The 72089-nt window shown below is 38.3% G+C and overlaps 3 protein-coding genes across 3 annotated transcripts in view; 2 read left to right on the forward strand and 1 right to left on the reverse strand.

The window, feature by feature from the left end:
- Positions 1–5679: 5679 nt before the first annotated feature.
- Positions 5680–39050, reverse strand: LOC139733781 (phospholipase D1-like). The gene is made up of 25 exons (XM_071644585.1): positions 38747–39050; positions 36527–36785; positions 35631–35763; positions 33935–34184; positions 33065–33206; positions 30894–31022; positions 30285–30399; positions 28879–28944; positions 28290–28348; positions 26298–26393; positions 25399–25551; positions 24382–24525; positions 23262–23345; positions 22480–22561; positions 21949–22059; positions 19793–19973; positions 18621–18815; positions 17034–17152; positions 16529–16642; positions 15909–16019; positions 14113–14201; positions 10188–10354; positions 8707–8992; positions 8080–8200; positions 5680–7196 (listed from the first exon to the last, which is right to left on the reverse strand). The coding sequence occupies exons 2-25, from the start codon at positions 36739–36741 to the stop codon at positions 6972–6974; spliced, it is 3387 nt and encodes a 1128-aa protein (XP_071500686.1). The 5' UTR covers positions 36742–36785; positions 38747–39050; the 3' UTR covers positions 5680–6971.
- Positions 39051–51584: 12534 nt separating this feature from the next.
- Positions 51585–55025, forward strand: LOC139733782 (uncharacterized). Its single transcript, XM_071644586.1, has 5 exons — positions 51585–51774; positions 52650–52791; positions 53741–53845; positions 54223–54299; positions 54892–55025. Exons 1-5 carry the CDS (start codon positions 51585–51587, stop codon positions 55005–55007), a joined length of 630 nt encoding a protein of 209 aa, XP_071500687.1. The 3' UTR covers positions 55008–55025.
- Positions 55026–65906: 10881 nt separating this feature from the next.
- The window catches only part of LOC139733794 (protein O-mannosyl-transferase TMTC3-like), a 13053-nt gene continuing 6870 nt past the window's right edge, over positions 65907–72089 (forward strand). Inside the window, exons 1-8 of the mRNA XM_071644599.1 lie at positions 65907–66166; positions 66640–66858; positions 67345–67444; positions 67790–67905; positions 68623–68822; positions 69564–69816; positions 70676–70824; positions 71655–71738. Of these exons, the coding sequence (XP_071500700.1) occupies positions 65972–66166; positions 66640–66858; positions 67345–67444; positions 67790–67905; positions 68623–68822; positions 69564–69816; positions 70676–70824; positions 71655–71738 (1316 nt within the window). The 5' untranslated portion in view covers positions 65907–65971. The remainder of the gene's footprint in view (positions 66167–66639; positions 66859–67344; positions 67445–67789; positions 67906–68622; positions 68823–69563; positions 69817–70675; positions 70825–71654; positions 71739–72089) is intronic.

Here is a 72089-nt window from a genome sequence, read left to right on the forward strand (position 1 = left end):
TTCATCATGCATATACAGTACACATAACCACTGGCTATACTCTCTTCCACTGAGACTCAATATCTCATAATTCATACATGTACATATGTGTCCCAAATAGTAGCTGCTTCATGAAACAATCTCACATCCTGCATAAGTCTACAGTAAAGGTATACAGTTTCAGGAAAGCACCAGAATAACACTAAAATAAAGCAGGACTTCAGTTACACATAGACTTTATGGAAGACATCATATAACATGCGGAAATAACGTTAGGCACTAACTAGAACTGTTCTCTACCAAACCTCAACAAATAATTGAAGTTATGGATAATGTTGTAATGAAATAGTCCCAGATGCCTGTGTCAGTGCTAGTTCTGGTCAGTCATATTTCATTCTGCCAACATATACAAATATATACAGCATGTATTTCAAGCACATCAAGGAAGAAGATCTGGAAAAACATATAGAAGAGGTCCTCAGAATCACTACCAATAACACCAAACATGTACATGCTACATCATTTTACACCACCACTATTGGGACAAAATCTACAATTGCTCATTTCAGGTCTAACTCTGCTTTGGAATACCAGCAAGTACAAAACATGTATTTCCCAAGGAGAATCTCGTGCTAACGAGTACTGCTACACTATTTCAGGTATTACTTTGTTAATTTGTTTGTTTTTACATGGGACATGCAAAAGGACACATAAGCTGGTTATGTAAAGATGTGCTCCTGGACAGGCATTCATATCACATGATAGTTTTGTGCAACATTCACAAGGAAGCATTCCAAGGACAACTTCACAGATTGTCCACGGTTTCTCCCCAAGGTTAGTACTGGAGCAATCAATACTTGCAATTTGCATTCTCTTTGTCAAAACAGCTTGACTGGATTACTGTAACAGAGCAAATGCAAGAGGTAACCATTTACATTTCGAATACAATATGATGCTGGCTTATGCAGGTGACCCTGATGTCATCTGCTAAGTTGGCACTCCCATTATCCTTTAGCCCTTAGACAACAGAGCTCAAGATGTTTCAGAACACAGTCTGTAGAAATTATATACTGTATACGCTATAATTTTCGCGGACATAAATTTTCGCGAATTGTCGCTGTCACACATTTTCGCGAGTGGTTAAATTCGCGATTGGGGGACCAGAGAAAATATGAAGTGGCAAAGAAAGTGTGAATTTTCAACTTACTAGCAAATAAGAATGATACTAGTTATACACTGCATGAAAAAGACTTGCCAAACTCTGCGAACTAGTAAGTTAGAACTCAACATTTTTGAAGTGGTTAAGTCCATCGCGCTAGATTTCTGACGAGTGGTCCCCTTGCGATAATGGATTGGCTCTCTACAGTATTCGTAAGTAGACGTGGACGTGCGTAAACAAGCTTAGCCAGTATGGTCTGTTCGGTAAGCCGTGACACGGTATACTAGTACTGAAATGTTTGTATCATCAAGGCATGGGATTCATTTTGGAAGGTAATATTTTCGCGTGTTGTTAATTTCGCGAATAGCTCCCGACTAGCGAAATTCGCGAAAATAAAACCCCCGCGAAATATATAGCGTATACAGTAGTCTGTCACAGCATCTATCTGTTGAAAGCATGGCACAAGCATAAAAAAAGCTGTCATTGCCAATGGGTATCTATAGCTTATACACTTCAGGTTACAAGATGCAACATATGCTGAACAAAGCATACAAATGGCAATATTTCAAATGAAGTATGACAACAGTACTGTACATATCAAAGAATTAAGTACAATGGTTTGTAAGTAGGATCTATATCATTTTTATGACAAATGCTGCTCTCATTTCCACTTAAAGATAATATAAAGTTTTGGTACCTCAAAAGTTTCCCTGAGTTTCCTTGTCTTAGTTTGTGTTTCAGGTTAAAGTACCTTTCATATAACTAACACTGTGAGAATTACTCGCCCCAAAGTGCTCTCATGTCTTAGTAATCATGCAATAATGGTTTCGTACCAGAGCAGAGCGGGCTCTGAAAAATTCGAACGAGCTGTTAGTTTGACTCGACGCGGTACCGCGACAATCAATATACACGTATTGTACGAAACCATTATTGCATGATTACTAAGACATGAGAGCACTTTGGGGTGAGTAAGTCTCACAGTGTTAGTTATATGAAAGGTACTTTAACCTGAAACACAAACTAAGACAAGGAAACTCAGGGAAACTTTTGAGGTACCAAAACTTTATATTATCTTTAAGTACAGTCCTTTCGGATGGGTAACAAAGAATGTAATGCACTGGCCAAGGATTGTCTTGATGACACAAAACTGTAAGTGACGTATTACATGTTTAGTCCTTCATATGCCTCTGATATTTGTCATAACTTGCCAAGCTTTACTGCTAGCATTCATATTATTCCCACCCCCCCCCCCACCCCAAATACTAAGTTAGATGTAAGTTGGATAAACCCACTATTAATTTGGACAGTCCCACATGGAAGTCAGTTTGATACCATATCGAATAGGGGGTGACACATTCAACTCTCATCCATAAACAGTTAGTTTCAGGACATAATGTGATGCTAACCAAACAAAGTTCACTGGAAGATGCTCCAATCAGTTAAGAAACCAGTGTAAGGGATTCAGGTTATTAAAAAGGCAGAGTAGGATTGAGATGATATCCATACTGAGTCATGGGACTGACTGAATTAGGATAATGATCGTTCACATTTTGTTGCTGCTCATAGCCACCAATACAACAAGGAAAAGTAGAAATTACGCGGTGCGTAACATATGTCCCCGCCGGAAGTAGCATTTTGTAACAAAATGTGCAATATAGGTAAAAAATCAAGGTCAAAGGTCAAAGAAGTCAAAGGTCAAAATTCTGTGTAGAAGTTTTGAAGCCCTCACCTAGTGCCATCACATAAAGCAAATGGAATCGAAATTGGGTTAGAAATGGCGAAGGAGTAGCATTTTGTAGCCAATGTACAATATAGGTCAAAAATCAAGGTCAAAGGTCAAAGAAGACAAAGGTCAAAATTCTGTGTACAAGTTTTGAAGCCCTCACCTAGTGCCATCACATAAAGCAAACGGAATCGAAATCGGGTTAGAAATGGCGAAGGAGTAGCATTCTGTAGCAAAATGCACAATATAGGTCAAAAATCAAGGTCAAAGGTCAAAGAAGTCAAAGGTCAAAATTCTGTGTAGAAGTTTTGAAGCCCTCAACTAGTGCCATCATATAAAGCAAACGGAATCGAAATCGGGTTAAAAATGGCGAAGGAGTAGCATTTCGTAGCAAAATGTACAATATAGGTCAAAAATCAAGGTCAAAGGTCAAAGAAGTCAAAGGTCAAAATTCTGTGTAGAAGTTTTGAAGCCCTCACCTAGTGCCATCACATAAAGCAAACGGAATCGAAATCGGGTTAGAAATGGCGAAGGAGTAGCATTTTGTAGCAAAATGTACAATATAGGTCAAAAAATCAAGGTCAAAGGTCAAAGAAGTCAAAGGTCAAAATTCTGTGTAGAAGTTTTGAAGCCCTCACCTAGTGCCATCACATAAAGCAAACGGAATCGAAATCGGGTTAGAAATGGCGAAGGAGTAGCATTTTGTAGCAAAATGTACAATACAGGTCAAAAATCAAGGTCAAAGGTCAAAGAAGTCAAAGGTCAAAATTCTGTGTAGAAGTTTTGAAGCCCTCACCTAGTGCCATCACATAAAGCAAACGGAATCGAAATCGGGTTAGAAATGGCGAAGGAGTAGCATTTTGTAGCAAAATGTACAATATAGGTCAAAGGTCAAGGTCAAAGGTCACGACTGAAATTCTGTGTAGAAGTTTCAAAGCTCCCATGTAGTGCTATCATATAAAGCAAACAGAATCAAAATTGGCTAATAAATGACAGAGAAGTAGCAAATTGAAGATTTTGATCACACACGGACGCACACACGGACACACGGACACACGGACGGACGGACAGACGGACGGACGGACACACGGACACACACACGTACGGAGCCCGTTTCATAGTCCCCTGCTCGAACTCGTTCGGCGGGGACAACAATCCACTGAAATGTCAAAAAACAAGGAAGGACCTAAATCTCCCCTCAATTCCAATTACTGTAGAGCTCGACAGTGAGTTTTCTGTTGTTATATGTATGAATATGATTTGTGCGAGAGAGAAACTTTACAATGCACACTCTGCTTTGTGTCACAAGCATCATACCAATGAATTTTCATTCAACAAATCTAACTTATTTTAAAAGCAAAAGTATACTAGTATATGAGCAGAAAATGGAAATCTGGCATTTGTTGCCGCAAAAGCTGAAAATTTTTTGGATTGTTGGGATCCTGTTGAGATCATATACCCTTCAATTAACAAAACTGGCAAACTAACTCAAGTTTAAGTACACATTCAAGGTTTTGCTAGAAGAGAAATACTGCTTCACTTTATGCTGTGACACTGGAATGTCTACAAGGCTTTAGCGTTCAAATCTTGAAACATGCTTTTCATATTTCATTACTAGTACATATCCAAATTGAAAGACATAGAGTACAAATATGAACATATGTGTATCACAGGGAAGGATAAAAGTCTGTCATTGGGTGATGGTAGATAGGGGACACCATGAGGTTACAACATCGTTGTCTTTTCCATGGTTCACAACTGACGACTGATGTCAGTTGGAGTGACGTTAAGTGATACGTATGTAGGCTTTGGCAACACATGGACAGGTAATGAACAAGATGAGACATTCATTTCATAAGGCACAAGTATTCAAAATGCTCATTTTGAAAAATAGGGTAAGACTAACCACTACTTGGTTCACAGGAGAGCACTGACACAATTGTGAAGATTTGATAAGTGACCCTATATCTCCCTGAATACTTATCTTCGTATTAAGTATTTTGTGCCACAAATTCAAGGGATGATTACTGATGACACATACATGTACTATCTAAACCACCATACGAATGACTGCCACATGAAACTCATCACATGGGACCATCATCAAAAGCATCTACTTTGTGATGGAACTTTCTTTGTATGCTTAACACGGTGTGTTATTTTCAATAGTGCTATTTTCTGCTCCACAATGTGAACACTACCTAGTACATCAACACAGTGAATAGTGGACTCTCGCTGTAAAAAACATTGATACAGTAGCCTCTGTTACGACAACTTACTGTTTCTCGTAGAAAATGTCAAAGCTCTTATATAATATCAATTTATAAGCCTTAATATAACTACATTTCAATACATTAAAGTGATCTCACTGCTCCCATTGAGTTTGCTTTCACAAAAGTCCACTGTAGTACCCAGCTATAAAGTATTCTATTGATGGAGTTGACCTTCAAAAACCTTCAAAGACCTTTAAAGTACAATCATTTATCACACCTAACAACTAATGCCCAAAGAAGAGTTTGGCTACAGAATCTTTCTCAAAATAAAACTGATATACATCTACTGCTTTGATATAGCTCTTTGTTATATCTATAACTGACCAACTGAATGATGAGTGAATCATATAGAATTGCAATAAACATAATGTACAAGATAAATGTTTGTGGAAAATAGCTCTGTAAATAGTAACAGCATCGATTTGAGCTGTTAGCAAATCATTGGTATGTATATCTTTTCATAATTTACAAGATATATGTTAGTGGAATATAACTCTGTAAATAATAACTACATCTATTTGAGCTGTTAGCAAATCATTGGTATATATAATCTTTTCAGACATGCACATTAAATAAAACAGTATTGCACAATTGCAAATGAGATGTAAGTAAAGCTTGCATACAACAACAAAAGAGTCAAGCAACTAAATTGAAGTAGCTTTGGCTAGGCCAAGCATGTAATGACACCAAGATCTACCCAAATTAAACAAATGTACATTCACTGACGTTGCAAAACAACCATTCTTTAAAGTAATCGATTCTTAACCACATCAACGTTTGTGACCTCAATAATGATTCTACATATTATCCAATCTCTATTCACTGCCTGTAACTATGATACATGAAAATATTCAATAATAAACATAAAAAATATAATTTGCATTTGCATGTAAATACAGTTTCATCCATCAAGGTGAGAAACTATGAAACTCTTCAGTGGAAGTCGCCTGTATTATCAAAATGAGGAAGTATATACTGTGGATGACAAAAAGTGACATAACATCTCACTTTCAAATTGAGTCTGGCTCAAAACAAGTATGACACACTTTAACTCTGAGAGGGGAAAAGGGGGGATATAACTTTCTATGTTTACAAATCCCGCAAACAATCATGAACATTTTTGAGACTGAGATTTTCTATGGCTGGAAAAACAGTCGTCAAGAGGCAACATATAAAAAGATGTATAATGTCTCAAACATTTTCATTGCTAGTCACCTTATATTGCCTAGCCCTTATTGCTCTCAGTTGCACAGCTTGTATAAAACAAGCAGCAATTGCTACTGTAAGCACACGATCGAAGAATATTACTGTATCTGTCCCCCTGTAATAAATCCCAATGCTTCTACTTCTGATATAAATAAATATATATTCCTATGTATACTGTAACATGGAAATAACCAATTGAAGAGAATATTTACCACATAAGATATGCACAGTGATTCAAGATCAATACCCCTTGCTAAGTGTACTTTCGGTAGAGCTTCTTCAAGTTCTTGTACACTTGCAATTGTCACTCACTTGCATCAATTTTATGCAGCAAAAGACATCATTACAGGTAACAATGAGCAAACTGTTTATGTGCAATTCACACACACTGGACAAGATACAGAATGGAAGGAATGCTTGTAATCACACAATTCCCCATGTCAAAGTTCAAAGAAAACCAAGCATGGGAGAACATCATGTAGATACTTGCCTGGCTCATCTCTCAATCCACTGAGGGTATTGCATCATTGCTATAGGGCTAAATGCCTCTTGTTTGCCTGCACGCTCCTTCTATCATGTGTCTCACATCCTCCTCTCATTCTCTGACCCAGAGTCTCAACCCGCGGTCAATTCACGTCCATAGTTTGGTGGGGGCAATGCCCTCTGATGTCATGATGCTTGGCTGGAGATCCTCTCGGCACAGGAAGTCCAGCGGGATGACCACCAGATGACCTCTGACCTCTTGTAGGCTCTGCCTGGCCTCCTGTGGATCAGCCTGGGCTAGTGAAATCTCCTGCTTGTACTTCTGGAGATCCAGAAAGCTGGTGACCCGGTTACTTGGCAAACACCTGAACACCTGCAAAACACACAAGGGCAAGAACACACTCATTGCCAACATATCATTCACTGTGGAGATGATACCATCTAGATCTCGCCCTTTATTTGCAGCATGGTGTCTGAACCAGGGCTCCTATCATTCACACCCACAAATCAGGGAGATTCTACAAGGCAATCAGGGAGATATCATTGTGTTACATGCATCTCAACGGGCAAAAATAATTCCCATTCAGGAAGATCTTAATATTCTCTTACTCACATGTACAGAGATTTTAAAATTCAATGGAAGCCTCCTGCAGAATCACAGAGACTTAGCAGCTCTGCTGAACTCAAAGCAAAGGACTCATCAGGGCCCCATTTCATAAAAGATGTTATGATAGCAACTCTTGTTGGAATGACAAATTCCCTTAGCAACAGCCAATCAGGAAGCTGGATTCTTGGCATTACCATGACAATTGCCATTCCAGCAAAGAGTTGCTTTCATATCAACTTTTTTATGAAATGGAGCCCAGGACTGACATTATATCAGATTGTTTTCATATCTTACTCCAAAACAACTACACACTTCGTGTGACACTTGTGTGCAAACTCAGCCGGCCAGGCTTTCTGCATTGAGTACATATGAACTCATAGTGAATGGACATAAAATGTAATCGAATTACTGACAGCACACACTAACAGGGCCCTTCAATGAATTTACTTATTGAAACAGAAAATGCCAGAGGAATCAAAATACTTGTATATTACATAACTTCACACTAACTTCACATACTCAAACTTCACAAATGGTATGATTTAATTCTGTGGAATTTTTCACGAGAAATAGGGGCAAACCCTATAATCGACAAAGACACATCTAGTTGGCAGTTTTCAAGGAAGGGAGCATCACATTGGCAACTGACCTCCTCAAAAATATCAGTGTTGGTGTGAGCAATCCTCTGCCACGTCTGTTCATAGAAGGCATCTGAGACTGGGTCAGATACATCAATGTGGCCATCACCTTTCAGTACACCAAGGTGCTCCCTAGGGTGGCAAATAAAGAGTATCTAAAGTTTGAACAGAGCTACTCTGACACAGCAACATTTGTTGGTTATTGACGGAAGAACATATTTCATCTCTTTTCCAAACACACTCCTCATATAGAGTCCAGATCATTCCACAAAATGGGAACTTTCCATGCGTGCATGCTCTTAAACTGATCAAATAAATCAAATTGTTCACAGTTGAAGTTTACAGTTGCAAACATTGTGTTTTCATTTAATGCAATGGGGTGAAGAAATGATATAACATGAATCTTCAAAGACATTGGTACACAAATATCAATACTGAGAAACTATGTCACTGTACAGTCTGGAGAGTTTAAATCAAGTGCAGCTTCATGTTACGAAAGCCAGAATAATTGTATGGAAACTGTAAATTTATGTTGCCATTCTTGTACTACTGTGTGGGCTAGGTAATGGACTCCACTAATTCTGTGACATGCCTATGAACATGAATAGATGTGAAGGATTTGTTGAGGTTTGTAGTACCTGAATAGCTGCTGCCTGAACTGCAGGGCAAACTTGCCAGCCATGTATTTCTGACCATTCATCCGGCTCTTCACACGCTCTGTGTCCTCGATGCGCACAGCCAACTCGCTGTCTCGATTTCCCAGCATGCTGCGGTCATTGATGTTGGCCGAGCCCAGAATGACAAGTTCGTCATCGACAATCATCAACTTGCAGTGGATGTAGACGAGCTCTGTGACCAGCCTCCCGTCTAGGACATCATGAGTACGCAGCCCATAGAAACTGATGTAGTCATCAGGATTGTGAACTGCAAGATAAGAGACACAATATTGTCATACCAATTACTATTCTCTAAGTGTCTGTGTGATAGAGAGCAGTAGATGGATTTGCAGACCCACGACTAATGGGCTGACAAAGGCATGATAAAAATCTGTGCTGGCAGGTAGCTACACCAAAGATGGTATTTCAGTTCATGTTAGAAAATAAGGGTAAGTACCCTCTCTAGCAAGGGAAGTGATCAGAGTTATCTGTGTCTCCTGAACAACACTGAAATGTGTCAAATTGTTTCTTCCAATGAAACTCAAAAAGCTCACATCACATCATGAGTGAGTGTAGTATTGTGTTCTGCAAATGCTCATCACTATATGCACAGATCCACAGAGAGAAATTTCTCCATATAAGTACTATTGAACAAGATCTAAAATAACAGAATCTTGTTACCTGAGCAAACTTTGGGAATTACATATTTCTCCATATAAGTACTATTTAACAAGATCTAAAATAACAGAATCTTGTTACCTGAGCAAACTTTGGGAATTACATGCAATGTCAAGGAATCATATGGGTCATTCCATCTTACACATTATAGCCTTTTGCTCTTTATCAAAATTTTTGTTTCGTCTGTTTCACAAGCTTTTTCTATTGTTGATCAAATGTGAATGCTTGCATTAATATATATAGGTCACTTTCAGACAAAGTCCTTTAGCCCTCATTAAACACTCGCTACTCAACAAAATACACACTGATGGCATTCTCTACTTGACACTTGACATGTCACCAATCATTCACTGAGATCTATTAGAAACCACATTTGATAATTAATCATTGCACTGACATCTTTTATTTAATTCAAATGTTACCCTGAGATAACCACAAGGGTGTGAATATTCAAAGCTTATGGGGTCGACATCTCTGTGGTTTCAAAGTGATACTCTGTTGCAGGAACCATTTCCTCTGCCTCTTGCTTCTAATTCATCAGCTATGTGACTGTATGTCTCATTAAAGACTGATTACAAGAGACTACCATTAAATAGCAAAGTCCCTGGGACAGGCAGCTTTAATTCATTGCACCAAAGTTTTGTTGTAGACAAACAGTAAAGTATGTACCCAAGGCAAAGATAATATATAGACATAATTCTGGGGCCTCAATTTTTACTTTGTTGAAACGAGAGTTTTGTTATAATAGTGTCCGTTATAATGGGAGTGCATTGTATCACACTCACCACCAGCCTTCAGTAGTCTCTGCAACAAGGAGTTGTCTCCTTTGTAGATGGCTCTGTACTCCCAGTGTAGGACAGCATGAATGGCACCTGCAGCATCGGTGCCAACCTCGCCTTCAAAGGCTGGTAGGAGGGGCATCATCACATACACCCGGTATGTCTCTCCGGCTCTGAAATGTACAGATCATGCGAGTTCAAAAAGACGCCCTGTGAATGAGGAAAGCATTAGCTTGCCTTGCCCAAACAACTATTTACTCAATATCACTGGCTCATATGAAAATTTCCCCTTCGAAAAAAAGATGAAGACCATTTAACATAATGATGGTAACAAGTATTTTTAAATGGATTAAAATCTAATATAATAGTGATGGTCAGGATGATGATGATGATGATAATGATAATAATGATGATGATGATGATGATGATGATGACGATGATGATGATGATGATGATGACACTTTGTAATGGTTATGAATGAAGGTCTGTCTAAAATTACTGTAATTTGTGTGAAGTCAGACTGTTCTGTGTGTGTGTGTGTGTGTGTGTGCGTGTGTTGTGTTTTTTGGTTGTTTGTTTTGTTACACGTCCTTCAGAAATTCCCATCTTTATCATATCTCTCTCTCATCTCCATTTTGTTCCTTACAACTGTCCTTGTGTCCCATCTTCCAATCTGATCTTACCGCAACCTCTCTTCATTTACATCTGATCACCATGCAAACTTTCAATCAACACACATATAAAGTTGCATGCCTACACAAACTTAGAAACATCAGATAAACTCTGCGCAAAGTGACATAAGCAATTACGACCCGAAAGCTCTGCATAAACACAGCGATTACGAAGAGGAATATGAGAAGAGGAAATGAGCTCGGGCTAAGCGTACAACAGTCACAGAACACAAATAATCAAAGAGAACATCCAAACTGAAAGAGCAACAAGAGACCCGCGGGTCTAGCGCTCACCTGAGTATCGCAAGTTCACCTTTCACGCAGTCACTAATCTAAATTATTCACAGCTCTACCAAAATTTGACGAGGCATTCTCAAGTGGAAGATGAAAATGTACAATAAGGGCCCAATTTTTTCAAGATTCCTTAATTTGGGGGAATTGGGGCCCCCTGGGGCCCTCTGGGTGGGGCATGGTGCCCAGTTTGATAAATTGAGATCCTGACCACCTAGGGATGCTACCTGCCAAGTTTGACAAAAATCCATCATGAGGTTTTCAGGAAGAAGATGAAAATGTACAATTCAGGCCCCCATTTGGACCCTTCCAACCACCTCCCCCCCCCCCCCCCTACCCCCAAGAGGGGCACCCCTGGATCTCCTATGAACAAACTTGAAACTACAGTCATTAATGTACGCACTCATAGTATTATCTCAGCTCTATAACTTCTGATTCTAGAGAAGATTTTTAAAGATTCCTTCATTTGGGGGGTTTGGGCCCCCTGGGGGCCCCCTGGGCGGGGCATGGTGCCCATTTTAACAAATTGAGATCCTAACCCCCTAGGGATGCTACCTGCCAAGTTTGGTGAAAATGGGTCATGGGGTTCTCAAGAAGAAGATAAAAATGTACAATTTAGGCCCCATTAGGACCCCTCCTCACCCCCCCCCCTCCCCCCCCCCCCCTACCCCCAAGAGGGGCACCCCTGGATCTCCTATGAACAAACTTGAAACTACAGTCATCAATGTGCTAACTCATAGTATTAACCTAGCTCTATCACTTCTGGTTCTAGAGAAGAAGATTTTTGCGGATTCCTTAATTTTGGGGGGTTTGGGCCCCCTGGGGGCCCCCTGGGTGGGTCATGGCGCCCATTTTAACAAATGGAGTTCCTAACCCCCTAGGGATGCTACCTGCCAAGTTTGGTGAAAATGGGTCATGGAGTTCTCAAGAAGAAGATGAAAATGTACAATTTAGGCCCCATTAGAACCCTTCCCCACCCCCCTCCCCTGGGTCCCAAGGGGGGCACCCCTGATTCTGCCATGAACAAACTTGAAACTACAGTCATCAATGTACAAACTCATAGTATTAACCTAGCTCTATCACTTCTGGTTCTAGAGAAGAAGATTTTTGCGGATTCCTTAATTTTGGGGGGTTTGGGCCCCCTGGGGGCCCCCTGGGTGGGTCATGGCGCCCATTTTAACAAATGGAGTTCCTAACCCCCTAGGGATGCTACCTGCCAAGTTTGGTGAAAATGGGTCATGGAGTTCTCAAGAAGAAGATGAAAATGTACAATTTAGGCCCCATTAGAACCCTTCCCCACCCCCCTCCCCTGGGTCCCAAGGGGGGCACCCCTGATTCTGCCATGAACAAACTTGAAACTACAGTCATCAATGTACTAACTCATAGTATTAACTTAGCTCTATCACTTCTGGTTCTAGAGAAGAAGATTTTTGCGGATTCCTTAATTTTGGGGGGTTTGGGCCCCCTGGGGGCCCCTTGGGTGGGTCATGGCGCCCATTTTAACAAATGGAGTTCCTAACCCCCTAGGGATGCTACCTGCCAAGTTTGGTGAAAATGGGTCATGGAGTTCTCAAGAAGAAGATGAAAATGTACAATTTAGGCCCCATTAGAACCCTTCCCCACCCCCCTCCCCTGGGTCCCAAGGGGGGCACCCCTGATTCTGCCATGAACAAACTTGAAACTACAGTCATCAATGTACTAACTCATAGTATTAACTTAGCTCTATCACTTCTGGTTCTAGAGAAGAAGATTTTTACAGATTCCTTAATTTTGGGGGGTTTGGGCCCCCCTGGGGGCCCCCTGGGTGGGGCATGGTGCCCATTTTAACAAATTGAGTTCCTAACCCCCTAGGGATGCTACCTGCCAAGTTTGATGAAAATCGGTCATGGGGTTTTCAAGAAGAAGATGAAAATGTAAAAAGTTTACGCACGACGCACGACGCACGACGGACGACGGACGACGGACGACGGACGACGGACGACGCACGACGCACGACGGACGCCGGACGAAGGGCGATCGCAATAGCTCACTTGAGCCTTTGGCTCAGGTGAGCTAATAAAGTCACAGAGAAGCTCACATACACCCGAGGAGAAATCTGAACCATAATATTAAAGAACTTAAATGCTTTCTATGGACCAGCCCCACGGGAGATCAGCACAGATGGGTACATGTAAAAATTGTTTTGATTCATATTGTTAAATGTGCAATATCTTCCATATTTTGCTTTGGTTGACAATTTTAAGAAATAGTGCCAGCTTTCTTGTGTTTATAGCAATAAATTTCTAGGTGTTTGGCTGTTTGATTGTCCGCACATGGCATCAATAGATGAGTAGACTCCCAAGAAAGCAAAATGATAATGTTGACCCATGTGTTCTAACATTTAGCACTGATGCCATTAACAACAAAAAGTGGTACTGTCATCTCTTCTTGTGATATTTGTCAAACAGTGAGACCAACTTTGATGATATATCAATCTTGTAAATATTTGGGTTTCCATCTGTTTAGGATATGCACAAGTGATTTGATGTGGAATAGAAATTTAAATTCTGGCTTTCCCATTGAATTGATTGACATATGATGGGAAAGAAAGTTAACGTTTCCTACCCCTCAAATTGGGGATTTGTAAGGTGATGTCATCGCTTAATATGATTTGCCCGTGTAGTTCTGTTTCATGTCACTGGTTTGCAAAACATGAAAATGCACAATTTCTTGACTTTATTTATGCCCACTGTTAATGAAACTTGTAAGTTCTGTTTGTTTTAACTTCATTCAGTATTAGAGTCAACTTGATTATGCAGTGGCTTTTTACTATATTATTATTTATTACAGGCCAATCTTTTCATATTATATATTAGTGTAAAATGTATAGATATGAAATCAGTGATATGATATGGGAACATATACAACTTGTGAGAGAGGGTTTGAGAGAAAATAAAATTGTATGTCAATAGCTGAAATGGCATGCATACCTATGAGCCCTCATTATCCGCTCAAAGATGGCATCCGCTATCCTGTTGGTGACATCTGGGTCACGGGCAATGGAGATGAAGAACTGGTTCTGGGCATACAACACACGGGAGTGATTTCATTATCACTGATTACATGCTAAGCACAATATCAGGTATTCTTTTGTTTTTCTGGTAAAAAGTAAAAACAGATATTAGTCTGCTTGCACATATATTGTACAAAAACTACAAATTGGTTAAACTCTGTGATTTGCTTCGTTTGATAGCACACTACACAGAAAGGGTTGTGGATTCGGGGAAGGGGTTTGGGACAAGGTTACGGCATGAATTAAGATGATGACTAGGAAATTCAAAACATTCAAAATAAGGCATGAAAAGAAAAACAAAATAGAAAGAAAATAGGATCCAACCACCTGACAGTACACAGCACACTGCTATCATGTGATAGTTTAATATTTGGCAAGTTCATATATTCAAATGATTTTTATAAAAATATACACATTTTCACCTTTCAGTCCCAGTAAGATAATATTAACATTATGAATGTGTGAATGATTAAGGGGTTTAAAATGAAAAACTTCAGTGTCAAAACACTAAAACAGCCATGCGACCATGTCTACCACTATCATGGACATGTTTGAGGAAATGCAAGCATATATTTAAACCTCCTCACAGCAAACTTATAAAAAGTACAACACAACACATCTAAATGCACATTGCAGCATCTTTTTCTAAGAGCGTTAGGAGAGAGAGAGAGTACAGAGGAAAACTTCAAGTTGACTTCTTTTCAATGCAGATGCAAATGCACATAGGTTCAGAAATTACAATGACCTTTTCCCCCTGTGTGGTGCTTTTTCTTTCCAAACAGCAAATAACATGCAGAGCATAAATGGTCACATTCTTCATTACCTATACTAACAGCATTTCAGTAGCCCTGGCTTGGATATGAGGAGATAAAAGATAGTGATGCACAATATGTTTAATAAACAACAAACAAACAAACAGACAAGCAAGCAAACAAAAAACAAACTTGCATCACTGTTGTCATTTGAAATTTTTCACAAAGTTCCGAGTCTTTTTTATTTATGAGGTTTTGTCCTTATTATGCTCTGTTTCATCTTTGGGCATCTAATAAAACACAGCAGCAATGCTAGAAAATGGATGGCTAAAGAGTGAAGAGTCACATAAATGTCTTGTCTGTATTAACCCTTCCCATGCTACTGTGCAACAACATTCACTCTGATGAGGCAGGACCACCAAGTCAAACCTAGGAAACTTTTCTGATTTGGTGTCATTAAAAAATAAAGGAAAGTGATGAAAACACTACTGGTGATTACAAGTTCAATCTTGTTCATATCAAAGCAACAATATTGATACTGATAAAGACAGCACAAAGATTGTGAAAAATACTGTACACTAAACAGACAATTTTAATAAAGCATGCAAATACCTGGTTTTTTATTTTTTTATTTTTTTATTTTTTTGAGGAAGCATGCACTGGGTTATATTCACATAGAATATTCACACAAGTCAAATATCAGGGTAGCTGTATGTCGTTTGATAAATCTTCTGAATAAACAAATAGGATTCCAATAATTTAAAGCACTTGCTTTTCATTGATCAACGGGGGAAATATGGATCCTGAAAAATTGCAATGCCTTTCCTTTGGGTTTCCTTTTGCAGATGGACAATCTGATCCTGAGTTTACTATCGTTTTGCATTTGATTTATTGTTTTGCTCAATTCATCGCATAGTACATAGAAAGGAAGTGAACCAGATGTGAGATTGTTGTGCTATACCTCAATGTAGAGGAAGTGCTTGCTGTTCTGAATGGCATGGATGTACGCCTGGTGGATGGAATCTTCTGTCCTCTGCATACCAGCTGACCACTGAGCTGATGAACGCAGGATCTATAAAATTGTTGAACATGACCGTTATTTGACAAGTCCTTCAGTTGATTGACTGGTTGCTTTATAACAAGTTCCGATACATGCACTTTGATTCACAAGCACAATCAAGGCCTTGCTGAAATCAGTTCTACTTTAACCCGTTGAGGACGGTTTGATTTTGCTACAACACGCATTTCCCATAGACACCTGCCCAAGTATACTCGGGACTCGTCCTCAACGGGTTAAAAAGGTGTGTCGATATACAGGCAAACTGAATCTTTCAGAGCTATGTGGTGTTCAGGTTGGCCAGTCAATGTTACAGACAGAAGAATCAATATTGGAGTGATGATTCTTGCAATTTTTCCCACATATAACTTCACATATCTTGTAAAACTGAAATACGACACGAAACACATCTATTGCTGTAATGTCATCAACGAAAGTATGCTGAATTTCACTTTAACAATCAAAGTCAACTTCAACGTGTACTGAAAACCTGCAGGTAATGATGTCTAGGGTTTAGACTTCACCTGACATGTACAGCTGGTTGCCTTGGCAGTCATCTCTTGGAATGCATCACTGGAAGATGATGCAGATTTTGGGATGAGAAGAGGAACTCCTGGAAACTCTTTGTACTTCTGCTCCTGTATAATTTTGAGTGGGAGGATTGAAGTTTTAAAGAACTGAGACAAGATAACAAGAAATGAGTGCATATATATATATATATATATCTATATATATATATATATATATATATATATATATATATATATATATATATATATGACCAGCATAGAAACATATCTATCAGGAATGAAACCTTTAAATGGTTACATTTTGTGTGATTCCCTTCCAATACCAGTCCACATCAACACTTTTACGAGATGATCATTACACCCATACACTGCATTTCAAAGCCTGATACACAGTGTAGTTATAGTTTGTGATATTCATCTAGTCCAAGGAGGTATACCTCCTGGTGTAGTCTTAATGCTTGTTAACTTGTATTTACTGTAGATTACAATGGCAAATTACCTTTGTGAAGTTCCACCGCTGAATGAAATGTCTAGCTACATCCAAGGCTGCCTGTCCATGGACCACTGCAGCAATGTCATGCCAAGGCATTCTAGGTACATTGTAACGGTCAACGTTTTCTAATGAAAAAGAGTAGAAAAACAAAATCAGTTGACTAATACTGACATCTGATATATACCATTCGATAGTCAAAGGGATACTTAAAGATGATAAAAAGTTTTGGTACCTCAAAAGTTTCCTTGAATTTCCTTGTCTTAGTTTGTGTTTCAGGTTAAAGTACCTTTCATATAACTAACACTGTGAGACTTACTCGCCCCAAAGTGCTCTCATGTCTTAGTAATCATGCAATTAACTGCGACCAGCAGCCCCATACGCATAGCGACCAGCAGTCCCATACGCATAGCGTAATCGGGCTTCGCATGACAGATTTAGTATTGCAGGATAAATGTCAACTTAAAATCCCAAAAATTCTTCAATTTGAAGACTTACCAATTAAGGTGAAGTATTGAAAACAGGCTTCGGGCAACGTTTGGTTCTGCCTATAGTCCCTTTCTGTTCGAATTGATGACTGAATGTGACTCGGTCGAGAGGACCTTGGGAGAGCTACCATACACTGAATACTACAGCCAGTGCATGCAAACACATCACAGGCGCACAAATTTCAAATCCATCAACGGATAAGATGTTTGTGTGCGCATGCGCTGGCCGTAGTAGTCAGTGTAGTAGCTCTCCCAAGGTCCTCTCGACCGAGTCACATTCAGTCATCAATTCGAAAAGAAAGGGACTATTGGCAGAACCAAACGTTGTTCGAAGCCTGTTTTCAATACTTCAACTTAATTGGTAAGTCTTCAAATCGAAGAAATTTTTGGATTTTAAGTTGCCATTTACACGCGATACTAATTCTGTCGTGATCCTGAATGCTACAATGCGAAGCCCCATTACGCTATGCGTATGGGGCTGCTGGTCGCAGTTAGCTATGCTTACAATGGGCTGCACGCTGCTGGTCGCAGTCAGTGGTTTCGTACAATATTTATCGACGTCGTACCGCGACGGCTCTGGTACGAAACCATTATTGCATGATTACTAAGACATGAGAGCACTTTGGGGCGAGTAATTCTCACAGACAACGTACTTTAACGTGACACACAAACCAAGACAAGGAAATTCAGGGAAACTTTTGAGGTACCAAAACTTTTTATTATCTTTAAGCTAGTTTTAGTTATATCAATTAATGACAATTGTAACAGAACATTATTAGTCAGTGTAAAATCTGAACAGGGAAAAGGCAGCAAATCACAATCAGAATCTAATAATAATAATAATAATTCACAATATTTATATAGCACATTATCACATGAAATGGCTCTAAGTGCTAATGCCTTTTACACTAAAAGCCTACCCTGAAATGCCTGCTCAGGCTCAGTCACATCCTTGGCAATGTAGTTACAGTGATCACAAATCTTGAATCACAAATCTTGATTCACCTTGAAATGATATTTGGTATGCTTTCTTTCACAGTAATCATGTACACAGAGATTAGCAGGAATGAGTGACATGTACACAGTGCCTTTTACACTGAAAGCCTACCCTGAAAGGCCTGCTCAGGCTCAGTCACATCCTTGGTGACAAAGTTACAGTAATCTTTGCCCATCCAGATCCTCGGGGCTCCATCCTTGATGCCAAATTCCTGTATCCTCCTCTCCACCCCTGTCAAGGTCACATCATTTCTGACTGGACCTCCATCTGGGTATTGGAAAGTCCAGGGGAAACGGCATGGTTTTTCTCGCAAAACAGATGGCCATGATGTTCACTGCACTGGACATTACTCTCTAAGGTATTAAGGAATTATCAATTTCATATTGTATCTATTTGGTTCACTGACAGAAAGACTTGGTAATATCCATTCAATTAAAGGAATAATACATGCACCAAACACAAAGCCATACATACCATTCATGGAATCTATGGCACTTAAGTTTCACTAGCAGCACCAACAACAAAGTCATATATGCTTTCTGCAGAATGCCTCAGTGAAATAATGATTTGATATTTATGAAATGACAAATACATCACAAACTTTTGCACAAGTCGTTTTTCTTCGATTCAATGAATTCTTGCACTGAGTTTTTTATGCAACTGATTGACAAACTGCCCTACATTGACTTCAATGTAGAGCAATTTGTCAATCAGTTGCAATAAAAAAGTCATTTTTCATTCATCAGGTACATACATTTCTCCTGTGATAGCATACCATAGGGCAAATATGCACTCTACAAAACTACCAGTAGTCACTTCAGCAGTCACTCATCCATTCTGTGAGTTACATGGTGATCACATCTCATCACTGAGCATACCTGGGTTAAAAAACAAACAGACTATCCTATCATGACTAAACTAGAGATATTACACTCACCCACTTCATCTCTCCCTTTTGTCCTGAGGGTCTCCCGTCCCTTTCCAGTTGTATTCTGCCAATGAATAGACACAGACCATCATATATGTATCTGTCAAACATAACTTAAATTTCTTACCCCCTAAGAAATTCTTGCTTTACGGTTCTATGTAATGTGACCATGTTGCCAATGAATTTCAGTACTATAAAAAAATGTGTATATTTGAGGTATCTTAAGCGAAAATAAACTTAGAAATAAATCTTTAAAAAAACCCACCAATATATTCATATTCAATTTTGACATTCTGAACACAACAGAAATATCAGCAACTTGTAAAATAATCCTGGCTAACCTTTGACATCAGGCCTTGTTGACTGAATGCGGAACCTGTGTCTGTGAGCCTGTGCCTGAAGTCATCCCACCGTCCATAGCAGATGTCGATCCCACCAATGAAGGCTATGTGCTGGTCGACGACGACGGCCTTCTCGTGGTGGGCCCACAGCATGACACCTGCCCCTCCAGGTATGTGGTCTGGGTGTCTCATTACCTGTAAGGAGGTGAAGAGCAAAATCTTGTCGGTTCTCTTACAAGAGATGTACACGACAGATCGTGAGTTTGCCAACTGCGGAAGGATGTTTGAGCACAAGAAGGATGTCATGCTCCGGTGAACCGACACTTCAGCAGTAGCTGAGAACCAACAACAGCTGGGCTGGGAAGAGATACAGTGCTTCACCCAAGAGCAATACCAGTACATGCACAGGGTAAACGAGGCCATAAACATTCAGCTCTAATCTTGATAATTTCACTGGAGACCGCAAGATCAATATCCCTGATTTTGGGATGGAAAAAGACGAGCCCACACCAACACATGCGATACATGAAATACAGCAATAGGAAACATGCGTGTCTGTGAGCCTGTGCCTAGAAATGCCCTACTGTCATAGCAAATACTAGGTCAATGCCACCAATGAAGGCTACTGTATACGTATGCCTATATTTTGCAAGTATGCTATTTTGTGAATTGAGACAAATTTGTGAGTGGTTAAATTTGTATTCAAGAACCACAGCGGTAAGATGAGAAATAGAAATAATTATTCCTTTTCACAAGAAAACTGAGTGATTTCCCATCTTGGAGGCAATATACAAGGTATTTGCGTTGCAGAAGGCAATATTTTTGCATGGTGTTAATTTGTGAAGTATACTGTAAAAGTGGAAATTTTCGCGGTGTTGAAATTTTCGCGCATTTCGCACAACCAGAAACTACCACAAAAATAAAAGCACACAAATATTTTTGCTAGCCATATGTTCCTGTGCGTGATGTCTTGATTCCACGGAATTAAAAACAAACGAAACTCTTCTTACCCGGCCAAGCGCGAAAATATCCACTTTTACAGTAATGTGTATAACATGTGCTGGTCAAAGATAACAGCCTTCTTGTACAGGATGACACTGCAGGCACAGCAGAGTGACTGTTGTGTCTATAGTGCTTTTAAAGGACAAGTTCACCTTCATAAACATAAGGATTGAGAGAATGTAGCAATATTGGTAGAACACATCATTGAAAGTTTGAGGAAAATTGGACAATCCGTTCAAAAGTTATGAATTTTTGAAGGTTTTGTGCAGTAACCGCTGGATGAGAAGACTACTGCAGTGTGTGAATAACTTAGATGTCACATGCGTACAACAATATAAGGAAAATATAAAGAGAATTTCACAAAATTTCATCTTTTGAAAAAAGTACACATTCCCCCGACTCGTTGCCGACAAAATGTTATGGGTAATATTATTCCCCCTGCCTTAAGAAAGAGGCAAGTCAAGTGCTATATTATTATGCGAAAAAAGTGAAAATATGTTGAATTTTCTTTACATTTTTTTTATACTGTTGTACGCATATGACTCACAAGCTGTAGTAGTCTCGTCATCCAGCGGTTCCAACACAAAAAATTTAAAAATTCATAACTTTTGCATCGATTGTCCAATTTTCCTCAAACTTTCACTGATGTGTTCTACTAATATTGTTGCATTCTCTCAATCCTTATGTTTATGAAGGTGAACTTGTCCTTTAAGAGCATTGTATTGAAAGAAGATTCTACTGAGAAAAACAAACAAACCGGAAGTAATAGCAGATAGTCCTGCACAGTGAAAAGAGACCTTTTGACACTACTGTACACGGAAACATAACGTAGCACACAAGAGTTATTTGTTTTCCATTTTTTTTTAAACTGTAAAAGTGGAAATGTTCATGCATTTTGCGCAACCAGAAACTAGAGCAAAAATAAAAGCACAATACTTTTGCTTGCTATATGTACCACCATGTAATGTCTTGATTCTGCCGAATTCAGCTAACTCGGCTGAGCGCGAAAACTTACTTGTGCAAAAAAATCCACTTTTACAGTAACATGTTGAGGATGAGTCTAGAGTATACTCTAGCAGGTGTCTATGGGAAATGCGTGTTGTAGCAAAATCAAACCGTCTTCAACGGGTTAAAGGCTGGTGATAAGCACATTTTACATTTTACTTACCTGGATGTTTGGATGCAGTGCCATCAAGGTCTGTTTAGTGTGTTGACTTCCCAGAACTAGTGCCATCTCAACCTCCTTGTACAACAGCACAAAGACCTTCACCCCTTGTTCCTGTCCAGCAAGAGCAATATGTAAAACAAACATAACGCCATTCAGACTTAATGTCATATATTACTAAATGCTTTTCCTTCTAAGAAAATAATATGGCTATTTTCAATGATATAGCTAATATAGTTAATTCTACAGAATGACAGATGATTCAATAAAATACGTCTTCAAGAGTGCAGTCTTATATTCATTTCTGCATTTCTTTATAATTTGTAAAACATGTACATTGCTCCTGGTTTTATGAGTCTCCCATTTTTATGGAAATGCCATGAAATGTATATATTTGAAGATACAGCAGGCCAACATGCAAACATACATAAACACCAATATGTACACATACATACATACTTTGTACACCTCTGCTCAAACATATGCAAATATATACATGCATGCATGCACATAAACTTATCCAAAATTTCTTACAGCTTTTCTTTTGAGGATGCAGTCCAGCCGCCACCTGTTTCCCTCCACTGCTGGTCGTTTCATGTAGATCTCAGCGATCAACCTTGAACAGCATGAAAATGGTGGCAAGAACAAATGCGAGTAATAATAAAAGCCTGGGACCATTTTTTATAGAAGGAATAGCATACACAGGTAGATCATTGTAACTTACGAAGCAATTATCGCAGGCCACTCATGCAGCAGCCACGCAATAACCAACCAGATGAGAGTACTATGAGTCACTCCCATGATAACTGCACATAAAGTTTCCTGGAATGAGTGAGTGATTAACAGTGTTGAGATATGTGTGTATACTGTCAGTGCCCCTAATTCTCTGACTGGCTTCACCATGATGGCTCCAATCTTGGCATTTCTTCCATTAATCCCTAAGGATTCATCAATTTGTTATCTGTTAGATATGATGTGTGCCACCTGGATCTACTCTGACAATTTGATCTGTTTGGTCTTTGTTGCAAAGGAATTTTTCTTTGATAAAATGAACAAAGAGTAATTTAGAATAAAGAGGAAGGTTACACAAATCAAGAACTTAGAAGAAGGCAAAAATTACTGAGTTTAGGCAACAAAGTTGTTGAAAAAGAGTTGAGGGCAAGGAACAAACATTTACATAAAATATTCAGTGAGGCACACGGATGATTCAAAGAAATAAACTTTAAAACAAATGTGCTATCCATATTTGCTGAGTTAATGGGTTTCTGGATACAACCAACTCTGAGTTCACATAAAGAGGTACTCATCAAACTCACCACCAGTCGAGGATGAAGATCTCATGTTCCGCCTGTTCCATAGCATCAGCTATCATCTCAAAGTAGTCAGAACCATCAGCAAAACTGATGAAGAAAATGAAACAAGACACACTGAAATTAAAGCAGGATGATGACTGGCATACAGTATATCCAAAATGACTGCAATTAATCAAAATGGGAATTATTGTACGGGTGCTTGTGCAGGGAATTTTTTCGTAAGATTTCTCTCCTAGCCAGGAAGTTGCTCCTGTGGAATACAAATCTCTCATCTGCATATTGCCATACTTGCTTTATATCTGGCACTGCATTTACAAGGTAGGGCGCTACAGACACACTTGCTCACTTGTCCAGGGTGACTAATACCCACTGTTGGGCAAGTAGAATTTACAGTATATGGCACTTGCCTGTCCAATGTATACGGTCCTCGACCTAGGAGAAATGTTGTTTAAGAATGTCCTTCAAGGCACCTTCAATGTCACATTAGCTCACTTGATGATATTTGTCAGAAATTTTATTTACCATTTAGTTTATGGTAGAACAGACACATGTGTCAAACAATACACGTATATTCATCCATCCCATCAGTCCATATATCACAGCAGTAGAAGAGTCACAGGAGAAATCAATTAACTAATCCTGTTGAGGACGTACTGATTTTGCTATAACACGCATTTCCCATGGGCAACTGCCCAAGTATTCTCCGGACTCGTCTTCAACGGGTTAAGAATCTGAGTAACACAGTCAACAAACTGAAGTGTCTCACTACAATGTAGGATACAATATGTGCTGAATAGCAAACACTAATGTTTTATAGAGGTAAGATAGATTAGCACAAAGGTTGTATATTACTACATGAAATACGTTGGTACTGTTTATATGGCTTATAACATGCACCACTTTATAGAGGAACAGCAAAGGCTGTAACACAGTATGTCATAGTGTAGCTTGATATAGAATTTTACATTTCCAAAGGCAGGGGGAAAGAGCCAGACTTCTAACACATAGCATCCTATGCTAATGTTCTCCAATAGCATTATGGGTAGCATCAATCTGATCAACAACAACAACAACAACGACGACGACGATACATGATATCTGCACAAGCATTTACAGAACATACCCCTGTACCATGGTGTCCTCCCGGGGCGGGGCAAAGGAGCCGTAGGGATTGTCTAGGGTGTACTCGCACATCTGAGCCGTTTGCGAGATGCTGGACATCCATTCAAAGGCTGTAGACTTGTGGTTGCACTTCACTAGCAGGTTTCTATGTTACAAACATTATCATAGGCCATAAGTGGGTCATTAAAGTCACTCACCTTGGAGTTTGATGCACACACTCACACAGTGGGAATACAGGCTCAAACAACCCTAGATACAATTTTTATCATACAACACCTAAAAAGATTATAGCTATCCATAATTTGGTAGATTGCTAATTACATGATATGCATTTAAAAGTACCATTGCACACTAACACTGTTGAGCAATGTAATTTTGGAGGAGCAATTTTGGATATTGCACGACTGATATCACTAATTTACTTTCACTCCTGTGTTAGGATCATTATCAGCTTGTTGTGTTTGCACCGTTGCACGGAATGCATGCTTCTGATGTAACTATTAACATACCTTCATCACATGCACTCATTCAGTTACAAGCATGCAGTCAGTCACTCATTTTACTGTCAGCACCTTCAACAGCTTGCTTTCATGTATGACTGATGAACCCGTGGCAATTTTCTTCGTTTACAAATGTCTGTGACTTTATCATGACATGGAGATTAGTCACACATATCAGGGTACTTTTCCTCTCTGTTTTCGCAAACCACCACTGTTTCATTTGGCCTTCTTTCTACGAAGAACACACCATAATTTCAATATGTGATCAGAAGGCTACTGTATTTAAAATGGCAATCTATAAACTCAGACAAAATTAAATACTTCACTATCAAATCACTTCCTTTAATAAAAAAAAAAGAAAAAAGAAAAATTGTTTGTTTCACCTTCACATAATTCATCTGGCCTGTTAAATGATTTGTAGGGCTGACAGAGTAGCTGACAGCACATCCATGGAGACAAATAACAGAAGGTCGCTAGTTTAACTGTATCATTCATACTGTGAAATTATGACTCCATACCTGTATGTGTTCCTGATTGTCAGCCCATGAGATAGACCTGTATCTTGCCGTCCACATGCCGCGCGAAAGTCCTGGTCCATGAGCAGCACAGCTCTCAGATGACCGTCCCTTGGTCTGACGTAGGCCACAAAGGAATCCTTGACAACCAGCCACCTACAAACACACAAAGGAAAGCCTGCTCCTTGATTAGTCTGGAGTATACGCTACATTTTGCAAGTTTGTTTTTTTCCAATTTTGTGAGAATGATGGTATTCATGAATTTAATAACCCGCGAAAACATTAACGCCAATCCCTACTTGAATGCGACCTGCACAGGTATACTTCTGGGTTCATTACTGTCCTCTGTGATCGCGAATTCAACCACTCGCCATGGGAAGTCCCGATTTCTGAAACAATAGACTCACAAAATATATGACATATACAGTATCATTTCACTGTCAGGCAATTCTAGTGTTTAACATTCTTTGTAAAAAATTCATTCCTCCTTTATTTGTATTTCAATTGCAATACCGATGCTGGATGCTTCAGTGAAGAAAATATCAAATTTAGTTTCCATGCCACATTGGTTACTGGCAATGAAAAGGCAAAACAGCATTTTCAACACAAGAAGTGCAAACATGAATTGTCCATATCTAATCATGTGCCATACATACTTTCCCCAACTTTTGACTGAAGAATATACGATCTTGAAATTTCCATCATAACGACAGACATGACTTGTGGCTTCAACCACAAAGTTTTGATTTCCATTATTCACACATTGGCAAAAAACAACACACCAACATAACTCTGAAAACTTAGTTTCACTTGTGAAAAGCTTTGGGCATTGTAATAAGGCTCAAAAGAAGACAATGACCAGTACACTTCATTATGTGATATCCTGCTTACAGAGACCATACCTTTTGCTGTAGTGACTCTTAGCGGTGCATGAGAGAAAGGAGAAACAGCCGAGCTGAACTCTGCGACCTCCTGATCTCTTCAGAACCCACCCTTCTCTGTTGATAGTAGTTGAGAAAGAGAGAAAATGAGAAAGATGGGCAAATGGAAATCAACAGAGAGAACAACCTTAAACTCATATATAACTTGCATTTCACCAAATATTTATCTACCATTTACAATAAACAATTTCCCTTCACATTTGATTTCAAATATGATTTTTTATGCAGTCTCAGTGGTGATCTTTCTTTTTATTTTAGTTGCAAACTGGTGCAAAAGGGCTGTAACAAAGTAGCATTCTTTTTAGAATTCCTCCCCATTTCCAGCATTCTGTATACTTAAAATATTCTGTAAACTTATCGGTTATCATTTATTGTGATGCAATTCATGCATTCAATTTCTGCAAAATATCTATATGTTTCCATTGGAAATGGAAAAATAAATGAATGAATGAACTAGAAATGTCGCTATGGCGACTGATGCCTCCGCCATAATGCATGATTCTTCCAATAGGCGTATAGTACAATGTCTTCACAATGTGTGATCCATGACAGTTTCACATAACTGGCAAAATATTGAAATGTCAGGTTTATCAGAAATATCTTGTGGGTTTGTTATAATTTTCTAAGAGTGCAGGCACACATATTTGGGGAATTGAGAATTTTTACTTGCATTCTGACAGACCTGTTAATAAATGCATTGGGTAATTTCCAAGGTATGAAGAGTGTAAATGACAGTACAAAATAGATTTTTTTTTTTTTTTTTTTTTTTTTGGGGGGGGGGAGGGGAGGGGCATTGAAACCTGGCCTTTGATTCTTAACCTTTGATCTTCTGGCTCGAAATTTCCTGGAGAATCTCCATTAGGTAATGCATGTATCAAGTTTTGAAACTAATAATGCAAGCATTGCATATACTAGTATATGAGGGAAATAGTAACATTTTGAGGAGTTGACCTTGACCTTTGACCCCTGACTATTGACCCATGACCCCTAAATTCCCTAGATAATCCCTGCCAGTCAGTACATGCTTATGTACCAAGTTCCACGAAGATACATTGAACCATTTGCGAGAAAAGTGATATTGCAACATTTTCATCTAACCTTTGACCTTTTGACCTTTGACCTTATGACATGAAACTCTCTCTGGAGAATCTTTATGCAGTAGTATATGTCCACACCAATTTTCAAGAAAATACCTTTGGGCATTGCATAGATATGGGTGAAATTGCAACATTTGTAGCATTTGACCTTGACCTTTTGACCTTTGATCTCTTGCCAATGTCACTAAAATCTACTCAACTAATTGTCCCATCATACATCATCCTTGGACCAAGTTCGGTGAAAGCTGCTTCATCCAGTTTTGAGTTATCACATAAACAGATAAATTTTAGGATTTGACCTTGATCTTTGACCTTTGACCTCTGTCTGATTTCACTGAAAAACTAATCACGTAATTGTCCTATCATACATCATCCTCCAAGAAAGTTTGGTGAAATTAGCTCCATCCAGTCTTGAGTTATCGCGTAAACGGATACAATTTCATGATTTGACCTTGACCTTTGACCTCAGCCGATTTCACCCCAAATCTAATCAAATAATTGCCCCATCATACTTCATACTTGGACCAAGTTTGGTAAAATTCCAGTAAATATTACTCAAGTTATCGCGTAAACGAAAGCGGACGGACGTACATACAGACGTACGGACGTACGGACGGACGGACGGACAACCCGAAAACATAATGCCTCCGGCACCACTTCGTGGCGGAGGCATAAAAAGGACTCATCACAGTGTAAAATAGACAGACAAGAGAAAAACAGCTGGCTCAAGAAAGAGAAAGGGGGGGGAGAATGAATGGAAAGTGGATTATGAGTGATTTTACACTGAGATCACACATGTATCTGGGTGAACATTATCAACAAACTGAACAGAATCTCAAAACACAGTGTGACTTACTTTCCTTTTGACCCAACTTCATCCACAAAGGACATATGACTGACCTCCAAAAACTCAAGCTAAAGAAGGAAAGAGACAGAACAAGCAAAATATTTGATATAGAATTTTTTTTTTAAACACTCATAATTTTAAAAGTTTCAGTTTTCACTTATTGTCTTATTTCAGTGGGTACTAATGACACAACATCATATGCAGCAACTATCTACTATGCAGATGTTTCATCCACACAATGTACAACAATATTAGCATTTTATTTTACTTTAGAGATTGGTTTCATCAATATAATGCAACCATCTACATGTATGTCTCATGTGTTGGAAAACTGTCAGCACTCACATCAATCACATCATGTAACTGCAGCCATCAGTTACTGGGAGGTTTATCTTGTGTTTGCCGTTTATCATAGCAAGTCTCATTTTTTGCAAATTGGGACTTCCTGAAAATTTTGCGAGTGGTAAGATTCGTGATCACAGAATTAGAGTCAATATCTTAGCATGTTGTTAAATTTGCAAATAGTACCCAACTCTAAAAATTTGTGAAATACAAACTTAGCAAAATATATAGCATATAAAGTTGCTTGATAGCTTACTGTCTTTGGATGATTTCTGTACAAGGGGTTGTTTGCCACGCCCTGCAAGTACTTCTCAAGTTGTAGCTGTGATAAAAGAAAGTTACAATGTTAAAAGTAATTGCGGTAATGCAGTCAGTCAGTTTTTCAAAGGAAAACCTACGATATACTGAAGCCAAATAAAAATTTTGTGCATTTTGACAAGTTTAAGTGTAACTTGTATCAACTGCTAGCACAATACATTCAGCAATGTAAATTCAACAACAGCTATATGTATGTATTTTTTTTTCCTTCAGACAATGCTGAAAAGTAAATCAAACTGATGTAGGTGATAAAAGTAGGTTTGACATTTAAATCCAATTTGTATACATGTAGGTGCACACCTGTGTGCATTACAACCGCCAATGTCTTAAGTACCGCACCCTTTTCCATCAATATGTCATGAAAATTGTACCAATCAATGACACATTATTTCCCAAGCATAGTGGTAATCTACTGCTTACAAGTACTAATCAAGTCAGAGATAAGCTGGGTTACTCAGTGGCTATATTGAGTCATGATCATTATATAAACGTCAACGTGTACCATGCAAACACAAACAGTTTGAAAGCCATCTATATGAAAGAGCTTTGCGGGTAAAGTCCAGAGCAGACCAAGCATCTCATTCAACCAGTGTGATCTGTTTTCATACCGGTACTCAAAAGTCAACAATATATATCACATGGCTGCCAAATTCAGCACACTGAAGACCATGAAACATGATAACACATATATATTTCTGGTAAATTGGTATAAATGTTTTACAAGATATGACAATCTGTGTTTATTGCATCCCATATGTTGTTGTTGTTGTTGTTGTTGTTTTAAAGAAAAGATAGAAAGAGAATATGAAAAATATTTCATATGAAAAACATGTAATCTAGCTTTACTGGTCACATTTGTAACTTGACCCATATCAATGACATACCTAGGGCTTTCCCAGTACCTGCTTTCACTACTGTCAAGATTGTCATGTAGCACAGTTTGCAAATGGAGAAACTATAGGATTGAGCATTTAGCGTTTCAGCTACCTGTATCTCTGTGAAAACAGACATATTTAAGTTCTCAAGTACTTTCCGTTAACATGTGTACTATTACGCAAAAAAAAAAAAAAAAAAAATGCCATGGCTATCTATATTACCAAAGTAGTAGAAAAAAGGATAATATCTCACAAAATGAATTACATTAATGGAAATATTGACTTACATCTATGTTAGTTTCTGAAGGCAAAGTATAATATATCTATACTACTTTTTAATGAATATGTTTATTTTGTGTGAACCCCCCCAAAAAAACAACAACCACACAAACAAAAACAAATTATATCCGTCTAAATCATCATACTTCATATACTTAAAGAAAGTTAGTTGATGTTATTATTAACTTACCATTCTCTTAGCCAGCTGATGGGATCTGACTAAAGCATCTAGTGTTCTTGGGAAGTGGGGAAGGTCATTGACATCATCAGGGAGGCCCACAAATGTTTTATGCCTTTCTTTGTGGCTTGATAACATAACAGAAAAAGCGTAGACAAGTTTATACAATGAATGCTCACTCAAGAGAAATGTTGTTGTTCTCATAACTCATTTGCCCATGTAGAATATAATTCATTTGACTCAGGACACCACATTCAGTAGATTCAGAACTTAAATTTCACACAATATCAAAGTCCTCACACTTTGAATAGCAGCAGAAGGATGTATAAATGAAACAGAAAAATAAAATGGTTGATTTTCAGCAAATTGGTGTGTGTGTGTGTGTGTGTGTGTGTGTGTGTGTGTGTGTGTGTGTGTGCATATAGCAATTGAGATAATGATATAACATTAATTACAATAATGACTTTTCAAAAATGAGCTGGTAAAATTGTGAAACAAAGCAGCAGAACTTATGCATATCCACACAAGCACTCACAGACAGAAAGACACATACACACACACACACACACACACACACACACACACACACACATAAAGGATGTCTTATATTCTTGAACTCACCTGGATTTACCAAGCGGTATATGCAGCCTGGCTTTGTAGAGAATGAGTTCCTCATGCAGACGAAGGAAGTGATTGTACCTTCTGTGAACTGTCCACACACAAGGCCCATGTTGCACCTCAATATAATAGCTATAAAATAAAAAGGAATAGACTGCTAGTTCTTTGTTTTTATTTCATAAAGAGTAGCACCTCAACGACTGAATATGAATGTAACTCATTTCTGGTTAACTGCATTGTACCATACAAATTGAACTTCTCTATCCTCTCAAAAAAAAAAATACTAAAAAAAAATATACATCATTATAAATATTACAATTTTAAGGCTGTACGAAGACACAGGCATGTCAACATCAAGTTGCATAGGTCTGCTGGTTTACAATTCTGCTGTTTGCTTGTCTGTTATATGTATATTTGTTTGCTTCTCTGGATATCCGATATCTCCGATTTCATCTTAAACATGTACACAGCCAAATGACATGTGATTTGCAATGTCATAACAGTTGATATCAGGTGTAAGTTTTGTTTGTCTTCCTTCTCAATTAACTTTTTCACATCTTTCTCAGATAACATACTGATTTGGATTTTGATATACGGACTAAGTACAAAAGTAGATTGTGTGTCTATACGCACAATTCTCCTCCAGGGTTTTTTATGCAGGAGGCAACGTCCTCACTGAACTGATGTATTGAATACATCTTGAATTACAAAATGCTGCAGGTGTTCACTCCCTATGAGTGCTTAACCCAGGAAATTTAGACCTATATTTTTGAGATTCATTAAAATGATCTGTTCTTTCACTGGCCATGATCCTTCTGTGAGAATAATTTATCAGACTAGGTTGAATTATGGTGTATGTGACAAACATTCAGATTTTGACCTTGACTTCTATTCACAGCTTTCTCATTCCTGTCATGAATTCACTCCATCCAATGACTCAAGTTACTTCAACCCTATATGCCACATTTCAAGATATATTCTACCTACTGTTTTAGCATCACTCATGAAGTCATGTTCAAAATGTCATAGAGAATTTTTCTATTGCAACTATTCCATTAACAAAATTTGTGTAAATCTACGTCAAAACTTCCTAAGCATCTAGTCAAAGGTGAAATTGCAGTTTAACATTCATCGTTGATACTGACTGATAACGTATCAGTTACAGGCTGAATCATACAATATCCATGTGCTAAATGTGATAATGTCACATTATACACTTCTCACTCTTCCAAGTTTACAGTGTAAGTCCACATTCAAATTGACATTGACTGGATTTGCTTTTTCTGTACCAAATTGTATGAACTGCTATTGTCTCAAAAACTCTGTCCCAAATCTAATGAACTCCAAAGTCCAAACAGACAGTTTCTCCATTCATCAAGTAGGCATTAAAACTGCACTGGAAAACGAGTGCACAGACAGATAAGTCAAACAAGCAATGTCTCTAGAAGCACCTTTTGTGCAGGGGGAAAAAATAATTGGTTGCAATATCACAGATCTTGACTGCATTATTTCAGAAATAGAATAAGGCAAACTGTCATTAAAAAAAAAAACATTCTACAAAAAGTCAGGTGAGTGGTATCATATCTTCCAAGATAAACATCCATGGGATAACAGATCAATAATGTCATTCCAATACACCCTTTCCCACAAGAGTACAACATTTCCTGAAACATAGAACTTCAGAACAGCTTTTGCAGTCTACAGAAGGAAGTGTATGATACATTCCCTGAAAACAGGATGCAAATAACTGGAAGTATGTCCTGTTCAAAAGGCAATCAGGATACTCATTGAATCGAGTGCATGTTTCACTTTCAATATCAATTCCTTTCAAAAAATCATCCTTGACTGTAATATCAGATATCTGAGGCTAAGCCATTACACCACTGGTCTACTCCTCACATAAGCACCACCTTCAGCTGCAGAGTTTGGTTATTTGCATCACTTCACTGTTTTGCAAAAGTACAGTGTGGGTAAATGTTAAACGGTTTGTAAATATCAAAAAGAATACGCTTTCCTTAGGAGCCAAACATTTTCAACAGCTTCCACCACCAGCAAGAATGCAAATTAGTGTAATTGGCTGCATATCACTTTATCAAAGATACTGCTGTTTTTACTCCAGTCTCATTCTGGTTGGGACTCACATAAATGGGGCAAAAGGAGCCTTTCACACTTACAGGTTTGGATTGAGATGGAGAGTGGAGTGGACACGCCCACAGTCCGCTATCTTGATTGAGATTGGCTCGTCTGAGATGAAGACCCTTCTCAATTTGTCATGGTATGGCATGGGCTCATCATACACAACCGTATAAGGCACTCCTGCAAGTGGCATCATGACAAAGATATTTCTTGTATTCTGGGCTGTTTCAGTTTGTAGCTTATGGATTCTACTTTAATATATCCATGGTGATTTTTGTGCACATTATGTAATGGCATAAAAAGAAGAAAGAAATACGAACAAAGCAACAAAAACTCAGTGACATAAAAATTGTAATGTCCTCTGGATTTGCTCAATAGCATAACTTCCCGAGACTAATAATTTCATCTAGACTACTCAATGTATCATGACCATACAGCACTGAATATCTGAAAAGGTTCTGAAAGCATAATCACATAGCAACACATGGATAGGAACTTGGGCCACTCACATAATACTCATACAAATGAATGCCAGTTATGCAGTGTGAATGTAGAAACTCACACTTATCTGTTCTTATCTTTGGCATTTATCAAACTCCAAAACCACAGAGGAGCATGGACAGGCCAGAAGTATATATGCAATGTTTGGCTTGAATGCACACAAAGATACAAAACTGAACTCTTCTCTAGATATTTCAAATTAACATTCTTCATAATACATGAATGCAGTTGTCTCAAACACCTGCAGAAATGTAAAAAAAAAAGGTGTATCTCTACATTACAAATGATAGGAAGATGTGAGTCAACTATTTGCACAAATGCAATTTCAAATTTGCTGGGAAAGTAAAGATTTGTAGCTTTGAAGAGATTGTTGCTAACAAAGGAGATGTATGCAAGGGCCTACATACCATTAGCATTTGCTGAAGCATTCTGGTTTGGGCTATCGACGAAGTCCATACTCCAGTTTGCTTGTCTTTGTATGACTTCATCCTCAAGCTTGAGGTCGCCATTCAGAGAGGTCATGCGGAGAAACTGCTGCTGTCTCCTTTCAGTTAGCGCTGAATTGTTCCCAGAGAAGTTGATTTTGTCCATGTATTCCCTTTTCACTTCCTCAACATATACTTGGGCTTCTGCAACAGACATGTCAGAGCCCTGACTCTGTCAAGACCAAAGTGAGGACAGTGGGAGTTTCTGACCGTGGTTCACCTTCCTCAAAATACCTAACCGATATCCAGCCAAATCATATGTATGGCCACACATTCATTTCCAAGTTTAGATATGTTTAACCAATTGTATGATAATCAAGAGATAAAACAGTTGCTATATTCACAGCAATTACTATATCATCAAAATGTATTGACTTGATATTAGAAAGCACTTCAATCAGGTTCTGAGAGCTACCTGTAGTCATCTCATAATTGATGACATGAAAGGAATAAATGTATCTTTGCAGAACATGTGAAATGGTTGAATTATCAAAATGATTCATGCACAAATGCACTTCAAATACAGTGCACTCCCGTTATAACGAAATGCTCGGGACCGGCAGTTTTCTTTCGTTATAACGAAATTTCGTTATAACCGAACAAATACAATAAATAACGAAAACAAGGAAATCACGTATATATATCATATTCTGTTTGCTGAATACTCATCATACACTGGAAAGCTATGTGATATGTGATGGGATAACTGTATTACAATAATAAACGCAAGTTCCCTTCAGAAACTGTGCGTGACACAAGGAGCGAACACACAGTGGTGTGGAGCGTTCACCCATGCAGAGACGCTATAAATGCTTGTTCCGCTACGTATTTTCGAAAGCAATTCGCATTTCGTTATAACGGAGCACATTTCTTTTGTTTTTCTTTGTCTGTGGCGCTCCGAAAAGACTTCGTTATTACGGAAATTTCGCTCTAACCGTGTTCGTTATAAGCGAATTTTGCACCACAGATTTTAATGGTGATAATTTTGGGACCAGAAGATTTACTTCGTTATTACGAAATTTCGTTATAACTGTGTTCGTTGTAACGGGAGTGCACTGTACAAATACTACATAAGCTGAAGAGAATATAATATAAGCCTACAGTACAGATTCTACATCTTTTCCCGATATATTTTGGCATATAATATACTGCAGCCCACCCCCAATCATGGCTCCTATCAGTGGGACCACTTATAAAATATTTGATAGACATTTGCCATCTAGCAAGGAGCATTACTATATAGTTTGTCTTGATGGCCAATGAATATAGCAAACAGACCAAACTTATTTTGGAAAGTCACTTGGGAATCCAATGCATCTAGCAGATTCACCTCTCTAGAGGTGAATCTCTAGCAGCCTCTCTAGGCTGTTGTTAATGTTAATTCAACTGGAAAAGAATTAAGTGGTAAACATGATTCTCAGATCAAACAAATCAAACCAAACCACCACACACCACCAAAGTGGTGCACACACAGTTGCATGCTTGAATGGTATTCAATGACCTTCTTTCTGACGGTTGACAGCATGCACAATGTCATGTCTTCTCAGGAAATCATTTTTAACTAGTGTTAGGAACTCACTAGCTTGCAGTCTATTACAAGAAGGATTGCAGGACTTACTATCCTACAGCCTGGTGAAAGGTTGGCTAGGAGAACATCTTCCATCCTTGTTCTCTCAGCTTGGGTCTTGTTCAGTTTGGCGGAATCCCAGTCAAATGTCTGGTAGGAAATACGGCCACTGCTCTCTGACAACCTAAACCAAAAAGTCATGCATGGTTTTACTAAGTGTGCATATATTTTAAATTCCTTTTCTCTTTTAGTCAGGTATATACAGCTGTCTCTCCCTAGAGGGCCCAATGTTAGAGAAAGGGGCTAAATGTGGTTCACAGGGCTGGGTGCTACACACTAATTATGTGCCCATACCACCAGCACTGTACGCCATAAACTTACCATCTGGAAAAGTAATATTCAAGAGACACTTGATCAGGCAAGAGGGAGACACATGTGTCATGCCCTGCAGTCACAACTTCAGCATTTAAAAAGGTACATACATGGTGCCTGAGAAAAATTTACAGTCTTATCTGAAATGAATGCGCAAACATTTGACAAACTCTCATCTTTTCTTGTTCATTTTCTTTGTGAAAACAATAATTGCCCTGTAATCATGCTACCTGCCCCTGTTTGGGCCCAAATTACCTCTATCTATTACAAATAATAGCTAGAATTATGATTTTGACTTGTAAGGGAAGCAAAGACAACACTCATACTACTACAAAGTACTAAAACAAGTGAATGAGTTTCATTTGCATATTAGTGTATTAGCATTTTCATATTTGTGCAATGAATTATTCGTGAGATATGTAAGGAAGTCAGCACATACATACAAGGTGTATGTACCTATGGGCTTGAGGTTACTGTACACATTCTGTACCCTATGAGAGCTGCTCTTTAAAAAAAGAAAAAAAAAAGTGAAATGCATTTCAAATTCCTTTAACAAATTACCACTTTTGCTTTACCTCCTGACAGCGTCGCTGCTTCCAGCAAATGTTAGAATGTCTGCGCTGACTGGGGAGCTGTTGGAACGACCTCTGCTGTCAGGGACCTGCAGAGTATTCTTTTTGCTTGCAAAACTTGATCGCCTGAGGAGGTTGTCATTTTCATCCTCTGCTTGTTCCTCTGGGCTGTGCATGTGGACCTGGAGCAGACACTTTCCTGTAGGACTTGCTTCCATTTTTATTTTCAGTGTAATTTCCCGTCACGACTGTACAATTGTATCTGTATATTTTCAGAAAGAGGATAACATATTTTTGTAGTGTAGAATTCACATCAAATGGCTACCTTGCTGCCTACGCATGTAACAAAAATGCATAATTCTCAATTTCATTAGAAAGTTTCTGCTGTTAGGAACAGTTTTCTTTATGATGGTCATACCCAGGCAGCCTACCAGTATTTTCATCGTTGCTGTTATTTTACAATTGTAAAAGCCTAGATTTCTTCTTTCTCTTAAGTACCAGGTATTCCCTGCAAGGAAAAGTATGAAAACCAAATCATTCAGCTTAAAGTCATCAAAATACATTAAAGTAATGGCTCCTACATTACGCTATAAATCAAAAAAAAAAAAAAAAAGTCACCTTACACTTGACATATCAAATAAAATGAAAACTAGATGGTAATCAATAACTGGATTCTTTCTAAAACCTCATTCATTTCTCGCATATTTATGGTAATTTTAAAGTGTGTTGTAATAATACAGTCCATCAATCTGTAGCTTGAATCATGGTGAAGAAGAACTATGTTCCCGCTTACTTGATTTATAAAGAATATCTGTACCAGTATACTGTGAGTGGATGTCAAATCTTGGAGAGGAAATTACATCTGGCAAGAATATGGTTGCAAACTGCTTGATAGATCTGACTAAATAAAGGCCAATGCCATCATACATTTAAAAATTTACAACACAGAAACCCACTAACATGAAATTAACCACAAAGTTGGGAACAAAACAACATTTGCTAAAAATATTCAATCCCCAGCAAGTCTGAAACCTAAAAAGATCAGAAAGACTAGAAATTTATAGGAGAGATTGCTTTTAGCAAAAAACAAAACACAATAAAGCAAGTACACCATGAATACAGGCCTTATCATGTCAGATGAAATTCCACAGGTGTTTCTCCACCAAGAATAAAGTCTTCTATAAAGCTGGGAGCTATTAATTGCCTCATAAACTGCATGCATTGCAAATGGCAAATAAACAGCAGTGAATGGAGTGGTAAGAAAAAAAAAGGTCATGATAACACCTCAATAAAGTGTACCAATTGCGCATATCTTGCACTAGATCTAATTAATCATTTTAGTTTGGTCAATGTGTAGTATTTTTGCACTTTGAATAAAAACAATGTTTCTGACAAACAAATAGAAGTCTTTTACACTTTTTTTTTTCTTATTTAATTTTTTTTTAATAATACAGCCCGGCCGAGATCTAGTGTTGGATGGATTAAATAAAAGTGCAAAGAGTCAAAGTACTCCTATACCCACCCGACCAGGGCAATACACAGGAGAGAGAGAGAGAGAGAAAAAAAAAGAGAGGACATAATTGTCCCTGGAACAAATAAGTGACAAAAACAGCAAAACACACACACTGCATTGAATACTGTAAAAGTGGAAATTTTCGCAGTGTTGAAATTTTCGCGCATTTCGCGCAACCAGACACTAGCGCGAAAATAAAAGCACGCAAATATTTTTGCTTGCCATATGTTCCTGTACTTGGTGTCTTGATTCCACGGAATTATAAACACACGAAACTCCTCTAAGTCTTACCCGGTCAAGCGCGAAAAATTATTTGTGCGAAAATAACCACTTTTACAGTAGTAAATGGAATGGAAATTTGCCTTAATAACCTAGTGGAGTAATCAATAATAAAAATACTTAACTTGCCAACAGTCTGATGTCAAATCTGCATTTTCTCTAACTGTTAACTGTTATGCCTATCACTATGGTGTCAGACCAATCCACTAACTGTCAGTGCAGTACACTAGACTAGTGTACTAATGTGGCTAGAGCTAGAGTGACAGCAACACGTTCCTACAACTTGTCTTTAGAAATCATGCCTCACTCCGTTTGTAGCAGAGTCAGTAGGAAACTCACAGCTATCATATGACAGACCAACCTACTTTTTCTTAGTTGACTACAACAGCAACACCAACTGAACAAGCGGCAAAGTGTTACACTACGCTTACCAAGCCTTCTCCCCGAGCGTCGCCTCTCTGACATTAAATACTCTTCGTCGTCGGAGTCGATCCCTGCCTGTCCAGTCCAGCCCTACCTGCCATGTACGAGGCCAGTAGTACTCGTGTAGGCTCCGCAAGGCAAGCGCCGAACGCGAGACTGAAGGCCAGCGCTGGAGTATTTATTCTATGTACGCGGTTGAACGATCACGTCTGGAACTATGCAAGAACAGAACCAGGCTAGAACAGCAGAAGTGGCACTACAACGAAGGTTGGTCCAGAACGACGAAGTGGCATTGTTTTACGTCTTTCTCAACGATCAGACCCATACATGAAACAGTTTCCTTCTTAATTTCTGACATTTATTGGACCATATACACAGCCAGTTCGTACTGTCGGCGTTAGCTGTCCTGTATCCGAGTGCTAGAGTATACCGGTCGTCGGTGTGTAAGACAGTTTGCATGGGCGTCACCAGGGGGGGTGCGTTGGGTGCGAACGCACCCCCCTTCAGATCCTTAAAAAAAAAAAAAAAAAAAAAAAAAAAAAAAATCAGTCTGCGAGCGACCTCAACGCCGGACGCTAAATAACTATTCTTTTCTATTTCTTTTTTTACATTTTGCACCAGGGACACACACACACACACACACACACACACACAAAAAATCGTCGGCAAAAACAATTCGCACCCCTGGTTCTGGCAGCACTGATTTTATACATATTTATTAGTATCCTACAGTGTTTACTATTTATCGACCGTACTGTACATCCGTACGATACGGAGCACTTATACACGTTTGCATGTACGTGTGCTACTTACAAATAAATTTATGTAGAGACTATTTACGTTACTTCTGACCAATCCATATTGCCAGCCCAAGAGCGAGCCTTAGCCTCATTAAAAAAAGAAATGAAAAAAAGAAATGGAGGGGCAAGCATATCATTTTGCCCCCCCCCCCCTCCATAATTCCAGAGACGAGAAGATTTTCTTATCTTTTTTTGACAGAAAAACAAAAAGTTACCCCCATAAAAATATTGGAGGGGCAAGCATATCTTAATTTTGCCCCCCCCCATAACTAATAATTCCCGAAATGAGAAGATTTTCTTGGTTTTGAAAGAAAACAAAAATGTTGCCCCCATTAAAATATTGGAAGGCAAGCGCACCATTTACCCCACCCCACATAATCATAATTCCCGCGATGAAAAGATTTTCTTGCTTTTTTGTTAGAATTCAAGAAATCTGTCCAATCACTGGGGGGGGGGGGGGTGCGCCCCCTCCCAATCCGCTGGTAAAAAAAAGACTTACCGAAATAGTAGTTCAAGTGTTAGTAAACTGCTTTTGAATGAAAGAGTGATCAAGAAATAAGATATTTTTGTATGATTTCTTTTAACCATAATTAAATAGGTATATAGTGTGAAACATTGTTCAAAAAGCCCGGACCCGACAAAAGATTAAGATTCAGCGTGATTCCTGGTTGGCATTCTGCATATAAGCAAAATGTGCGCAGTGTACTCAGTAAATCCGAACGAAGAGTCGCTACAATGTTGCGCAATGTGATGTAGAATGTACACCTTTGTACCTTACGCTTCGTTATATCAAAGCTAGATCATTGATTTTGCAGTGTTGCTTTACATACTAGTCTATATAAAAATGTCTTGCATTGCCAATAAAAAGACTTGACCTGGGCTAATTCCTAACTTTTCCAAGTATATAATACACACACATAAACAAACACGCACAATTAGTTTAGGGGATGCTCTAAAGTGCAGATTTTGAACATCCTTTCCCCGCTTGGTCACTTCGACGCCACCTCGCTGGTCATACCTCCCCCAGTCATGAACATAAACCCACACTCTTGACTACCAGTGGCGGATCCAGGGGGAGGGGCGCACCGGGCGCCCCCCTTCCTTAATTTCCAAAGCGAAAAAAAAAAAATAGCTTCAAACGGCAGTTTTTGGACAGTAAAATGTCAAAATTTTCAAGCTCGCTTGCTCCTCTCGCTCGCATTTAGTCGTAATGCCATTATCCTGAAGTTGCTGCCAGTAATTGCCGGCAGTTGCGCCTGGTGCGCCCCCCTTAATTTCCAAAGCGAAAAAATATAGCTACAAACGGCAGTTAGGGGACTGTAAAATGTCAAAATTTTCAAGCTCGCTCGCTCCGTTCCCTTGCATTTAATCTTTATGCCATTCTTCTGATGTTGCTGCCAGTAATTGCCTGCAGTTGCGCCCGGTGCGCCCCCCCCCCCCTTAATTTCCAAAGCGAAAAAATATGGCTAAGAACGGCAGTTTTGTGAGTGTAAAATGTAAAATTTTCAAGCTCGCTCTCTTCGCTCGCTCGCATTTAATCGTTATGCAATTCACCTGATGTTGCTGCCAGTAATTGCCAGCAGTTGCGCCCGGTGCCCCTCCCCCCTTAATTTCCAAAGCGAAAAAATATGGCTGAGAACGGCAGTTTTTGGACTGTAAAATGTAAAATTTTCAAGCTCGCTCTCTTCGCTCGCTCGCATTTAATCGTTATGCAATTCACCTGATGTTGCTGCCAGTAATTGCCAGCAGTTGCGCCCGGTGCCCCTCCCCCCTTAATTTCCAAAGCGAAAAAATATGGCTAAGAACGGCAGTTTTTGGACTGTAAAATGTAAAATTTTCAAGCTCGCTCGTTCCGCTCGCTCGAATGTAATCATTATGCTCTCCTGATATTGCCTGCCAGTATTTGCCCGCAGTTGCGCCCGATGCGCCATCTTAAATTCTAAAGCGAAGAAACATAGCTACAAACGGCAGTTTGTTTTTTTACTGTAAAATGTCAATATTTTCAAGCTCGCTCGCTCGCTCGCTCGCATTTAATTGTTACGCAATTCTCCTGATGTTGCTGCCAGTAATTGCTGGCAGTTGCGCCCAGTGAGCCCCCCCCCCCCCTCCTTTATTTCCAAAGCGAAAAAATATGGCTCCAAATGGCAGTTTTTGGACTGTGAAATGTCAAAATTTTCAAGCTCGCTCTCTTCGCTCGCTCGCATTTAATTGTTATGCCATTCACCTGATGTTGCTGCCAGTAATTGCCAGCAGTTGCGCCCGATGCGCCCAACCTTAATTTACAAAGCAAAAAAATATGGCTACAAACGGCAGTTTTGGGACTGTAAAATGTCAAAATTTTCAAGCTCGCTCTCTTCGCTCGCTCGCATTTAATTATTATGCCATTCACCTGATGTTGCTGCTAGTAATTGCCAGCAGTTGCGCCCGGTGCACCCCCCTTAATTTCCAAACAAAAAAAATATGGCTACAAACGGCAGTTTTTGGACTGTAAAATGTCAAAATTTTCAAGCTCGCTCGCTCGCTCGCTCGCATTTAATTGTTGTGCAATTCTCCTGATGTTGCTGCCAGTAATTACCGGCAGTTGCGCCCGTTGCACCCCCACCCCTCCTTTATTTCCAAAGCGAAAAAATATGGCTCCAAATGGCAGTTTTTGGACTGTAAAGTGTCAAAATTTTCAAGCTCGCTCTCTTCGCTCGCTCGCATTTAATTGTTATGCCATTCACCTGATGTTGCTGCCAGTAATTGCCAGCAGTTGCGCTCAGTGCGCCCCCCTTAATTTCCAAAGCAAAAAAATATGGCTACAAACGGCAGTTTTTGGACTGTAAAATGTCAAAATTTTCAAGCTCGCTCGCTCGCTCGCATTTAATTGTTATGCAATTCTCCTGATGTTGCTGCCAGTAATTACCGGCAGTTGCGCCCGTTGCACCCCCACCCCTCCTTTATTTCCAAAGCGAAAAAATATGGCTCCAAATGGCAGTTTTTGGACTGTAAAATGTCAAAATTTCCAAGCTCGCTCTCTTCGCTCGCTCGCATTTAATTATTATGCCATTCACCTGATGTTGCTGCCAGTAATTGCCAGCAGTTGCGCCCGGTGCGCCCCCCCTTTAATTTTCAAAGCAAAAAAAATGTGGCTACAAACGGCAGTTTTCGGACTGCAAAATGTCAACATTTTCAAGCTCGCTCGCTCCGCTCTCTCGCATGTAGTCGTTATGCCATTCTCCTGATATCGCTGCCAGTAATTTGTCGTTTCACACCGTCATTCCATAATCCATTTATAGGGGGTACAACCCCCTCCGGCACTTCCGCACCCTTGCTCGCTCCCTCGCATACTAACCCCACCCCACCCCCACCCACCCCCACCCACCCCCAAGATGAAATCCTAGCTACGCCGGTGCCCTTTCCCCGCTTGGTTTCCCTCAAAAAACAGTAAAAGTCTAGGGATTGAGAGCTTCCTATATTCCAAATGTCTGTCCAAAAAATCTCGTAAACATTTAGTGTCAAAACGCACCCCCCTTGAAAAAAAGCTGGTGACGCCCCTGGTTTTTGTACACACAGTGCTAGTGGGCATACAACGCTCGTGTCGTTGTTGTTGTTTTCAAAATGTAGATTCGGATAGTACACTGTACCTGCATGTAACTGTACAAGAATCCTCAGTTGAAGCGGCGGGCAGCCGTTCTCGTAGCAGACGACAGAGGGTGACTGTCCATAGGTATGTGTGTGAAATTTGTGCGGATTTGACTCACTGGCACTGGTGACGGAAAATCGAATATTATTGCGTGGAAATCCAGTTCCCCGTCGCCTATGTTTTTTGTTTTTTGTGTTTTTTTTAATGCGAAGGAAATGGGCTTCTGAGTCATTTCTTTTCGACATTTCATCATGACGAAGCACGGAAAAGAGAATTTCAGACAAAATCCTTAATTTTATTTTCCGTTTTCAGTCGACATTGAGATGTCATCTGGGGGGTGTTTCATAAAGCTGTTCGTAAAGTTACGAACGACTTACGAGCGACTGGTGATCAGTTCTTGTGCTGAATTATGGAAATTCTGATAAGTATAGCACATCAGAACTGATCACCACTTCTGGTTCATTTCCCCACTAGAATTGGCGACGGGGAACTGGATTTCCACGCAATATTCGAATTTTCGTCACCAGTTTCGACCGGTCACTCGGATGCCACTTTATTGATGGCGAACTCCAAGCTCAAGAGGGGTGACGATTAAATTTGCCGCGTTCGGGAAGTGATTCATATTTTATCGGTGGAAAGTGTGATTGTTTTATGATACGTTATTACGTACTAAGACTAATTTAGTATTAGAACTAAATGCCGTTACATCTATACCTACCTTTATTATAACCAAGTTTCACACTTGACACTGGCACGCTTCTCGGGAGTCTTTCTTTCCCTCTCTCCCTCTCTCTCTCTCTCTCTCTCTCTCTCTCTCTCTCTCTCTCTTGGATCTTGCGCTGCTCTGTATATTATGTAAATAACATGCAATTTTCTGTATATATATAATCCATCAGACGTTAATAACTCATTTTATATGTTCAGTATGCGATGCTTGTTCAAATTCTCTTCAGTACCCATACTTTGGGTGACATAAGAAAATAAAAACCATTGTCATTGTTAATGTCACAACTACACAACAGCAACAATCCCCCAACCCATTACACCTTACCCCCCCCCCCCCCAAAAAAAAAAAAAAAATATATATATATATATATATACATGGCTCGACACTAACTTTTTTGTTTGGTGGCCCGATGGGGCCACCAAAATCCTAAATTTCAAATTTGTGGTGGCCCGAGAGAAAAATTTGGTGGCCCGAAAAAACACAATAAAAAAACATTAAAAGTCCTCTTTTTTTAATGAGTCAAATATCTAAGTTTTATGATAGTAAGAATTAGAAGTTGGACATATCTACTCAACAAACTTGCAACACTCACTCTCAGGCACTCATTCAGTCCTTTTCATCCATCCTTTAAACAAATTTAACTGCTAATTTCCGGCGCAAAAAGTTACGAATTTATTGACATACTTTCCAAAAAAATTTGGTGGCCCGAGGCGGGCCACCAAATTTGCCCTTTTTTGAAATTTGGTGGCCCGACTTTCATTTTTGGTGGCCCCGGGCCACCGGGCCACCGTTAGTGTCGAGCCCTGATATATATATATATATATGTTATCAATATTTCCAACCACACACACACAAACTAAGATTGTTTGGATCTTCATAATCAAATTGATAAGGTATCTAATGTGCACCAGGGACCCATTTCATAAAGAGTTGATAATTATGATAACAACTCTTTCTGGAATGCCAATTGTCATGGTAAAAACAAGAATCCAGCTTCCTGATTTGCTGTTGCTAGTGGAAGATGTTATTCCAGCAATTCGAGTTGCTATAACATCTTTTATGAAATGGGGCCCAGGTCGCACGATTCCCAGCTTTAAAAATGCTACAGCTCCTTGGATGGCCGCTGGGGGGGGGGGGGGGGGGGGGGAGGGAGGGAGGGGGGAGGGGGAACACTCTCCCATCCCCTCCCCCCATCCCCCTGTCGCTCCACTATATACCTCTAGCCAATTGAGAATGACGGATAATGTTTAACATTTTGTTCATGGGTATGGTCGTGCCGGTTATAGCCTTTGATCGGCTAGGGACAGAACTAATCTGTAAATCGTCGAGGATAATATTTTGTGCGAGGTCTTTAAGATAATTCATCATAGAAGAGAACGCTCTCATCTTTCATATTACTCATGTTATGACAGTCATCTGTCGTACTTGCACTCCTATGTGCTTCGACTTCTCAGATTCTCAACGTGTGCTGGCTTTTCAAGCGAAATGTTTCCCGGCCAATTTCGTAAAAATATCATTTATTTCCATTTTATGTGCATTCAAATTCGTATGTTTGTACATCATTATGATCAGCATTTAAATATGAAGAGCTTCATCGCAAAATGAGCCATGCTGCGCCAACTGAAAACATTTTAAGTAACAGAGTAAAATAGTAACCTTTCCAGTGATACGTCACTTATGGTTACAAGTTATATTCCTGAAATTATGATTCAAAATAAATACCTCGTTTTTTCCTATTATTTTCTTTGTCTGAGCAGTATTTTAATCGCAAATAACTCGACTTATCAAGAGAGATTATACTTCGTTTTGCGATAAAACTCTTCATATTATGAACATCCACATTGTTTTCTTTTGCTAAAAATGTTGGATGTAAACTTAAAGGACAAATTTACCTTCATATAGATATGTGGACTGAGTGAATGCAGCAATATTAGTAGAAGACAAATCAGTGAGAGTTTGAGGAAAACTAGACAACCCGTTAAAAAGTAATGACGTTTTGAAGTTTCTGCTCGGTCACTGCTGGATGAGAAGACTACAATCTATTATATATAGCTTGTGATGTCACATGACTGTGTACAACGATATAAAGAAAACAAAAAGAAAATGTAATATGTCTTCACTTTTCTCGTATAGAAGAACGTTTGACTTGCCTCTTTCAGAAGACAGGGGGAATAATAATACCCTACCATATACATCATTGACAGGTTGAGGAAATGTGCACTTTTCTCACAAATTTAATTTCGTGAAATTCTCTTTATATTTTCCTATATCGTTGTATGCATGTGACATCATACACTTTAGTATATTAGTATAGTCTTCTCAGCCATCAGTGACTGCACAGATAATCTAAAAATGTATAACTTTTGAACGGATTGTCCGATTTTCCCCAAACTTTCACTAATGTGTTCTATGATTGCTGCATTCACTTAATCCACATGTATATGTGAAGGTGAACTTGTCCTTTGATATAAATTCAGAAAGCTGTGTGATGATCATGATTGAGATAAAGTTGTCAAATGAAGGTTATAAACACAATGGATTATGATGATCTTAATGAAAATAAAGGTGTAAATTAGAGATAAAGACAGCCATGAAATCACATGACGAAATGAAGATTTTGTACTGAAATTTAGCAAAATAAAAATAAAAATATGGAATTTCAAATGAAGAGTTTGTTCGCAAAAACCGATAAGTCCATATTTGCCAAATGGAGATATTTGCGATTAAAGGTCAAGAAAAATATAGAAAATAATAAGAAAATGTTTGCTTCTTTTGACCGTACTTGTAATGTTTCTTATACAGTGACCAATACATCATTTAAAAGGTATTATTTGTACTCTGACAGAGACCGTACCTCAAAATCTTCAAAAATGGACTTATCGGTTTTTGCGAACAAACTCTTCAAATGCTGCTCATGATGATGACATTTAAGATTAGGTGTAAAAGTTGCATTCAGAAGATTAGCTGGAAATAATCACTCTTACTTATACGCGCATTATACAAAATATTGAACGCTCAATGTTGTAAAAACCGATTGCAAAGAAAGTAAAAGTGTTTTAAGTGCTTATCGAGCCCATCGCGCTAATTTGAATGCACAAACTTGGAAATCCATGCCCAAACACGTTATTCTATGCTTACATATCCGCATTTAAACTTGTGCCACTAATTTTGGTGCCTATATATCAAAAAACGAATTTGTTAAAGTAACAACGTGAAATTGTTTGACCAAAGTCACTCCACCGCTTTAAACTTGCGAATCTGGATGCACATAAAGTGAAAATGAATGATGATTTCACGAAATTCGCCGAGAAAACCTTTATATCGCAGGCCAACATACAATTAGTCATACATGTGATAAAGATGAGGAGATATCTGTTTGAAAACAGTATATATAGACGTGAATGTTTTTGATGATTTCCAATGCCACAACAAGCTCAGTATACTAAAACCTGATTTTTCGGCTCCGTGAAAAGGATTGACTTTGACCGTGAAATTACTTGAAAACTTTCATGTATATAGATTTGCTTTGTTGTTCTTGTTTGTTTTTTTTTTTTTGCCATTTAGGCCTATATAGTATCTTGTTAAATTGAGTCTATACCTTTTTTTTTAACATTGACGTTGTTTTGTCAGCAGAAAGCTAGCAGAAAGACTCTACTACATACCTGTATAATGTACATATATATATATATATATATATATATATATATATATATATAGTTAACGAATCAGTAGAAGAAGAACGCCGTAAAAAAATAATAAATCCTAGATCTTGAAGATCTTAAAAACGGAGCATAGCTCTCAAATACTGAAAGGCAAGGTCACACTCTTCATCAGTGCCCATGGTGTGACAAAAGATCTTAATCAAACCCGTTTCTGAAACAGACATGAAAACACGTCTGATCATATATATATTATATATATATATATATATATATATATATATATATATATATATATATATATATATATATATATTAGTTTGTCGGTTTCTAGAACGTTAATAGCTAGTCTTTTCTAGTATCAGGGAGGTGGGAATCCCAACTCCCTGCTAGTATAGTCAGTTTCCCTTTGTTTGCGTTTATAAGATATTTTTGTATTAACTTTACAAGTCAGAAAATCAGGTAGGAGATTATTACAGATTTTATAAATGAAAACAACAAGTTTTTTTGTTCACTTTTGCATTGAGACAGTCAATATGCAGCCTCCCATACATATTTCGCCTATTGTGACGATACTCCATAGGCCTAGTCTAAGAACAATGGCTCTGTTCTGAAGTACAATGTATCTCTATGTCTTTTCATGCTATGAGAAAAATGCGTGCCTTCTCTGATCAGTTACAGAGAATGAATTAGTTGGCCATAGTAGGGGCAAATAAAATAGTTTGGCCGGCAATGTTTCCCCTCCCACGTCATCCCTCCCCTCCCCCCCCCCCCCCCCTTGTACCCACCCACTTGACTCCTGGCTCTATCCCTTTCCAGAGACTTATGTTTGTTGATAATTTCCCAAATATTCCAGCAATCATGTGCACGATTCAGAACAAAAATTTAATACAGCTCCTCGTACGGGATACTGATACTCCTCCACCAGATTCCGCGCTAAGGTAGAGATCAGCTCGGCTAGCACAGCGCCGTGACCAAAGAAATTAAATTTGTCTCCTCTCCTGCTGGGGAAAAGCCAAAGAGATTTTTCTCCTCTCCATTATCCTCTTTGGGAAAAGCGCTTTGGCCGTGACCTAACACAGAGCCTTCTAAGGCTCTGCTCTGACTTACTGTAACACAGAGCCTTTAGCGCCAGCTATCGCTGAAATTGGGTGTACCGCGGCAAGATACGAATGCAAAACTTCAACATGTAATGTGTATAAATAATGTACATAAGTACGTTGTATATGGGTATGTAGTGTCCGACTATAGTATACTGCTGCTGAGCGACGATAACACCTCCTTCGAATTGCGAACAGGTAGGTCTCTATATCAATGACCCCGCTTCGTTTTGTTAACTGAATAATTGTAGTTTGGTACCGTACCACACATAGCATCTATGTAAATTATTTTCGTTGCGGTATAATTGAGTTCAAGGTAATTCCAAACGTTTGTATTCATCGCAGATCGACTTGCCTGCTTGTACAGTAGCATACAACCTGACGCGTTGTCCCACCAGTAAAGAACTGTGTATGGTTTTTGGCCATGTAGGTTCCTATTGTCTAACATACCGACTTATAGTAGACTAAATTTACAATGCATGCATGGTAAGGAAGGGTATGGGTACGCCACATGTAGCCACCATATCATAACGACATGTTCAATCAGTGATTGTCATATCAATCAAAACTGACTGGAAATCAGCAAGAAATGTAATCAATAAATCATTCATATTGAGGAGAAAAATCTAACGTTACAAATTCCGGTGCTGTCCTCAAAATTAAAAAGATGCAATCGTGCGCTGTGCAGTGTAAATTTACTGTCATTAGTCAGTTTCCTCTCGCTCATTTTTGGTCTGCCAGATATCGCCACCCCTAATTAATAAACTTTGATTGGGATTCTGATGTGGAAAAACAACAAAATTTACCGTAGTTATGGGTAAACTCGGCATAGCGGGTAAACTCGGCCCCCAGTGCGCACGTTACAACTATCTTTAATGCACGCGCTGGGGGCCGAGTTTACCCATAACTACGGTACCTGATTTTCGCCTCATGAATGTTAAAAATACTGCGTGGCGCAGGTTCAGATCCTGATCTTGCACACTCATTATTTTGCCATTTTTGCCTTTGGATTCCACCCATGGAGCTATCGTCATTGTCTAATTCATTGCATTGATGTATTCCATGGCACAGAATAGGTGAAAAATTAAGAAAACTCGCTAAAATGCCAAATTGAAAACTCCAGAAAATCACAAATTATAGCAATTTGATGGCTGTTTCCACCTTGTTTTGTAACAGCAAATCAAACCAATGCATGTTTTCTGTGTATTATCTTACCGTGCACCTTTGTCTTGCTTTGCGTGCAAACAACAAATTTATATGCGCCATGGCGATATGGGGCATGGTGGTGAGATGTGGCTATACCTACCACACCACGTATCGGCAGGGTACCTTGACATTGGCACCCTGCATATCATGGCTATTTGCGTATATATAGAGCAAAAAAGGTACTTGTGGATTAAGTGCCATAAGCTATGAAAATAATAAAAATGAAGAGACGAAAAACAACAAACTCATAAACAACCAACTAACAAACTAAACATTTAAGGAAACTAGACTCCTTATGCGTTACAAGTTAAACACGGTTAACGGTTCAATTACACATTCGCTTAGTGCAAATATGACGCATAACTAAAATTCATGTGTAGATTTCTCTAGACCTTTTCGTATTACCCATACTGTCACAGAAGGAGGGGATGCTGATTTTGAGGTACTCTTTTAAGCCGCGCAAAGAAAATGCATCACATGCATTAAAATGGCAGTATTCACTACCAGGGTTCGAAATTGGCGATGGTCCGCTGGCCATTGGCCACCCAAAATCATGTCGGACTAGCTAAAAATCATAAAATTCTGAAGTAACTAGTCCGTCTGGCTAGCCAAAATATTGCTTCAGTGTCAAAATTGATTCTAAGTAGTCCGCCTGGCTAGTTAAAAAAAAAGTTAAGTGCGACCCCTGATGTCTACTGGTACGTCAGGGAGATTGAGAATCAACAGAATGGTCCCAAGATTCAAAACTGCAGACTTGCAGTATTTATGGCATATTTTGGGCAAAACATAGGCAAATTTGTTTTATACTTTTGAAATAAACAAGCTGCAAATCCTTGGTGACGATAGGTGGTACCCTCAATCATACTCACCCCCAATCCCGTCAAGAAGTCTTTTTTTTATGTTTGACATTGCCACATTGCAATTACACATAGTCAGAATGTTTGCCTAAATTTTAATTAATGTCTTTAGAACTCTAGTTGGAGAGAGTAAGTAGAGTCTATGTACATGATGTAGACGGGCTCTATTCTTGCTGTCTTTGACTTTGACTTTCAATAATCATAGAGTAGGTACCTATTGGCCATTAGGCCTAGTTCTAACACAGCCTGGAACTTGCTTGGGTGTCGATAGGCCTAGACACCAACAGTTATGTTACTTTCACTGTCTTAAGCCCTAAGTTTTTGTTTTGCGATGACCAATGCCAGCAATGGATAAAGTTACAGTATATGCACCCATGTACCCGCGCCAAGGTTCGACCGTGGGCAAAAACATGTGACATAGGTTTCTTGACCGAAAGATTATTCTGTATCAGGTCGTTGGGGATATGTTCCGTGGAGACTGCATCTGGCTTCACGGAATCCCTTCCTAATCCTATACAGAAGAGCTGATAAAGTAAAAAAATAATAAAAGACTCCTCCAGACAGACAGATTTTTCTGTCTAATAGGTTTTTACATGTAGCAGGTGGTCAAATTTTGGATGGTGTTGCCATTGTTGAATTATTGGCAGCTTACGTTTGACCTACCTTGTAACTGCGTGTGATCAGAGGGAGTGGCCACTTTTTTTTTTTCTTTTAATCTCACTTCAGTGATACTTTTTGACTGTTCTGTATTCAATTCAGTCATATTCATTAGATTCAATTTGAATATGGGATTAAATTTTACTGAACAATAACGTTAACCAAAAAAAAAAATGCATCATTATCATTTCATTGTCAGATACTTTGTCTCCAAAATGGTTGCATCTCTGGAGAGCATCATTGACTCCCTCCTGCAAGGGCAGGTGGAGTCCTCCATGGGTGACATCCATCACATCCTGACCAATCCCGAAGAGGTCAGCGGTCTCCAAGAGTTCACTAACCTCATTCAGGAGGCTGCCAGGCAGGAGCAGGTTCAAAGGTCACATGCTAGAGATGTTGTTGCTGGTAAGTCTTTCAACAAGTGAGTTATGTGTGCTGTGAAATTGTGATATTTGATTACTATTAGATTTTTTAATGATGTTCAAACTGTCATTTTATATCAGGGCATCACAGAACTTACATGTAATGTAACCTCATTTTGAACAGATAGATTAATAACCGACACTGCCCTGTATACTTGCCAAGTTGCCTTCCCTCCCAATCAACCCCCCCCCCCCCCACAAAAAAAAGAAAAAAGAAAAGAAAAAACTGTATTTCAACATAAATTTTACATACTGTATGCTGTTATTTTTGCAAATGAGGAACTCATGGACATTTTTGTGAGATGTTGTTTTCGCAAATTGACGCAAAGGCCTTCATAAGCGCACAACTACCTTAGCATATGGTGACATTTTCGCGTGTTGTTAAATTTGTGGTCCAACTGTGATTGTGATTCGCGAAATTCACAAAAATAACAGCTTATACAGTAGTTATATTGAAAACATTAAAATACTTCTTGTAAGGTACAATACACAACAAAGTGCAATACACTGCAGGCAGAGGGGTATTTAATATACACCAGACAATTGTAACAATGTGATGTACATGCATTTTACTTTTGTTCTATCAAACTCATACCTACAGCTGTATGGCTATTTTGGCCGTGTATTTAAACCTTTTCATTTAACATGGTGTAATAAAACTTCCAAATTGAACTTAGTACAGTACATATGTGAAGAAATGAAATGTGCAGGCCTAATACTTTTCCATGTGTTGAAATGACTTATAAGGGTAGATGCTTCTGTTCATAAGGTTTGCATAATATTTGAGTCATTCTCATGAAGAAAAACAAAACAAAATATTCCACTTACACAAATAATAACTTCACTGCCTTTTGCCAGCTTATGCTTCGATGAAGGACGACATTCAAACAACAATAGCTGAGGACAAATCAGGGGATGCCATTGGGGAGGAGATATCAGCACTCCAGGACCAGCATCAGAAAGCATTACAAGACACTGAGGCCACGAATCAGCAGTGCGAATATCCTTTTATTCCTTGATTACTGAAGTCTTTGATTCTAGCCATCTAGTCTGTAAAAATACATTAACTTTAGTGTACATGATGTGTGATGTTCTGTAATCTGAGTACAGTGCACTCCCATCACAACGAACACGGTTATAACGAAATTTCGTTATAATGAAGTAAAACTTCTGGTCCCAAAATCATCGCCATTAAAGTCTATGGTACAAAATTCCCCTATAACAAACACAGTTATAGTGAAATTTTTGTTATAACGAAGTCTTTTCTGAGCACCACTGACAAAGAAAAACAAAAGAAATGTGCTCCGTTATAACGAAATGTGGATTGCTTTTGAAAATACGTAGCGGAACAAGGCATTTACAGCGTCTCTGCATGGGCGAACACGTCACATCACTGTGTGTTCGCTTGGTGTGTCACGCAGAGTTTCCAAGGGGAACTTGCATTATTGTAATACAAAAATCTGAAATTGATTAACTATTTGTTTTATTGTTCACATAGCTTTCCAGTGTATGATGAGTATTCAACAAACAGAATATCATATATGCGTGGCTTCCTTGTTTTCGTTATATATTGTATTTGTTCGGTTATAACGAAATTTCGTTACAACGAAAGAAAACTGCCGGTCCCGAGCATTTCGTTATGATGGGAGTGCACTGTGTTGCTCCTGCCAGCCAATAACTTTCATTTGTTTCCCTTATTTTGATGTTCCATTCGAAGCATATATCTCACAAATAAGTACGAGTAAGTAATACAGGTATTTGTGATCACACTGTTACATCAAATAAGCCATGTATTCTTTGTGGTTGTTTTTCCCCTATAGAAAGTTTGATCATAGTTTCTGATACATATGGAGTGTGATATAACATTTGATGTTGCACATATAGGTTGCACAGCTAGTACATTTTGAAATGTTAAAAAAAGATTCTAGCCTTAACAGTTGTTCCTGCACAGCGCTGAAGGTGAAGCGGGATGCTGTTGCAAGCAAGCAGAATGAACTGAGTTCCATGAGGGAGACAGTGAAAGAAGATACCACACAGGTTCTTCCAAAGACAAGGTAATATAATATTCTGTGTTATCATAGTATGGTAGTTGTTTTTGTTTTCTGTTCTTTTCTTTTAGCTGATCAATACAGTGCTTTAATGAAAAAAATGGTAATAATTGTTATTGTAACCATTTCTACATTCAGCTTAATACTGGTCACTTTAGAAATAACAACTACAAGTGTATTATGTATCTACAATAGGATACTCCACTGCAAATCATATAAGTTTGGTTTTAGTGTCTAGCATACACATGTTATGTATGCAAACTAATGCACACTGTATGTGGTTGTGTGTGAAACCTACATGTGACTTCTCAATAGCCACTATAAAAAGAAAATGATAATAAATAATGCTTTCACACTTTCATTTCATGTTTGATTAAATCCAGGTATAATGTGAGTCTCTACAGCTGCATTACAGGAGTGAAATGGGACTATGACTGCAAGCCAGATGAAGTCAAGGGCTGTATCCTTTCAAATATTCATACGCTCATCATAAATATGGTCTAAATGTCTCTTCATATTACAGATGAAATTGTGTTTGTATGTTTGTTGCTAGCCTCTGTGCAAAGAGGAGGTAGATGCATTATTTCTATCACCATCCACACCACACACCCCAACGTAACATAACAACAATAAACTTCTTAAGTCCCAAGTTTTTAGATGCAAATGCTAATCCTTGAGCTTTTTTTAGTGTGTTGTGGACTGCCAACAAGTTCTGGCAAACCTTTACCTATAGGTTAGATAAGATTTGCGTGTGTAAAAGAAAGTAGAAGAAGGATGGAATCGGAGGAAGGAATATCAAATAATCCATCTAAACAGGGCACAGGCTTTAACCACTTCCAATGTCTGTAATGTCTAATTTTATTAGTGTTGCTTTTGTATGGAACCAGTCCTCAAATATTTTTTTGCCACAAAGACACAAAGAGAGGAACAAAGAATTATGCAATCAAACCATAATCTTATTGAATCTAGCGGTTATTTTGATATATTTTTACAATATTGGTGAATTTTTATCCAACAGAACACCATCCTTAATCATTGTAATTTATCATCAGATGTGAGTACATCCAAGGATGTGCGACCATTCTCACTGGACAGCAAGCAGCATTCAAGATTCTTCATCGCAAACTATCTATGGGACCTCGTTGCGGCAGCCTCAGAAGCGAACTAGGGTTTATACATAGGAATAACCGAGTATTAGACAAGTGTTATTGACACAATACCTGTCACCTATTTAACTCCTTTTAGGGTGTCCATATATTTGTTTTCTGCATCTGTAAGAGTGCAGATGAAATGATCAATCATGTGTCCATATACCTATGACATCCACTCCTTTACAAGTGCAGTTGTGTTTACTGCTCAAGCCTCTGTGATGAAACATTTATGATAATATCCCTCCAGTGCAGTCATTACCTGAGTGCTAAGAAACACACACACATACGGATGCACATAACACACATACAAACAAGCAGGCACACACACACATGTACATGATAGTCTAATAGAATACTCAGTGCAAGAGGAGAACTCAAGTAAAAGTTGACCCAACTGTCAAATTTGTCCACTTGTCATAAATTGGATGCATGTATTCTCACTGAAAGTCTGCAGTAGTTCTCTGCATCTACTACCCAGGTAGTGTCACCATCAAAATGATATGGATTTTTTTTTTCTACTCCACTCTTGTTTGCATTATCATGTTTATTGTATTGGCTTCTATCTTTCATGTCCTCATGATCTGAACCATCCTCAGATACTACTAGAAATACAATGAAATATGAGAGGACTTGTAAATGGTGGAAATGGTAGGGACTGCTCGCCTTCAGTAGTTGATGGGTTCATCTTCCGTTCATGTCAATTTAGCGTCTTAAAATACCCACATATTGTCACTGTATCATTTTTTATTTTGATTTCTGATTTTGATGGATGAATGTTGGCTGCCCTGGTGTGAGTACAATATGTATTTACTTTCTTAGTAAAACATTGTCTTCATACTACGTACATATGGTTTTAATTTCATGATGTTTGAATTGCTGAAACTGCATGTTGTGTGTGTTGTTAATTTATGTAAATTTGATGTATACTTGAACTAGAATATTTTACAAGTGCTGTGGACCCAAACAAACCTTACAGAATCCCGCTGGATATTGCTTTCATATCAATGTTTTCCAAGTTTACTAAAAGTGATGGATTATATGACATGATATGATTTTTACCATGATTAAAGTGCATTTTTGCAATGGCGGTTTATTGCAAATGGGTACCATCTAGGTCAGTATTGATTCCTTTTGAGGATTTTAGGTGAAATATGATAGTTATCGGTGGTGAAAACCCTTCATTGATTTCTGAAATTTTGCTATTTTCCAATAGTGCCAGAATTGTATGTGATGTCCGTTCTTCAAACTCTTCATCAGTGCAGTGTGGCAGCAATTTTGTCTGATTCAAGTGAGAGGCAAACTGTCATGAAAGTCAGGTTAATAAGTAAAGGTACATGTAGCTTTTGATATATGCGGACTCAAGAAATGTGTAAGATAAAGTCATCTTACTCTTTGCTGGTTCACAGTATGGCAGGGAAATCATGATTAGTAATAGGTCAAAATCTCAAGGAGGTGGGATGTTTATGGTTAAATTCAAAGTTAAACTTTGAAATGCCATCATGGTAGCATTGCTGCTTTGGAATGTTATTCTGACGTGATAACACAATACAATTACAAGAAAACATGTGGGCAACAGGTCCATGCTTGATAGACATGACTGGTGATATGTGACAAAGTACATGTTCATAGAATTTTAAAGATCCTGAGGTCTAATACATGATAGTATGTAGGTGCATGTGGACAATGTTGTGATATCAATTTATTTGTATAACGACACCTCTATTCTAATTCTTTTTCAACGCAGCTGTAGGAGATATAGAAGATAAAACAGAAAGGATGACTTCTAAGTACACGTACTTCTCAAGATCAAATGAAGGGTTTGGTTGATACGTTGATTCATGTAGACTCGGTAGAATCTAATGCTTGCTTGACTTGTATTGATATCAATTTTCATATCTTTTGTATGATATAATCAAAGTTTGAGTAGTCTTGTAAATATTGTAAATAAAATCATCAAAAGTGATGGTATGTCTTTCACTTTTCCTGTTTTGTATGTCATTGTGAATATACAATCAGGGAGGAATATACAATCCAACCTCCCCGATACAATGGTTCCATGACACTTGCTCCTGCGACAGTCGCTCAAGAAAAATATTGACATACTACTCCAAACACAAGCTACAGCGTAAACCTAAAACCTTTTCACAATTGCAACCCTAAATCCCTGGAGAAAATAAGACCAGAGCAATTGTAGCAGGAGCAAATGTTATGTTACCAGATACAATACATGTACAGTGTATATTCATCTGTACTTGTACAGTTGTATTTTCAGTCACATTTTTCTGGTGTACACACATTCTCGTATACAATGTGCTGTATTTATATGAAATCATGCATACATATCTGTACATGATTATACATGAGGCATATGAATCCAACATGTAAATTTGATAAAGCTTGACTTAGTTTTCAAGATATTTGTGGCTATGTTATTATTGTGCTACTGTTGAACACATAACAAAGGACACTGGTTTGAAGGATTGTCTGATGTCAAATACTATTTTGTTCTGGGTTTATTAGCAGTGGCCCATGGGACACCATAAATTAATGTCAGGCCACCAAACTTCCAGAAAAGATATCTTTTGGTTGCCTGATCAGGCAGCTAAAATTTGAAATGGTAAATATGATTCCTTTTACATATATTGAGCCACAGAAATTAGAAATTTAAAGATAATAGTGGCTTGAATGGGTCAGTAGAGAATATATATACTGTATATATATATATATATATATGTATGTATTTATACTGTATATTTATATATATATATATATATATATATGTATGTATTTATACTGTATATATATATATATATATATATATTTATATGGAATTCCGCCTTTCATAGTAAGTTTCAGATGTTTGACTGTGGCCGGCGGAGCATTTTCAAAAGTGGGGGGGGGGGGGGGGCACTTCTGGGTAACAAGAGCTAACAAGCAAAAAAAAAAAAAAAAAAAAAAAAAGGTTCTTCAGCCCCCAAAATAACCTGGAATAGGTTCACACTTCAAGGTCTCTATCTATTTCTTTCTAGTGCCACTTACGCACTTCCGGGGTTAAAAAAAAAAGTGTATGTGTGTGTGTGTGGAGGGGGGGGGGGGGGCAAAGTGGTGCCACCCTTATGTATTCCTTTCTGTGGTGCAAAAAAAAAAAATGGGGGAGGGGGAGGGGCGAGTCCCCCCTCCCCAGCTCCACCAGCCATGATGCACACATACAATTATATCAGTAGAACGATCATTATCTGTTCTGTACAAATACGTGAAATGTAGAAATTTTTGTCAATTTTTTATGTGATCTCAAAACCTTTCTTTAAAAGCACAGCATTCGCTTTTTGCACACACTATTATGATTCAGAAATTCAGTTTCTACTGCTAACAGTGAAATCCAGACGTTTTGATAGTGCAACATGTATCACTCCAAAAACGTCAACATCTGCTTGGTCCAAATATGTAGGCCTATAAAGTTAACCAAAATACAGGCAAAAATGTGTGTTCTCAAAATCGTTCTTGAAAACATGTTTGCACTTTTCTCATGCACTATCATGAATCAAGAATCCAATTTCTACTGACAGCAGATTGACACGTTTACTCTGGTATGCTACATATAAAATATAACAAGAAAAGAAAACTTTTATTTGACAGCTAAGTTATTTTATTAAAGATTCAGTTTCACAGGTATTTCAAGCAGTTTTCTACCTGCTCAAAATGTAAGGGTGTAATTGACTATCTTATGTTTCCAACTTTCTCTAGAACATGAAATATAAATGACTTTAATAATTAAAGTTATCTATATTCTCTTGATGAGTATACAGTGTGAATAACACTTTAGTTGTTCATTTGACCATTTCCTGCAAAATTTGCATTATGTTCCCTTTTTTTTTTCTAGAAGTGTGTACGAATTTTGAGGACACTATAACAACAACAACAACAAAAAGCAAAAGAGCAAATAAAAAAAGGAAAAAAATCGGGGAAAAAATACATCAATTTCCAAAGATTCCGCCCTAAGATTCCGGGGGGGGGGGGGGGGGGGGGGGGGAGAATGGCCTCCCCCGCCCCCTGGCGCTGCCTGCCTCTCCCCCTACGGCCTCCCCCCCCCCCCCCCCCCCCCCCAACACACACAGTACACACACACACGCGTACGCGTACACACAAGCTCAGTCAGAGCTGGGGACAGTCGATGGTACTCTAATCAAGAGCGATGTCCCGACGTCCAGGAGGTAATGAAGAATACCTAGAATTAACCGCAGCAGCGACCCCATACGGACAAATACGTGTTACTGTGTTACAGCGCCCCGCGACGGGGTTAACCTAGAATGTGTGTTACTCTTGCTCATGGTGTTTGAGTACTTTTTAGATTCCAGAATAACTGTATTTTACCCTTTTTGTGACCCTTGCACAATGGGAAAACTGTTTTTATCTTGTGTCGTTGGATGCCATTGTGATGGTCTTTACCATAGTCCCACTGATGTATTTTGCTGTGATCATTGCTTTCAGTGCAGGGATGATCTTCATCATAGTCCCACTAATGTAAATTTGTTGTGAGGATCGCTTTGAGTGCAGTGCACGCGACGTGCACTCAAAGCTGCGGATTGATTCCATTTATATTGGATTCATTTGTAATTGTCGGTCTACATTACATTTACTGGTGCTATGTATTAGTGGCTTGCATTTATCCCTAGACTAGTTAATTATGTCTCTAATTTACTGGCTAGTAGCTAGACTAGACCTAGGTTCTATATAAGTTTAGATTTCTACATCATCACTGATCATGTCATCAGTTCAAAGTAAATAAATAAAATAGATTTCCTCTGTAACTTTACACTTAAACCGCGAAACATTTACGTGAGGATAGATCTAAACCTATTTATGATTTTTTTTTTCCATTTTAAAATTTCACTGTTTAATTGTTCGTGTTAGACTTCAATTCAAAATGAATTTATCTGTCGAAGATGATAAAGATCATCTAGAGTAACTGCGTCAGTAAGCGGCCGTGCAGCCGTTCGCGGCAGGTACAACATACACGGTAATATACTGCTAAACACAGCATTGCACTGTTACATGCACACTACACATATACTAACACACTAGCAATCAACAAAAACCAACCGATAAAATGGGCACGATCTCTGACGAAAGTGAAATTTTCTCACCTAAATGACAACATATCGCATCCAAAATGAAATTTTCGGTACTTCTTAATTATTATTATTATATTCTTTATTCGCTTCTTACAAAGCACATATATATACAGTAAAATATTCCTAAAAACATGCAGATACAATGTGTAGACATGGATACAGAAATGAAATATTAGAAAAAAAAAATTAAACATACACACACATAGGTCTAAAATTGCCCTCAGGGAGATCCAACAGATATCCACATATTTTCGCCCATCAACCCTCCCTCACCCGTGCCCGCTCTGACTGTTCGGGGAAGTGAGTGGAGCACAGCACCCATCCGTATCCCGGCTAAAAAACTACGCACCCAATCCAGCACAATGTACCTCACTCTCTGACTACTAGTACAATGTACATGATGTGTACACACAAGTGCGCACGTGTGCCCGTGCATGCTCTCATAGACATGCACACATTGTTCAATAAGTACGATGTTCTACTATGCACCCGTATACGCACAACTGTCCCCGAAGCAGTCATGATGATATAAAAAGAAAAAAAAATTGCATCTTTTACTCTATGTTCTGTATAATAGTGTAGCCAGTACAAGAACTCATTCTCCCTGAAAGTATTCCATTCCAGCTACACTATGCCACCTTAATGTAGACACAGATACGAAATCAACTCATTACATTCTTGAGGGTTTAAAAAAGAAAATTCTTTGTAATCCCTCATATGTATCAATTCCCTTATTTGCTCGGCATTCCTCATGGCTTCATCCATCTCACCGCATAATGCCTTCCATCTTTCATTTATCTTCGACTGGTCTAAAAAATACCTACTATTCAAAAATCTCAAATTACCACCTAGTACAGAATATGCTCCAAATCTACTCATTCCTGTTATATAAGAAACAATCTGATTCTTTGTGTTTAAAGATTTTATTATAAAATTCAAACACCTTCTATGGAACCATAATTCAGGGCTCATCATTGCTGATAAAAAAGGCAAGAATGCATTACTAGTATGTGTCTGCCATGGAATTTTCCATACTCTTCGAACAGCAGTTCTCCAGTGTCTATATAACGCATCTAAAGAGGAGTCATATAATGGACATAACTGAGAGCCATAAAAGCTACAACAAAATTTTTGAAACAAAACATTACGTACCTCACACTTGGCATATCTAAAATTACTCAGTAAAATATTACACTGACGGTTAAAATCACCATTAATTTTAGACAAATCAGCATGCAAAATATCATTTGTAATAATATGACCAAGATGACATATATTGTCTACAACTTTCACATACTCTCCATTAATTGTTATCCTTGGATCTACAACTTCTTTTCCATCACATTTGAATATAATAAGCTGACTTTTGTCACTATTAAACTTCAAATCAAATTGAGAAGCATATTTTTGACAGATAGTAATCATTTCCTTCAGAGCTGACACATTTGGGGATAAAATGATCAAATCATCAGCATATGAGAAAACGCCACTAAACATTTGACCCATGTAACATCCTTCACCGAGTGCCTGCAGTTGATGCAGAAGCCCATCAATATAGAGACAGAACATACATGGAGACAATATACCACCTTGTTTAACTCCATTTGAAACTGTGAAAAAATCAGAATAAACTCCATTCCATCTGAGTCTGATCTTCTGATCTAAGTACATATTTAGCAACAGCTTGCAAAACATTGGACACACCCCTTTGCATAACATAATTTCAAATAATCTCACAAAGTTGACTCTATCAAAAGCTTTGCTGGCATCCAACACAAGACCATAAACATTGCTCTTATCATGGAGAAAATATGAAACTGTTTCTCTAACCATACTTGTGCACATTGTCGTAGATATCCCCTCTTTAAACCCAAACTGTAGATCACTTGTGCATAAATGATCTAGTTCTCTATTCATAATAACTAATTCTAAGATTTTTCCAATTATACTACTCAAAGTTATTGCACGAAAATTACATGAGTTTCCAAGATTTGCCCATCTTCCCTTTGGAATAGGGACCATTGTGTTTCTAAGCATATTTTCAGGTGTATACCCATGTCTAATCATTGCGGTAAACAACAAAGCAACATATCCACTTACAGCGTTGTTACCATAAATAAAATGATCTGACATTACTCCAGTAATATCGTCTTTCTTCGACTTATTCAGCTTTTTTATAGCATTGAACACTTCAGCTGCTGATATACCATGATCACCATGAGTACATGAATCACGCCTGCATTTTTCATTCAGTAGACTATCAATGTTGTTTTTGAGAATAGCCATTTCTCTTTCATCAAAGGAAACACTGTTATACAGATTCTCAAATTTGTGTGCAAACATTTCAGCAATATCCTCTTTTCCCTGCTTTCCATCAACTACATTTGGATATCTTTTCACATTTTTAACACTGTTACATTTTTTTACCTCTTTCCACAAATTTTTTGAATTACCAGATGCAATAGCCGCAGCAATTTTATCACTTTTTATTGATTCAGACTCTTTCAGTATTCTTTTTAGAGCTTTATGATATTCAGCCCTTGATTTCTTTCTAATCTCAAACAACTGACCCTCTTGTGGACGTCCATTCTCAACCCACATCTTATGCCAAAACAATGCATTTTTAAAAAACGGATCAACATATTCATTCCAGCCAGGTATCACTTTACTCTTGACTTCTGAAATATCTTTATCAAATATTACATTAGCTGCTGTCAAACATGCATTAATTATATTCTCATGAAAATTATCTATATCACAGTGATGATCATTACAATTCGTCCCACTGCAATGAATAGCACATAAGGGGACATCAATCTTCTCTAACAAGCCTTTTAGTATTGATTCATACCTATTGATGTCTTCCTTTTTGGCATATTTCCAGTTACACACAACCTCCTTTTCTCCTAGGGGACCTGGAATAGATTGGTTCTCAGCAGCCTCAGAGACATTCAGATCCAGTAAACATCTCACAGCCACATGATCAGAAAAATTATGTACTGTGTCAATACATTCGTATTCTTGAACAGACTCTGCTAGATTTTCAGTTGTAACAAAATGATCAATCAATGATGTAGCATTAGTCCCTTTACTTCTGTAGGTGTAATCAAACATACAACACTCATCTTGTGTGCAAACTTTAAAATTATCATTGAAAAATGTTAAAAATAATCTGGTTTGATAAGTATCTCTGGAGATATCAGTGTTAAAATCACCACCAATACAGACATAGTCAACATTGGTTCCTTCCAAACAAATCTCAATATCATTTAAAATTTCCTGGTACTGCTGTAAGTTACTGTACTGTGACCTATCATCACACGGCATGTATACATTGAATAATAACATTCTCTTCATATCTTCAAAGGTTATAATAACTGCAGCCATTCTCTTACTAACTGAATCCAATCTTACAGGTTCCACTTTCAACTTATTACTTTGTTTCCAGATTATAGCTGTTCCTCCATGAGGTCTTCCCGACAACAAAATTTCTTCATTCATTGCACTAACCCCATGTTTCCCTACACCATTTTCATCGTCTATTTTATCAAACCAGGGAAACTGTGATTCATACAAACCATGTTCCTGTAATAAAAGAAAATCACTATGCTTAAAAATCTCCTTTAAGAAAGGAAGTTTGGAGTCATTTGCACATTGGCAATTATAGGTGATAAGTGACAGTTTGTGATTCACTTCCATTTTCGATGATGTTCACCCAGGTCTCTCTCTTGCCCTTTCTCTCCATCTCTGTACGCAGATACCATAGGGCCATATACTTTCCTCCATGACTTTGTCCTTTTCATCCACAGAAACTGACAGCTTGTATGACTTGAAAACTGCCTCCATATTTGACTTACAAACTATTTCAGCTGTGTCAATACCTTTGCTCTTTATGTATCTCAGCATTTGATCATCAGAGGTTGTTTTCGCTACGCGTGAGATGAAAAAATCTCGCTTTGGCAGAGGTGCACCATATATGACATCTCCCTTGACGGTTCCATGAATCCTACGCTTCTGACGCTGACTGCTGTTTACCTCTCTGGACTGGTTTCCTGCTGACCGCTGCTTCGAGTGCTGAACTGTGCGCCATGGCCCTGTTGCATTGTCGGTACCTCCATCAGACTTGACGCTGGACACCTTCTCCAGTACAGGCAAAGATGACAGTGTGGCCTGCACCTGCGACGAACTGGCAGTCCTTGTGTTCATCTGCACGGCAGGTTTCTTGTTCGTCAATGATACTTGTACATCGGTCCCTTTCACAGAAGCTTGTCTTCCATTTGCATTCTTCTTTGCAAGCTCGGCATACGAGGGAGAATAGTTCTTTACCACCACACTTTCCTTTTCTCCCTTTTGTAGATGCCTGATAGCCTCATCATGTGCTCTGACAGAGGCCCCCATTGTCGTCATTCTCTCCTCCAGCTCAATCAGTCTCTGCAGGGTGGCAAAGGGATCTAATTCCTTGGGATCACACTTAGGAATTACAAACAGATTCTTGGCAACAAAATTAGTCTCTATACCCATCTGGTCAAGCTCAATCATTGCTCCAACAATATCATCAGCTGTCTTAACATAACAGTTAAGAAAATATGGTCCAAGAAACTGGATTTTTTGTCGTTTTCTCGATGTTCATGGATTTTGAAAACATATCCTCACGTAAAATAGAATTTTCGCGAGCCGATGTGGACCGCCATTTTTTTCGGAAAGTGGATGTTACCATCGAAAAAAAATGAGAAAAACACGAGAAAGACATCAACAACACCGCCAGAATTGCGATCTTGTTTGCGGCCAATGCATGTGCGCACGCTATTTTCACGTGCTTTCGCAATGGGAATTGGCGCTTACGCAATGTTCGCGAGACGTGAAGGCGTTCAGCTAAAGATCGCGGAGCACGCGCGTTTTGCATAGGGATTGTACATCGTGCCGCAAGCAGAAATACTACGTCGCATATCGCAGTTATCGGCGAAAATTGTGCCGGGTTTTGCCCTGGTAAATCATGAAAACTGCGTTGGTCAATGGTAAATTTCTTTCATGAAAACAATTGCGTTAATGAATAATCTTGTCTATGATATATGAAAAGGTTGAAAATAATTCGCCTGATTTGTTTACAAGTTGGAAAAACTCTTAACAATGCTTAAACTGCCGCAAACGGGATATTTTACTCTATTTCTAAGTTGTACTCTCTGTATTGTGAATGACTCCAGAAGTAGAACTATGTACTACTAGATCCAGGTCAGGATTCGCTCAACCTCCCCAGCCCCTGTGACCAAGTTAAATTATCTTCTGGCAGCTCTCAGCATTTTGCAACCAAATTATCAATCATTTGGTTGGTATACAGCTTACAGGCCCATTAAATTATGAAGAAAGTGTCAAATTGTCAGTCAATTGTCAAGTCATTAAAAATTGTGAACATCAAAATCCTCACTTTTTTTTAAGTTAAAAGAAGCAACTTACTGATTTGTATATCTGACAACTCTACAATGAATAAATTCAGTTTATAAATAGTATCTGTATAACATTCCATCTATCAGTATACTAAGCAATCCTGCACAGATATTTGTTATAATCATATCATTCCGAATTGATGTCCATCTGTAAATGTGTTTTATTGTTAGGCATGCCCGATTAAAAGCCTGGCTTTTTGAAATCACGCCTCCTTCAATGTACATAAGTCGTCACTCTTTATAAATTTTCACTGTAATCATGTGAAAGTGAAGGAAATAGATATCACTTTGGATGTTAAACATTTTAAAAACATTTCTTGACAGGACATTGTAGAGCATTCTTACCTCCGACAATGTAAATCCTTGACTGATGACATAGAGGGAAGATCTGTTCGCACATCAGCAAAGATGTCTGCCATTTCTCGGGATCTCCTGTCTTCAGCCGTGTTGCTGGGCGTGGTTCTGCTCTGCTATTCTAACTCCCTGCAGTGTGGGTTTGTGTTTGACGACAGGTCTGCTGTGATAGAGAACAGAGACCTTCTTCCCGAGACCTCTGTCATTGATCTCTTTTACAATGATTTTTGGGGAACACCAATGCACAAGGTAAGTTATGTTATTGACTTATTGTTAGCTTCCTTGTCAAATTTAAGAATTGTACTTGAAAAAAAGTTTAAGGAATGTACTTGAAAAAAAAAAATCACTAGATGCTGGAGAAGAAAGAGTCCATCTTATCTGTCACTTTTTTGTGCTTCCATTTGTCATATTGATGGGTTTTGCTTTATTGTTGCAAAATGAATGATAGTGCTTGAAATTCAGTTAGCTGTGTAATAGCATATTAGCAGTAGAATGCCTCTTACTTGATTTCAAAAGGTGCCACGTGCAAATTTTAGCAACATTTGTAGTTTACATCAGTCTCTTTCCACTCCTCACCTCTATTGGTTATATTTGTAGATTATTTACTGTAAAATATATTTATGAGAAAACTTTTCCTATTTCTGTCTTGCATGCTTTCTCCATTCCTGTTTCACCCAATATGATCTTTTTTTTTTTTTTCATCTGCATCATAACATCTGCAGGAAAAGAGTCACAAGTCATACCGTCCACTTTGCATCTTGACTTTCCGTCTGAATTATGCTGTTGGTGGGCTCGACCCCTGGGGTTACCACCTGGTCAATGCAGTGCTACACTGGTTGGTATGCATTCTCTTTCTGAAAGTCTCCAAGAACATCCTGGATGAGGAGACTAGCCTAAAAGCATCACTCCTGTTTGCTGTCCATGCTGTCCATACTGAAGCAGTAAGACAAAACAAATACAACAATAACAAAACCTTATATGCTTTGCCTTCTGTGGTCTAGTGTGCAAATGCAATTTTCAAAAGTAATGCGCTGCTTTAATTTTGGAACATATGAATTTTTTTTTGTTGCTGTTGTCATAAGTTGGTAAGAAGGAAGCTCATGCTAACATCAATGGGAAATTTTTGGAACAGTGTAAGTAAAAAGGAAAAGAAAACAAAAGAAATATCATTCATGTAGTTGTAATAATCATATAATTCATTTAACTCTATTTTCCCCCCTGGAGCACTGAACGCTTTGCTTTGCTTGTTTTTGACCCAGTATGAATGCTTAGTGAAACAGTTGATCTCTGTTCATATGATGACAATTTAGTAACAAGAGACCAATAAAGTTATTGTTATTGGATTTGAGTTGCTATTATTTGATGCAGCTGATTGTGTTCATAGTGATTGCTGTTTACCTTTTTGTTTGTTTATTGTTTGTGTTTAGGTTACAGGAGTTGTTGGCCGAGCTGAACTGTTGTCTTCTGTGTTTATGCTGCTTTCATTTATGTCATATGGTGTAGCTGCTCACAGTATCAACAAAACAAGTAAGCCCTGAAACATCTTATTTGTATGATTTAGGACAAAAATGGAAACCTGTTACGAAGACCATAAAAATCCTGCCATTTTTGGCATACATTTGTTCTGTTTATATTATTTTGCCACAAATGCTAAGAACATCTTGATATCCCATTGTGCAGACATATACATTTACTATATATTGATCATCATTGTCTCTCCAATAGTCAATTTGGATCTTATGTCCCAAAATTTACATATTCATTTGTATTCATGTGCATCACAAATGTACAATACCAGGCTATATTTTTTGTTTCACATTTTTTCTTTCTTTTGCCATAATGTGATATGTTCATTTTATGTATTCTGTCTAGATTGGAATTACATGGTATTAACAATGATCCTGGCTGCCATGGCAACACTGTCCAAGGAACAAGGCATCACAGTGGTGGGGATCTGTTGTGTCTATGAGATCTTTTACTTACAGAAGGTTTGTAATCCAGTCTGTATGTTCTCTACAACAAAAAGCCTCCACCTTTCGCATGATGTGAGTTTGTCAAGGTACTGTGAGATTGCATACTTTAAAACGGGGAATGTTAGTGTGCATTTTAATTTCGCGACTTTCGCGAGAACCAAAATTTGCGAAATTAAAATGCATGCGAAAGTTCTTGCCTACACAATATACGTTGGATGCCAGTGGCAATTCATGAAAATTTCTGCGAGAAAGGCCATCGGCCCCAATTTGCGAAATGTTCATGCTGCGAATATATCATGTTTTACAGTACATTATTCATATTGAAGTTGAGTTATTTGAGTTATTATTTACGTTAAAGAGAGATTATTTGCAGGATAAAATGAAAATTGATTTGTTTGTATTTTTTAATTGTATTTGTATTGGTGTTGTTCATGTCACACCCAGAAGGGGTTAATTCGTGAATGATTTGAATGGAAAAAAAAAAGAGGGAAAGTGCATTTAACTTTCATTCATTGTGGTAGCCATTTTTGCAGCATCATCACCAACCCCGCTGCTCTCACAGTGCAGGTTTTATATAGATATGTACGTTACGGACAGGAAAGATCTCTCGCACTATGCAGTATATATATAAGATCTTTTTTGGGTTGTTTTATCTGTTTTTTGCTGTTGTTGTTGTTGTCCACTGTCCACCATGGCATTGTATTCTTGCATTCATTGAATCTTATGCTACAGATAAACTGGCTTTCATTCACACAACTTCATACCAAGACTGCTACCCCTAAGATTGCCAAAAAGAGATCACAAAACACCAACACCCTCAAGGCGTCATTGATGGAGGCAGCCCCCAGACTTGTTTTCCTGATATCTGCCACACTCCTGTTGCTCTGGGCACGTGTGAGCATTATGAGAGCTGAGCTTCCTACGTTCACCCAGTGAGTTGTGTTGTCTTTGTTGAATGTGAGAGCATGAGTACATTGCTGTGTGTAATTACTGCATTGCTATCATTTTAAGTTTCCTATCTTGCATTTACATTTCCAACCTCAAGGAAGGGCAGTTATGAAGCAAATTAACAGTACTTGGTATTCAAGCCAATTTCAATAATTTTAGTCTGATTCAAATGGCTGCAAGTACATAAAAATATGAAAAACTTGAATGGCTACTAAAGAGCCCATCATTCCCTATGCTTTCAAGTACTAACTATCATGGCAATGATGGATTTTAAAAGATTTCTCTCACAACATAAATGAAAAGTGGAGGAGGAGCAAATGGAGGAGGAGCGAATAAAAAAAAAATCTTTCATGTCTTTGGAATCTTTAAGTTTGACCTATATAAACAATCTACAGGATCTATTGGAGAGCAGTGCACAATAGCTCTTCTACTCTCTCTTCTACTCTGTCTTCACGCTATGCTTCATGCTACTATCTCATAATGCCCTATATTTTATGATGTTCTTTTTTATATCAATTTTAAACTTTTTAAAAATTAAAAGTAAAGCAGAAGCTTTGTAACTTTATATTTTGTGAACTTAGAGATAGAAAAAGGAAAGTCTTTATCAGAAAAATGCCTGAGATAAATTGTATTGTTTTACTGGAGCAAGTTAACAGTGTTGTATTCTGTTTTTAAAAGGAATAATATACTTCATGCAGTGATGTGTGGATATTTGCTGTGTATAGGTTTGACAACCCTGCAGCGTCTTCCCGTTTCCCAACTCGGCACTTGACTTTCTGGTACCTCCTGTCTGTCAATGCATGGCTCCTCCTTTCTCCCTACAACCTACTCTGTGATTGGACAATGGGAACCATACCACTTGTTACATCACTTGGTGATCCGCGTAACTTAGCAACTGCATCCCTTGTGTGCTCCGTTGGACTCTTGGGCTTTTACGGTCTTTGCAAAAATGGAAAGCTGTCTCGACAGCTTCTCATGGTCAGTTTGGATCCGTATATGTGACAGTTCTTGATGTTTGATAGTAGAAGCCCTCTATGATAAAACCACTGGTTTGGGTGTTTGTGAAGGAGACTCCTTGTCATGTATGCTACATGTTTCATTGTATTCATTTTGTGATCATTATTCATGGGGGAAAATAAGACTTGTCAAATTAAGGATGACTGGGAGATACCATATTTTCTCAAAGGAAATTAAAACTGCTCTCAGGGAACATTTCATTATTCTGTGCCGTACTGAGATAGGATTTGATCTAGATTTTGAATTCTAAAGTCTGGTGTTAGAGGCCAATGGCAATGAACAATTTAAAAAAAACCTGTAAAAACTGGTCTGTTAATAGCATGGCTCTTAAAAATAATGACCTTTTCCCCAAAATTATCCCGGTTTTGACAAAATTTTGCGTAAGGATAGGAGAGTTGTTAATGAGACAGCAGTTATACATCCACCACAAATTTCAAAAAGATATTGTCTGCTAAAGAATACCAATAAAAATGTAAATTTGAGGGGGTAATAGATTAATAATGATAATAGTGGTTACTTGTATAGCACACAGGTCCACTTTTCAGTGCTCATGGCACTTCAAAAATAATTGTTTACAGGAAACAATGTTTTCATGCTATTGATCTGGAAGCAATTATCTAACCTGCATGTGTATTATGTTATAGGATGCCATTTTTTCCCCCTTTTTTTTGTGCATGTTGTGAGAAGAAAGTTATTTTTTTTCTCCTTGTTTATTTTAAAGCCATAACTTCATTTTCTGGTGATTTCTGACAGGTTTGCCAGAGCTCCAGATTTAAGTGCTTGTTTATTGTTGTTTCTTTTATTGCTTTGTGACCTGCAGGCCTTGTCTTTCCTCATTCTGCCCTTCTTGCCGGCCAGCAATCTCTTCTTTCCTGTCGGCTTTGTTGTGGCGGAGAGAGTCCTCTATGCACCAAGCATGGGCTTCTGTCTGCTGGTTGCCATGGGGATGGAGAGACTGAATAAAAACAGGTGTGCCTCACAGTTTGGAATTATCTGTACAAATAAGACAAAATTAACCTTAAATCATTCTGAAGACTTTTTTCATGGTGATTTTTAGTATTTGATTATTTTTGCCATGTGTCATTAGTCACCAGATGAAGTCATTTTCTTTTGTTTTTGTGTGATACTTGAAATACTGTGAAATTGTTGGAAAGGAAATGAAGATTGATAGCCTATATGTTGTCAATGCCAACAGGGTTTATCAGCTGCGTAACACTCACTTAAAGAACAGGCAATCACGTACTGCTCCAGAAAGTTGTACAGATGAGAAAGTGTGCTGATATTCAATTCTTAGCAATTGTCTTCACTGAGATATTTCAGCTGAAAATGATAAAGTATCCGTGGACCTTGTAAAAACAAATTCAACAACATTTTTGTCAAAGAATTTTCTTTGTATTATTCATGTTGTTGTTAATGTAACAAAACTTGGATGACTGCTGGTGTTACTAAATTCATGTCATCTGTGCAATTCTTCGCTTTAGTGCAGCCTTCCTTCTCTTTGTACGATTTAAACATCCAATACAAAGTGGTTTTGTGTATGCATTTGTGATGATGCATTAACGGTGTGATGCATTCCACTACTTGCTCTATTTAGTATATTCTCATTAATGAGAGTTATCAATTCTGGTGGGAATAGAAATCTGTGTTTTGATATGTCCTATGTTACAATTTGTATTGTATCAGAGATATGAAGGACCGTTTGTTTAAAGAATATTAAAGATGCTGACTGCTTGTCACTCAAGTGCCATGTTATTTATTTCTTTCCCTGGTACTTCATTTTTCCCCTCTGGTTCTCATAGCACAGCAAAATGGATCTCCGGAGTCTGTTTTGCGCTGTTGCTTCTTCTACATGCTGGGAGAACTGTCAGAAGAAATGAAGACTGGTAATTCACTATATGTTATTGTTTAAGAGAAAAAGAGAGGTGAATCTTGTTTGGCACTGAACTAGATTTGGGGGAGAAGCAATTCATTGTAATATGTGAGTACTTTAGTCTACTGGGGAAGCCATAGTGGGGAAAGCTGCTTAGTTGTCAAAATTATGCATGACATATCCACTGGGATAAAAAAAGAAAGGTTAACATTAACATACATAGAATCTGACTTCAAGATTCATACTTCACTTGTGGTCTATGTTAAAGGAAAAGGCCAACCTATTGCAGAGCAATAAGTTATCTTCTTTCAGATTTGAGTTTTCACAATACAAATAAGAATGTTGCCTCCTACTGTTTTGATAC

The sequence above is a fragment of the Diadema antillarum genome, unplaced genomic scaffold (genome assembly GCF_040938485.1).
Source record: "Diadema antillarum isolate AM-2024a unplaced genomic scaffold, OU_Dant_1.0 seq00000491_RagTag, whole genome shotgun sequence".
Classification (NCBI taxonomy): Eukaryota; Metazoa; Echinodermata; class Echinoidea; order Diadematoida; family Diadematidae; genus Diadema; species Diadema antillarum.

Excerpts from the sequence above, each read along its gene's own strand:
- LOC139733781 (XM_071644585.1), bottom strand. The coding sequence starts at position 36,741 with ATGGAAGCAAGTCCTACAGGAAAGTGTCTGCTCCAGGTCCACATGCAC. Across the intron at positions 30,400-30,893 it reads ATACCGCTTGGTAAATCCAG|CCACAAAGAAAGGCATAAAA; the intron begins GTGAGTTCAAGA and ends TATGTTATCAAG. Across the intron at positions 7,197-8,079 it reads ACACTGATATTTTTGAGGAG|GTGTTCAGGTGTTTGCCAAG; the intron begins GTCAGTTGCCAA and ends TGTGTTTTGCAG.
- LOC139733782 (XM_071644586.1), top strand. The coding sequence starts at position 51,585 with ATGGTTGCATCTCTGGAGAGCATCATTGACTCCCTCCTGCAAGGGCAG. Across the intron at positions 52,792-53,740 it reads GCCACGAATCAGCAGTGCGA|AGCGCTGAAGGTGAAGCGGG; the intron begins ATATCCTTTTAT and ends TTGTTCCTGCAC. Across the intron at positions 54,300-54,891 it reads GCCAGATGAAGTCAAGGGCT|ATGTGAGTACATCCAAGGAT; the intron begins GTATCCTTTCAA and ends ATTTATCATCAG.